Below are 55,086 nucleotides of genomic sequence, written 5' to 3' on the forward strand. Positions count from 1 at the left end.
CTCGACTGGGAGGGCCTGGCCCCTGACCCCGGCCTCGACGCCGCGAGAGGCGGCCGGAGTGCCGGTGAGCGGCAGAGGGGCAACCGCTGTCACCGGCCGCCGAGGGCCCTGACGCCGCCGCCGGTGCCTGCTCTCCCGGCAGCGAGTAAAATAGGAAACCGTGCCCAGGACCCGCTTTGGTGATGGAGAAGTCGCGCCAGGCTGCCTGTAGTAAGCCACGTCCCCTCGCGGGCCTCGCGGGCAGAGTGCAGCCTTTTCTCCCCAGGCTGGAGTCACAGTCACCCCCCTCCTGCATCTGCTTGACTTGGCGTTTGTCAGTGTCCTCGCAGTGTGCTGTGGAGGTCTCTCCTTCAGGTGACATTGTTCGAGCTTCCTAGGTCTGGGTTTCACTCACAATTGAACGCTCGTGGGGCAGTGTTTTCCCTGTTTGGGGACCGGTGGTTGTGGGGAGCGGCATCGCTGGTGGGCCTGGCTTCTCAGGGAAGATGATGGGTTTTGCTCGGATGTGTTGGATCCGAGGTGTCATCGAGGTCGGCCTGAGGAGGTCAGCGGGACGGGGGTGCTTTGGACGGTGGAGACTTAGGAATCAAAGCAACCTTGGAAGAGGGAGTAGGATCGGGTGCAGAAGGGCGGGATTAATCTTGAAAGCAGAGTCGGGGAATCTGTCTAGAGGTGAGAGCCCCAGGGAGCCTGGGACATGAAGTTGAGAGTGTGATGGAGGCCAGGGAGAGAAGGCTGCCCGTGGGTATGGGAAGTCTGCATGTCCACCGCAGTGGGAAGATGTAGGGGTCACATTGCTCCTGGTGAGTGGCGTGACTGAGGAAGGGGTGTGTTGAACAGTTTGAGAGGATCCAGAGCGTTCCAGGAAGCCCAGGAAGTCCCAGCTAGCCGCTGACACCTGTAAGCTCCTCATCTGTGAAATGGGACCCCATTAGCACCTGCATCTGTGCTGGGAAGCTAACAGTAACAGCTAGCCAGGAGGCTTCAGGCTCAGCTGTGAGCACTTGGCAGCTGCACTCATAGGAACCTCACAGCTGCCATTGGTCTTCAGGGGGGAAGTGGGTTCAGAGAAATTAAGTCACTTGCTCAAAGTAACACAACTTGTAAAATGGAACTTGCCTTATGTCAGTACAGTAACAGTAATGAGATGTGGCCAGATGCAGTGGCTCACACCTGTCATCCCAGCACATTGGGAGGATTGCTTGAGCCCAGGAATACAAGACCAGCCTGGGCAGCATAGCAAGATCTCGTGTCGAAATAGAAAAAATTAGGAGGTATTTAGGGGTATTGGATATGGCAACGAATTGTGAACTACCTTTCCAGGAAATTTTCCTCATGGAAAGAAGTTACTTATTTAATTGGTTCTTTTCTCTTTTTTTGAGTTGGAGTCTCTGTCGCCCAGGTGGCATGTTCACGGCCACCCCAGCGTCAACCTGCTGGGCTCTGGTGATCCTTCTGCCTCAGCCTTCCAAGTAGCCAGAATTACAGGCATGTGCTGCCACATGCAGCTAATTTTTTATTTATTGTAGAGATGAGGTCTCGCCAAGTTGCCCGGGCTGGTCTTGAACCCACAGGCTCAGGCAGTCCATTCACCTCGGACTCCTAAAGTGCTGGGATTACAGGCTGAGCCACTGAGTCTGGCCTAGTTGGTTCTTTTCAAAGGCAAACATGACCCTCTAAGGTTTCCGATTGGCTTCCAGGTGGTAGTGGCCACACATTTCATTTTGATGATCTAGTGTGCTGGTCAGGCATGACACTTGCCATGAATTCAATCACAGCTTTTGGGTCTGTATTCATAGCATATTAGATGGTGCCCCTGATAAGCAAATCACTACTTCATGTATTTCACTAATCCTGACTTCAGCCATTGTCACTGGAGGAGGCCTCAGCAATATACTCTCTTCTCATGCAAATAGAATCAGGAGAGCATGGGGAGTGCATGTCTGAAGCCTGTGCAAAGGGCCTGAATCTTCAGTGAAAAGGGCCAGGCTGTTAGTGAGTTCACAGCCTCAGTGGCTGAAGTCACCCCATGCTTTCTGATCCTTCTGCGTCGTGGTTGCTCACGTGTGAGATAATTCTTGTCTTTGTTTTCAAGGCTGTTTCAGAAAGAAGAAAGATGGAAAGCGGGGCAGTCCTGCTGGAGTCCAAGTCTTCCCCACTGCACCTGTTGCATGAGATGCACGAACTCCGCCTGCTGGGCCACCTGTGTGACGTCACGGTCAGCGTGGAGTACCAGGGCATGCGTGAGGACTTTGTGGCGCACAAGGCTGTGCTGGCGGCCACCAGCAAGTTCTTTAAGGAGATGTTCCTCAATGAGAAGAGCGCAGACGGCGCCAGGACAAATGTCTGCCTCCACGAGGTGCAGGTGGTCGACTTCGCTTCATTTCTGGAGTTTGTCTATACCGCAAAGGTACAGGTGGAGGAAGACCGGGTGCAGCGGATGCTAGAGACGGCTGAAAAGCTCAAGTGTCTGGACCTATCAGAAACTTGTTTCCAGCTGAAAAAACAGATGTTGGAGTCGGTACTTTTGGAGCTGCAGAATTTCTCCGAGGCTCAGGAGGTGGAAGCCAGTGGCGGCTCTCTGGTCAGCGTGGCACCGGCTCCCAGGACAGGTGGGGCTGTGGACGGCCCTCACCCCAACGGCCTTGGGGACACCTCGGACTGCCTGACGGAGAGGGCCAGTGATGGCGCGTTGTCAGATGTGCCCCCAAGGAAATCCAGGGAGAAGCTGGACAAGAAGAAGGAGGCCGCCAAGCCTCCCTACCCGAAAATCCGAAGGGCCAGTGGGAGACTGGCGGGAAGGAAGGTCTTTGTGGAGATCCCCAAGAAGAAGTATACGAGGAGGCTCCGAGAGCAGGAGAAGAGTGCAGAGGCTGCCGAGGGGGCCTGCAGGTGCCCCCAGGCCCAGAGCCTGGTTGGTGCCAGTGCTGTGGAGCAAGCTGCTAACCCGGAGGGCCAGCTGGGTGCCCAGGGGGAGGTGATACTGCAGAGGGCAGTTCCCCAGGAGGAGGAGGAGGAAGAGGAGGACAAGGAAGAGGAGGCTGATGAGGCGGGCCGGAGGCGGAGCAGCTTCAAGTGCGCAGTGTGCACCAAGGCATTCCTGTATGAGAAGAGCTTCCTTAAGCACAGCCGGCTGCACCACGGCGCAGCGACCGATGTGGTGTACCGCTGCGACACGTGCAGCCAGACCTTCGCCAACCGCTGCAACCTCAAGAGCCACCAGCGCCATGTGCACAGCAGCGAGCGCCACTTCCCGTGTGAGCTGTGCGGGAAGAAATTCAAACGCAAGAAGGATGTGAAGCGCCATGTGCTGCAGGTGCACGAGGGCGGCGGCGAGCGCCACCGCTGTGGCCAGTGCGGCAAGGGCCTGAGCTCCAAGACAGCGCTGCGGCTACACGAGCGCACGCACACGGGTGATCGGCCGCATGGCTGCACTGACTGCGGAGCACGCTTCTCGCAGCCCTCGGCGCTCAAGACACACATGAGGTGGGGCCTGCTGAATGCTGCAGGAGGCGCTGTCTCTGCCCAGCATCGAGAGCCTTTTTTGTTTTGAGTCAGGGTCTCACTCTGTCACCTGGACTGGAGTGCAGTGGCATGATCATGGCTTATACAGTCTTGCCCTCCTGGGCTCTGGTGAGCATTCTGTCTCAGCCTCCCAGGTAGCTGGTACTATAAATGCATGCCACCTCGCCCAGCTAAGTTTTTAAAAATATTTTGTAGAGAGGAGGTCTCGCTATGTTGCCCTGTCTGGTCTTGAAGTCCTGGGCTCAAGCAATCCTCCCACCCCAGTATCTGAGAGTACAGGTGCATTGCCATCACACTTGGCTAATTTTTTTTTTTTTTTTTTTTGAGACGAGGTTTCACTGTGTTGCCTAGGCTGCTCTCAAACTCCTGGGCTCAAGCCATCCTCCTGCCTCAGCCTCCCACAGTGTTGGGATTATAGGAGTGAGTCCTCATACCTGGCCTTGGGGACCATTTTGAGACAGCATTGAGTTCTCCTTCAAGGGAAAGGAGCTGTGAGGTAACCTCACCTGCCCACATACCCGAGTATTCCTACAGGCCCAGTGGACACCCTCCCACTGTGTCTGCTAGCACAGAGACCTGCATGCAGTGGGTCCCCTACATGGCACAGGGCATTGACAGCACTGCCACACAAGGCTCCCCACACCCTCCCAGAGTGGCCCGTGATGCTCCCTGGTCCCCCCATACCGGAGGAAGGAAGCATTGGCCTCATTCCCCGCATCTCTCTCTTCCTGACTTTTCATTTAGGACTTGGTCCAGCTGGCCCCACAGGCTCATTAGGGACCTCAATGGGATGCCGTCCAGGGTGTTGGGACACAGCTCTGGTCTTAGCTTTTAGTTCTCAGGGCAGAACCTATGCAGCCCGTGAGTCTACACTCCAGAGTCAGGGCTGGTGCTGCCTCTATTTATTAATCTGTGGGTGCCCGTGTTCAGTTTTTAAGCAACTCTCCTTACAGTTCTCACTGTTTGTGCCTGAAGTCTCAAGGAGCAGTCACGTTTTCTTTTCCATTCTTGGTCTGTCCTCAAACTTGGGCAGGTCTTGGGGTTGGGGATGTGCATGGCTGCCGTCACCTTTTACTTTCTAGAAGAGTGACAGACCCTTGCTCTGGGAAGTCCTTGAACTCATGGTTGATGGCTGCTTCACACACAACGCATGTGCTTACTCTTTCTTGCAGAACTGGACTCCTTTCTAGACTGGTGATGTCACCTTTGGCAGTGACAGTGAAGTGTTTGGCCACGTGGCACTGTCAGCAATTGGTCCTAGGGTATTTGTGGCTGATTATGCTGAATGAGGAAGCTTTACAGTCACCATACAGTGCTTTCATGCTTTCAGAAGTCTGTGGAGGCCTGGCCTCTGCCCACATGTGCCCCGGAGCTCAGCAGGAGCGTCGGAGCAGATGTGGATGGGTAGCCCGGGGTTCATGGGAAACGTGTCATCCATGGCCTCGTGCAGAGAATCAGTTTACCTGGGATGGAGAGTCCGGGCTTGTGGTCTATCACTGCATTCTCACCGGTCTCTTGGAGTATGTGATCTTTGCAGGTAGAGTGGAAACTGTGTTGCAAAGTGAGCTTTGAAATACATCCTGAGTTACCATCTGAATGTTGTATTTCAGAATTCATACAGGGGAAAAGCCTTTTGTCTGTGATGAGTGTGGTGCAAGATTCACTCAGAACCATATGCTGATTTACCACAAGCGGTGTCACACAGGTAAATACACACTTGTGTTGTTGTGGGCAAATGTCTTTCCTTGCTGTAGAAGGAAATGGCACTTGGTTAACTTGGAAGCTGCATCCCCTGAGGTGGTACAGGTTCAAGCCATGGTGCAGCTTTTCCATGTGGCGAGAAAATATGAATAAACATGTGCCTGTTACCTCCCATGCCTACATGCATGTGACTGTGGCTCTCATACTGCAGGGCGATAGGACCTGGCATGCAGGTCTCAGGCCTCAAGCCATTTTGACTGTTATAGCCAAAGTGCCATTTCCAGGAGCTAAAGAAATTGTCTGAAATATGGGAAAAGCAGTACACTGTTATCCTTCTTTTGCTATTTTTATTAACAAAGAATTGGACACAACCTGATTGTCCAACCACAGGAAGTGGTTCTGTAAACTCAGGTAAATCTGCCCCTGGCTCATGGCCAGCTATTCAGAGGAAAGCCTGTGAACTGTCTGTGCTTGGGTGTTGAATTTAAAAATGCACAATTAAGCATAAAGTTAAACCCAACCATGCTGAGAACCTGCACATAAAATACCAGGAGAAAATAAATTGTTCTGTAATGCATTAAGGTGAGATTATCTCATCTCTGCTTTGTGAGATGATTTTATCCTATGAGGGGGGAAGTTTAGGTTGACTTTGCCCTGGTTCAGCACAGCAGTCCAAGGCTGAGAACCTCACTGTAAACAGGAGGTGAGCGTTCTCATTGTAACCCCACCAGCGCCCCCCTTGCTTGCATTTTTCACCTTTACTTCTAAGCACTGCAATCTGGACCTTAAGGTCAAATACAGGCAAGATAGAGATGAGGTGCCAGTGACGTGAATCGTGACTGCAGAATGAGAACTGGTGTCTAGCTTGGGGTTGTGACAGTGCCAGGTTATAGTGAAGGGCCACGTAAGCATTGGTCCTTTGATGAGAATATCAATGTCTTAAGGTTCTTATTTTGATGTCTGTGAAATTGGCACACCTAATAGTTTGAGTTTGATTTGTGGTGTTAAAGGATTTAAAACACAAAAGTAAAAGGGCATTCACAACTTCTTGTCCTGCAATCTTGAGTTGGAGTCCCTACTGTACAGTGGCAACTCACACATTTTCATTGTGACCATCCTCACCCTGGGAGGCGTCTGTCCTAATAAAGACCTGAATATAATCCTTTGAAAGTCATCCAGCAGTTCTTCAAACTAAAGCTGTGAAATTATTTTATTTTCTTGTTTGGAATGAGTGGATTTCTACAATGTGAGCTGGCTGAACAATGTTTAGTTCTAGTCTAGTGGAACTTTCCTTGGGATGCCAAGGATGTCGTACACCAGCTTTGGGTACTAGCAAGCATCTCACTTGAGTAAGTGTTTTATGATAGTTTTTTTTTTTTCTTTTGTTTTTTTGAGTCGGAGTCTCACTCTATAGTCCAGGCTGGAGTACAGTAGCACACTCACGGCCACTGCAGCCTCAACCTGCTGGGCTCAGGTGATCCTTTTGCCTCAGGCTTCCAAGTAGCTACAACCACAGGCATGCACTACCATGCCCGGCTAATTTTTTGATTTATTGTAGAGACGAAGTCTCACCAAGTTGGCCAGGCTGGTCTCAAACCCCTGAGTTCAGACAATCCTCTCTCCCGCCTCCAGAAGTGCTGGGATTACAGGCGTAAGCCACCACACCTAGCCTTTTTTATATTTTTTTCCCCTAGAGACAGGGTCTCACTATGCTGCTCAGGTTGGTCTCAAACCCTTTGGCTCAAGCATTTCTCCCACCTCAGCCTCCCAAAATGCTGGAATGACAGGCATGAGCCTCTGCACCCAGACTTAAGATAGTTGGACTAGAACGGTCCCATGCTGACACTGGGGTGCTCGGAAGGCGTCCATGTGGGCTGGGGCATTAGGCCTGGTCCTTTGCTTGTGGTTGCTAGCCTGACTCCCTCTCTGACACAGGTGAAAGGCCTTTTATGTGTGAAACGTGTGGCAAGAGCTTTGCCTCCAAGGAGTACCTGAAACACCATAATAGGATACACACAGGCTCCAAGCCCTTCAAGTGTGAAGTCTGCTTCCGGACATTTGCACAGCGGAACTCGCTGTACCAGCACATCAAGGTCCACACAGGTATGGTGGATGCCCAGGGAAGGGAGTGCAACTGGGCAAGAAAATATTCCAGAACTCTTAGACTTGCTCATAAGGAATTAAGCATTAGGAGAAAGCTTAGGCCTATGTATGCCATCATAGCATTTTTCATTTTTGAGTCTTTCATTTCTGGCTCTGAGGAGCGGAAAAGTGGGAGCACTGATGTGAGTACGTGAGACAGGACCAAGTCCCACTGCTGCCTGGAGTTTTACATGAAGAGGACAGGCAGCGTCCCCTGTGGTATGAAGGTGGGATGTGGCTGTGGCTGTGTGAGCACAGGGATAATGACATGTATGCCTTTGTGTTCACACACAGATTTGGGCTGAGGGACTTGGAATGTTGCCTTCCAGGACCATGGAAAACAGCATTACTTCTGTAGATACAGCCCCTGGGCAGACAGGTTCTGGCCACGGACCCCCAGTCCAACAGGGCCCTAGGTCACAGCCCTGGAGTGGCCCCGACATAGCCCCCTGGGTTGGGCTGCTGCGGCTCCCCAGCGGTTTGCAGCAGCGTAATTCTAAATAATTCTAGACAAGTGCATTCAGAATGAAACCCAGTAGGCTGGAGGAACCCACCAGCAGTGTCCTCTCTCCTGCCTCAGGGGAGCGTCCCTACTGCTGTGACCAGTGCGGCAAGCAGTTCACCCAGCTCAACGCCCTCCAGCGACACCGCCGCATCCACACAGGGGAGAGGCCATTCATGTGCAACGCCTGCGGGCGGACATTCACCGACAAGTCCACGCTCCGGCGACACACCTCAGTAAGCAGCAGGTGGCCTGTGCTGCCCCAGAGACAGAAGCACCCCGTGCATGGTGGCTGGCAGGGACAGCAGGGGCTTCTCTGCAGTAGAAACACCTGAGGGAGTGAGGCAGAAGCCTGAGGCCCCGGAAAATGGCCCTGTGCGGCACTTATCAGCCTGGGTGGGGTGGTGGGCATCTGAGGGTAGCAAGCAGGGCTCACTGCAGCAGGAGCTGGGCAGGGCTGGAGCGGGAGAGGGACGTAGCTCTGCAGGACACCCTTGCTCAGTGATACCCAGTGACCTCTGTCTGTCTGGTTTGCAGATCCATGACAAGAACACTCCATGGAAGTCTTTCCTTGTCATCGTAGACGGCTCACCCAAGAATGACGACAGCCACAAGACAGAGCAGCCGGACGAAGAGTACGCAGCACCCAAGCTCGTGGATAAACTGCTATCTTTTGCAGAGAATGGCCATTTCCACAGTCTGGCTGCAGTCCAGGGTGCTGTGCCTGGTGTTCAGGAGAGCAGCACTGTAGACCCCACCAGCAAGTCAGACAACGCTGTGGTGTCGCAGGACACCCTGCTGGCCACCACCATCGGTGAGCTCAATGAGCTTGCCCCGCCAGCAGACCCACTGCCCCCACCGCTCCACTCTCTGACCAGCATGGACTGAGAGCTGGGGGATGTGCCCATAGGTCCCTCCTGCTGGCCTTGACGGGCATGCTGGACAGCTGCACTCGGCATAGTGCCAGCTGAGAATGGTCACTGTTGGGTGCAAAGATGCTGCAGGGACAGCCCATACCTCCCAGACTGCTGCTGGCGCCCACCCTTGACCACGGTGTTCTGCTACCTTCCCTTGCGACCCCCATCTGCATGACTCTGCTCCACTCACGACAGACGGTGCACGCAGCCTCACGTGCTGGCGTGGGCTGCACATATCTAGTTCCAATGTCCCACGGTCCTGCAACAACTGTCCTCATGCAGAGCCCGGGCAAGGGTATAGCTTGTGACCCCGCTGCTCCTGGTCTTCCAGCCTCTCACCTGCCTTATACTTCCTGTGGGTTGACCTCTCTGCTACTTTCAAGGTACTTTTCTATCAAGCTAAGAAAACTGGGCCCTGTGTTTTCAGATGTTTCTTCCCTGTCAAATTGAAGCCGCTCTGATGGGCTGCAGGACCCTCACACAGGACCGAAGCGGGGGTAGTTGTGTTCCTTCTCCTCCACGCACAAGGCAGAAGGTGTGACAAACTAAGCACGTGCCGAGCTGCCTCCAGTGTGCCGCCCAGCACAGGTGCTGCTGGGACAAGTCACGAATCAGCTTTGAAATGCAATGAGGCTGTTCAGTTCCTTTCTTAAAAAAATTCGGATTAGGTGAAAGCTGTCCTACCAAAGAATCTAGCCAGACAGTACAAAGAGGTGTGAAAAATTAGGCAAGAGACTTTCCAGCACTTGAACGTCATATCATTTTATCTGTAAGATGAGGTGATTGTGGCAAATTTTAGGACACAGAGTATTTGTGTTTTTGCCAGGTTTTTCTGACTTGATATCTATAATTTCCAAAAACCAGACTTCCTCATTTCCACAATCAGAGATTGAAACAGGCCAGTTCCAGCCACAATGACGGCTTTCTTAGGGCACGTGAGGACACAGCAGAAGGGACCAAAGCCTGGACACTGACCTCTGATTATGCCTTAAAGGGTGGGTTGTGAGAGCCAACTGCTGTCCTAAGTGCTCCTTTGCTGTTCCATACGGAACTTCATTAATACTCAGAAAAGCTCACACTGAAAAGATGACTGTGCTGGACTTGCTAAACGTGACAGCTGGTTCTGAGCCTGGGGAGCATGTCATGAGCTTGTGAATACTCTAACTCATGTGTAACCCCTAACATGTTACTTTACAAGAGAACTTGAAGGAGGTTCACAGTTTGCTCACCAGTTGCTTTCTGTTTATTTTTAATTTATTAAACTTGCTGTGAAAACTTGATTTTCCAAGAGGAAGGAGTGTGTCCTTAAGTGCCACGACAGAGACTCAGCTGCACTGTCAGATGCCAAGAAGGGGGGCTTTCTTCCCGAGTGCTGCTTTTATTTTCATTTTTAACACATTAGATAGTGAACCATTATAAGGGGTTCCACACCTGCCCCTGAAGGTCACAGAACTGATTCCTTCACGTCAGTCATGACAGTGTCACTGTAGCCTTGTTCTGTTTAAGGAACAAACAAGTAGCAAGTGCCACACAAGCATTTCACTCTTGGTAAGAGGAGGTTGACCATGCCCTGCCAACACACTGTTTATGGAATAAAGTCACTGGATGAGAAGGAATTTAAACAATAGACTATTTTGTTACCTACTGGAAGTTTTTTTTTTAAAATTTGTTTCTTTAGAAGTTCTACAGAAGATTGTCAATAAATGTCTGCTTTGTAAAAGTTTTGCAGTTTTAAGTTTATTTCCGTTATTACAATTTAGGCTCTTCAGAAAAAGAATTCTTAGTATAACTTGCCACTTTACATGAGTACTGAAGTATAAAATCAGGGTCTACGTGCCTTTCTTTCCTACAGTCCTTGGGTTGATTTGACTCTTGGCTCCCAGGCAATGTCGAGTAGGGCAGGGTGGAAAGCAACCATATGTCCTGCATGTGCCCAGACACAGCACCGGGGCATCAGTGCAGCTGGCTTGTCTAACTGAAGCTGCTGTCCTCCATGTAGCGTTGACGGAGGCACCAGAGATGCCTTCCATTAGCTACATGTCTCTGTTCTTTTCCTGAGGGACCAGGCCTTCCCTTCTACTAGATGCATGTCTCTGTTACTTCCCTCAGGGACTAGGCTGTCCCTTCCAGTGGAATGGTATCTCTGATCCCTTCCTGGAGGACTAGGCCAACCCTTCTACTAGATTCATGTCCCTGTCCCTTTCCTGAGAGACCAAGCCTTCCCTCCTACTAGATGGATGTTGCTAGCCCCTTCCTGGGGGGACCAGGCTGTCCGTTCCACTAGATGCATGTCAGTGACCACTTCCTGAAGGACAAGGCCATCCCTTTCACTGGAGGATCGGTCTGTCCCTTCTACTAGATGTGTGTCTCTGTCACTTTCCTGACAGACCAGGCCATCCCTTTCAATAGTATTCTCTCCCCCCTTCCTGAGAAGGTTGTCCCTTCCACTAAATGCATCTGTCTGTCCCCTTCCTTGGGGGACTAGACCATCCTTTCTACCAGATGTATGTCTCTGATCACTTCCTGGGAAGACCAGGCCGTTCCTTCCACTAGATGCATGTTTCTATCCACTTCCTGGAGGAACAGGCTGCCCTTTCATCTAGATGCATGTCTGTCTCCTTCATAAGGGATTAGGCCATCCCCTCTACTAAAGACATGTCCCTGTTCCCTTCCTAGGGGAACAGGCTGTCCCTTCCACTAGATGCATATCTTTGTTGTTTCTTGGGAGGCTGGGCTTTCCCTTCTACTAGATGCCTGTCTCGATCCCCTTCCTAGGGACAAGGCTATCCCTTCTACTAGCTTCATGTTTGTTTCCTTCCTAGGAAGATGCATGTCTCTATGCCCTTCCTCAGGGAACTAGGCCATCCTTCCTACTAGATGCATGTCTCTGACCCCTTCCTGGGGGGACCAGGCTGTCCCTTCATCTAGACATCCCTTTTCTAAGGATCCAGACTGTGCTGTCTACTAAATGCATTCCCTGTTCCTTTCCTGGGGAAACAGGCCATCCCCTCTACTAGATACTTGTCTCTGTTGACTTCCTGGGGGACCAGGCAGTCCCTTCTACTAGATGCATGTCTCTGTCCCCTTCCCGAGGGACCAACCTGCCCCTTCCACTACATGTATATCTCTGTCCCCTTCTTGAGGGACAAGGATGTCCTTTCCACTAGATGCATGTCTCTGTCCGCTTCTGGGGGGAGAAGGGGGATCAGTCCGTCCCTTCCACCAGATGCATGTCTTTGTTTCCTTCCTAGGGGAACAGGCCATCCCTTCTATAAATGCATGTCTCTGTCCCCTTCCTGAGGGACCAAACTGTCCCTTCCACCAGATGTCTCTGTCTCCTTCTTGAGGAACAAGGACATCCTTTCCACCAAATGCATGTCTCTGTCCCCTTCCTGGGGGGAAATCAGGCCATCTCTTCCACCAGATGCATGTCTCTGTCCCCTTCCTGGGGGGATCAGGCCATCTCTTCCACTGGATGCATGTCTCTGTCCCCTTCCTGAGAGACCAGGCCATCCCTTCTACTAGATGCATGTCTCTGTCCCCTTTCTGGGTGAACCAGGCTATCCCTAAGAAGCGAGAAGCCCAAGAATAGAGGATTTTGTGGTGCATCTCCTGTGTTTGGTGTCAGCACAGCCTGACTGAGTGGGAGTGAGACCACCCCCACTGTGGATCCCCAGTGCATCAGGAGAGAGCTGAGTGTCACACAGTGCTCTCCCAGGGCCTCCACAGGCCACATGGGAGCAGCTTCCATGCCTTCCAGCCCTCTGAGTACAATGCCTTTAGCCCTGAGTCCCAAGGGCTCTGCAGCCTTTGGTTTTACCAAGTTTTTGTGGTAGAATTTGAAAACATGGGCCATATGGTGGGGAAGGCTGTTATTAAAGGTGATCTTAGCAGAAATGTGGTTTTTCTTTCTTTCTTTTTGAGTTGGAGTCTCACTGTTTCTCCCAGCCTGGAGTGCAGGGACACGCTCACAGCCACTGCAGCCTCGACCTGCTGGGCTCAGGTGATCCTTCTGCCTCAGCCTTCCAAGTCGCTGGAACTACAGGAGTGCGCCATTATGCCCAGATAATTGTTTTATTTATTGTGGAGACAAGGTCTCACTACGTTGCCCAGGCCCAGCTGGTCTCAAACCCCTTAGCTCCGGCAATCCTCTCGCCTCCATCTCCTAAAGCGCTGGGATTACAAGTGTGAGACACTGCATCTAGCCAAAATGTGGTTTTTCTGTGGGTGATCATCCAGACAAGCAATGTGGGTGTAAGTTTTTTTTGTTTGTTTTTTTGAGTCAGAGTCTCACTCTCTTGCCCAGGCTGGAATGCAGTGGCACATTGCTTATGGCCACTGCAGCCTAGACCCGCTTGGCTCAGGTGATCCTTCCACCTCAGCCTTCCAAGTAGCTGGAACTATAGGCGTGTATCACCACACCTGGCTAATTTTTTTATTTATTGTAGAGTTGAGGACTTGCCAAGTTGCCCAGGCTGGTCTCAAACCCGTGGGCTCAAGCAATCTCTCATGTCGGCCTCCCGAAGTGCTAGAATTATAGGTGTGAGCCATTGCATCCAGCATGGATATAAGTTATCAATGTTAATTTGTTAAATGTCACACCTCATCCCACCAGGAGCTCCACATCCTTTGGAAACCCCACAGTTGTCTGTCCACTTAACTGATATGATAGCATTTGTGCAGCTGGAATCACATTCATTCATTTGGGGTAGGCACTCACCCAAAGGGCCTCTGTCACCTGCAGATAGACAGGAGAAGATGTGGCTGAGGAAGCCACACAGGTCACAGGGCCACCGGGCACAGCCCCCTCACCGAGCCTCGGAAACCAACACATGCCTCGGGCACACTGACTCCAGAAGAGACATTTAAATGATGAGAACTTGAATGAGCACCCAGTTTCTCAAAATTCCTAGACTAAGATGTCTTCTTCCACCATTAAAAAAAAATGGCTGAGTCGTGAACATATGTCATGACTGACTGACTCAATCAATACTGTGTGATTGGTGACGGCATAAGCCAGCCTCCACCACCTTACATGGGTCCTCTTCCTCCCCAGAGATCAGACTCCAGTGGTCAGTGGGCTCGACACTTCCCAGGGACACCTGCTGTCCCTGTACAGAGACCGCTGCCCAGATGGCTAGGCAGCACTTTCTCAAGGAAAGGGTATCAGGTGCCTCCCCCCACCCAATGGTCTTCCAGCAGCCACCCCTTCCTCAACTGTCAAGTATATGGAGCCTACAGGATCAAACAAGGGAAGAGTGAAGGCCACGGAGGTATCAGGCACTTAGTGGATGGCACCAACAAGGCTCCTTCTAAAGCCTTGGTCTGCAAAACCACGACATACTCCGATATTCCTGAAATGACTGAAGTCCAAAGAGCCTAGAAAATGTCCCCTATTTTCAACTTTATGGGAACAACTTCAGGGCAGGGAAGCCACTTCTGACCGTGTAAAAAGCAAGGAAAGACTAGTCAAAGTATGACTCATAATTTCCATTTTATTAACTGTACAGGTTCAAATAAAACAAACAAACTCTTTCGGCTAAGGTAGGCGTATTGTTACACAGGGTTAGTTTTCATGATTCGCGCCCGAGAGCCACTCAGGACAGGGCAGGACACCTGCTGCGGCCACAGCTCACACTGCAGCAGGCAGGTCACAGGGCATGCTGTGCTGCAAGTCCTCCAAAGAGCCACAAGGTTTGCATTTGGACATGTTAATGCACAAACTCAGAGGAAACGATTAGTGCACAGGGCCGGTGCATACACTTTGGTTATGTGACACCACCACACATGGGCACGATTGTGCAAAAACACTGTGTTCAAACCATTACATAAAAAAAGAACGCACACAAGCTATAAAAATGTTGCCATAAAAAGCAAAGCTTTCCTGTCAGAAACTTTAACTGCTTATGAACTAACCCCAGCTCTGCTAAAGTGCACAAACGTTCCATGAAGAACTGTTACCTTCTGTTCCTAAATGACACTTGACAAATCCTGCACACCGTGCTCACGGGTCTGGAGGCATGGCACTGTCCTGTGTCCACGGGACATCAGCAAGAAGGAAGTCAACACACTGTTATCTGGACTCTTATCTCTGCTGGCAGGTCTATTCTAGCCATTACTGTTACTTTCACCCTTCCCATGTGAAACATTTAAAACAAAAATTAATTCTTAACCCAGAAACTCATTCCAGTGCTTATTCCAATACAAACAAGCGACTCTAATTTAACATAACAAAATGTTCCCAATACTACTGTTAAAAAACCATCCTCACTGGGCACAGTGGCTCATGCCTATAGTCCCAGTACTTTGGAAGGTGGAGACGAGAGGATTGCCTGAGTCCAGGCATTAGAGACAAGTCCAGGCATTAGACAACATGGCAAGACCTCATCTCTACAATAAATGAAAAAATTAGCCAGGCGTGGTGGCACGCACCTGGGGTTCCAGCTACTTGGAAGACTGAGGGGGAAGGATTGCCTGAACACAGCAGGTCGAGGCTGCGGTGGCTCTGAGCGTGCCACTGTACTCCAGCCTGGGTGGCAGAGCGAGACTCTGACTCAAAAAACCCCCCCCAAATATCCCTTTCTTCAGAAGAGCCCATCAGAGGATCCTGACGAAGCAAAACAGAACTGTCCTAAAAGAAACAATGGGTGTGTGAGTTGTCAGATCAGAAGCTTCTTGATTCGAGTGGAAGCAGACTTTTTAACCTGGTGATGACCAAGCCACAGGCTTGCTTACAAGCTCTCCTAGGGAAGCAGACATAAAACCAAAGGACCAGGCCGCAGAGGGCACCCCGCCCCCCGCCCCGCCCAGAAACGCATCTGGCTGCTGGCAGAGTTTCCGTGCCCTCACACACAGGAGCCGCATTTTTTCAGAGATTCTGAGAGGGAGGGAAGTGAAGTCAACTGGGCTCTGTTCTATATCATCTTCCACGGCACTAGCATTCACTGTGGGTCCAGAACTTCAGAGGCAGCAAGGAATTCCCATCAGATTTCAGGGCCCATGGCCACAGCGTCCTCATCTTCAGGCCCATGCCCTCCGCCCACAGCAGCTGACGTCACAGGCTTCTTGCTCTGCCAGCCCACCTCACGTGGCATCACACAGGATGACCTACAGACTTTTCTCAAACCCCTTCGTGTGGCCCTGGCCTGGTCACGCCCACTCTACTTCTGTGCCACATCCTACCAATCCCAAAAATGGAAATGCCATTCCAACTCGTCTGACCTGACGTAACATGGAGATTTCATCCTGTCACTACAGCAGCACAGTTTAGAAAGGACCATGGTTGTGTCTGGCGACAAATGCAGAGTAAATTCAGGATGCAAGAGCATGTCTAAGGACAATATCAGCTTATAAAATAAGAGGAAGGATCAAGTTCATGAGTCTAGAGAGTATATATGGAAACCAAAGACACAGTCCCCTCGACAGCAAGCTGGGGTTTTGCCCAAATGGAAATAAAGTGCTGTTCACACCCTAACCCAACATGTACAATAAGCAGATATAGTTAATTACATACATTCTCAAACCTGACTTAGATATCTATCCAGCCCTGACCAAGACAGGTGTGACTATGGCACAAAAGACACCACCCCAACGTGGAACGTAAACACAAAGAGCAGGATGATGTGCCAATTAAAACACTTTGATGCAAATACAGAGACAGGGACTTCTGCTCCAACTCGAAGGAGAAGCTATCTCCAGCAAAAGAGAACACTCCACACCCAACAGATCTTACGACTCATGTATGTACGTGTGCATGTTTGTAAGTATAAGTACAAACTAGTCCAGTCCACCTTGACATTCATCCCCACACCAAGCAAGCCCAGCCAGGAAGCTCCTTTCCGCACAAGGTACATGACGTCTGCAGCCGCCAGCTGTTCTATGTTTTTGCCATGCACATGTAGCATACAAAGCAATACAAAAAGCAAAGAAACTTGTCACTAGCACCATTAAAATAATTACAGCATAACAAAACTATAAACAATTTCTAATAAGCTTATAAACTCATTCCTAATAACGGTCCGCAACACACTTCTCAAAAACACACCAGAAGCCAATGGGCCGAGAAGACGCAAAGCAACTGTGAACACCTGGGTTGGTACTGGGATCTAGGAAAAGACAAGAAGCAAAAACACTGAACATGGACTCTGCAAATGGTAGAGTAACAGGAGGAAACTGCCAAGCACTATGCGGAACCGGCGGGTTCTTACCTGCACCAAACAGCCCACCCGGCCCCAAGATGGACACAGCCTTCCTCCACCTGCCCCCAGCAACACAGACTTGGTGTGCTTCAACAATACACAGGCTGGTGGCCCATTTGCAACAAAATTAAGCCATTAATGAGAATCCCATAAAGATCACTTGGCCCTAAGACAAAACTAAGAAGGGGCTAGCTGCATGCCACAGAAAGGAGCCACTTCACTTCAGATCTCCGTCGCCTTCTCCATCCCCTTGGATGGACTTTTTGATCCTGAGCAGCATGGTGGTCAGCCACTGATCCAAGCGCGATATTGAGTCAAACTCCTTCACCTAGGGAAGAAAAGAGGAGCGGGGTTATTCTAAGTAAACACACTCAAAACACAGGACAACAGCACCCCAAACTGTTTACACATTCACACTGATAACCCACCAACTGTCTTCATTAGGAATTGGCTATTTTTTCATCATCCTGTTACAATTTTGATGGTACCAGTGGCAAGTTTCTGGGCTTTTTCTATTGCTCTGTATGCAAATGTACATGACAAAAATTTGTACATCATTATAATTAGAAGAGTACATGTAACGGAACAGAGAAAACCAGGTCTCGCCAAGTTGTCCAGGCTGGTCTCAAACCCCTGGACTCAGGCAATCCTCTCACCTCTGCCTCCCAAAGTGCTGGGATTATAGGCCTGAGCCACCACACTAGGCGCTCCTGTAACTTAAATCTTCAGGAAAGTACTATATCCCAAAGGCATAACTTACTGCTTCAGTGTAAGCTTCACTGTTCTGTTCTTCATGAGCTTCTAGAAGTTTCTGGTAGCATAAAAAAATAAAAAAGTTAGTTTGGTAAGACAAAAACGTCCCATTTCGGAATAGATACTTTAAGAAATACCCTTAGTATCACAGTAACTGATACTGCCAAATACCTCACACAATTGGGGGAATATTCAAATAGGAGTCAAGATCCATGTCAGAGATCTAGCTTTTGCACTGATGCTTCTAAACTGCCTTTCAGCACACAATGCTGCGCTCCTGACACCAGTGACATCTGGACACCACAAGGCAAAAGCAGCAAGTCTCAATCCCCACAGTGAGCAGACTTCATTGATTAAAACTCCATCTTACACCAATCCCACTTGGTGTCCGCACCTTACAGCAACGGTTTCTTCTTCAAAGTTCTAAAATTACTTACTTTCAATAATTTACATTCTCTTGAGTCAGTAAATGCTGGAAACATTTCCTCATATTTCTCGAGAGCAAGCTGAGAGAGAAGAACCACTGGTGAGTGTGAGACCTACAACGTCACGCCTAAGGAACTCACAGCCAAACTCTCAGCATCACAGCAGGTCAGTGAGATCAAGCCATATCCTGCCCAGGTGTTTAGGGAGTCCACAGCTAGACTTGGCAGAAGCAACACGGGAAACCTACTTATTCTAAATTTTTCAGTTTCAATTAAGAATAATCCCTCAACCCATTTCTCCGAGTTTGGCTGCTGCAGAGAAAACGATGTAAACTTAACTTGAAAGCCCAGACCAGGGGTCTCTGTTGACCCACCCTAGGGAGCAGCCCCTTCTCCACTGCCTAGACTCCGGGTCATCACATGTGGCCTGCTGAGGCCAGAGCAGGGACGCTTCTCCTGAGGTTTCACTTCTGCCTCCGGCCCTGCCACACCCCTGAGCCACCTCCCCGTCCCTTTCCCCCTCTACTGTGCTTTCCACTCTCCAGGCCTCACTCCAACTCCATTTTGGGGTTTTTTTTAAAGGGTGTTATTCTACTTGTATGTCTCCTCCTTGGTTTCCTAAGTGCTTTAAAAGCAAAACTACTGAAGGGAAGGTGCCTCCAGGGAGCTGTCATAGAATGACCTTGGCGGCTGGGACATAGCCTTACACTGTTACTCTTAACACACCCCGCTTAGTCTTGCTATCAATACCCAGAGGAAACGACACCAAAAAAGGCAGGGAGTGTGTGTGAGGGCAATTTTCCTTCTCCAGGTACAGAGAGAGCGCCAGAAGGCACATACCGAGGGCCCCTCACCTTGGCATTCAGCTCGTCCACGATGAAGTGGCAGAGGGCTGCTTTGAAGAAGTAATCCTTGGCACTATACTTCAGCAAAGGGTTATCCATTGTGTTGGCTCCAACCTAGGCACAGAAAACAGAAGAACACTTAAAAGGCTTTGCTTTTTTTTTTTTCTTTCAGTTGAGGTCTCACTTTGTCACCCAGGCTAGAGGGCAGTGGCATAATCATGGCTTACTGCAGCCTCGGCCTCTTAAGCTCAAGTGACCCTCCCTCCTCAGCCTCCAGAGTAACAGGGTCTACAGGCAATTGCCATCATAGCCAGCTAGGTTTACCTTCTTATATTAGGCAAAATAATTCTCACTTGTGGCCATTAAAAAGTACTTACATATCCCACGTTAACTTAGCTATGAAATACATTCTTTCACCCAATATCACATAGTAGAACATTTTTCTAGACAAGAATATCAAATACATGAAGCATTAACTCCTAAAAATGACCCAGAAGACTTCTGCTTCCAGGAGGATGGAGGAGACATTCCTTCCCCTATTCCTCCCCATAAGCACAACTAAAAGCCCAAGTCACTTTCTATCAAATAAGTATCTGTGGACAGAAGAGGGCTGGCCAAGGGAAAACATGGTAGTGGAGTCCCTGGGTTTCTTTTTCCTTCCTATGCCATGGCATGGAACTGAGGAGCCAACAACCCAGAAAGGCCATTAGACGCAGACCCAAAAAGGTAGGAAGAGACCACAGCCCACTCTCTCTAGCCAAAGGAGATAAAGCCCTCAGACAGCAACCACTCTCCTCTAGACCCACACCACAGAAGGTTGGGCCACCCACCTCTGTCCCCAAAGGCTGAAGACAGGGACGCAATGTCCATCCTTGCAAGACTGTGAGGAGAAGCCCGAGCCCACCGAGGAGGCCTAGAGAAGGTCAGCTAGGGAGCAAGGCTTCACTTCCCTGGCCCTGACATCTGGCAGGACCAGGTGCTCCTCCTTTCCCCAGCTGGTGTGGTGGGAAGATGCCCAGTGGAGGGTGGAGACCCTCACCATCACCAGAGGTGACAAAAGCAACCCAGCATGGTGCCCACGAGTGGGAAGCCCACCTTTGCCCAGGGGTAGCCAGGCCCCCGCAGGTGTCAAGGGAGGCCTGGCGGGCAGCCTCAACTTCTACCCCCACCTGGCACCCTCAACCTGCGCCAGCCAGAGGAGCACCTAAGAGCTGAGAGAGATGGTGAAGAAGAACCAGAGTCTCAGAATCTAATGTGAAAGTGCCATTCTCAACTGAAAGTCACTCTCAATACCATAAACGCAAGAAGATATTGAGCTAAATGAAAAAGACAATTAACCGATGGCAATTCCCAGATGCCAGAAATGTTAGGATTGTCTAGTGATGATTTTAAAGGAGCCTTCTTAATAAGAAATTAAAAAATGCATCAACATGACCTGGAGTGATGGCTCACACCAGTAATCCCAGCACTTTATGAGGCTGAGGTGGGAGGATTGCTTGAGCCCAGGAGTTTGAGACCATCCTGGGCAACACAATGAGAACTCATCCCACCACCCTCTCCCTTCCAAAATAAAAAAATTAGCCAGGTGTAGTGGCATGCATCTGTAGTCTCAGTTACTCAGGAGGCTGTGGTGGAAGGACTGCTCTGAGCCCAGGAGGTCAAGGCTGTGGTGAGCCACGACAGAGTGAGACTCTAACTCAAAAAAAAAAGAGGAAGAATTAAAAATGCATCAATAAGGAGAGTCACAGAAAAAAACAAGATGATATAAAGAAAACTCAAATGAACATTTCAGAACTCAGCAACACAGTAACATACATAAAAAGTGGGTGGGATCGACAAATGGACGGGACAGAGGGAAGCAGCAGTACACCAGTGACAGGAGGAATTCTGAATGACAGAAAAGGGACAGAGACCAGGGACGAGCACCATGGACCAACAGGACGGCAACACAAGGTCTCATTCTTTGGTCACCTGAGTACCAGAAGGAGAGGAGAAAGAGATGGGAACCGAAAGAGCAACTGAAGGAACAGCTGCTAAAAAGAGTCTCAAATTTGGCAAAAAAACCCCAAACAAACCCATAAACTTCAGATCCTAGAAACTTAGTGAAATCCAATAGAATAAAACCAAATATATTCATTCCAACCACATTATAATTAAACTTTAAAAAACCAAAGACAGGCCAGGCATGGTGGCTCAAGCCTGTGATACCCGCATTTTGAGAGGGCGAGGTGAGAGGATTGCCTGAGCTCAGGTGTTCAAGACCAGCCTGGGCAACTTGGTGAGACCTCCTCGAACAATAAATCAAAAAATAAGCTGGGTGTGGTAGTGTACGCCTGTAGTTCCAGCTACTTGGAAGGCTAAGGTGGAAAGATCGCTTGAGCCTAGCAGGTCGAGGCTGCAGTGGCAGTGAGCGTGCCACTGCACTCCAACCTGGGCAACAGAGTGACTCCAACTCAAAAAACCCCAAAAACAAAAAAATAAATAAACCCAAAAAACCGAAGACAAAGAAAAAACTGAAAGTGCCCAGAGCAATATGTTACCTATAGGAAAAAACATGACAGCAGCAGACTTCTCATCAGAAACCACAGAGGCTGCAATTGCACATTCTCCAGCTAAAGGAAAGTGCTATCAGCTGAGAGTTGCACACCCAGGGAAATCACGCTTCAGGAATGAAGGGGAAAGCAAGACATGTCCAGGTGATGGAAAATGCAGGTAATCTGCTGCCAGTAGACCCACCCTAAAAAATGGCAAAAGAATGCTCTCTGAGGAGAAGGGCAACAATGAAAGACCCTTGGAAACCAGGAATGAAAAACAGTGTGCAAAAACACAAGTCCATACAACTGACTTTCCTTCTTGAGTTTTCTAAATTACGTTTGATAGCTGAAGCAAAAATTCTAACACTGACTGACATGACTCTAAAAGCCTGTAGAGGGAACATTTAAGACAATCACACATTGAATGGGGAGAGTGAAGGAACATAAAATGAGGTAAGAGTTCTCTGTATTTCACCAGAACTGATAAAATGATGACACCACTAACCTGTGGCAAGTTTTGTACATGTAATGTAATACCTACAGCAACTACTAAAACAGCTTTTCAGGGAGGTATACAGCTGACCTTCAAGCAACATGGGATTAAGTTGTGTGAGTCCACTCATACACAGATTTTTTTTCAACCAAAGACGATTCAAAAACACACTATCTGTGGGAATGTGAAACCTATGTAAAAGGATGACTGACTTTTTACACAGGCTGTTTCTCTGGCAGAATATGATCCTTCAAATTGGTCTATACATTCAATACCGTCCCTAACAACATCCAAGCTGGCTTCTCTGCAGAGACTGACAAGCTGATCCTAAAGGGATCCCGAACAGCAAAAACAGTCTTCGGAAAGAAGAAAAAAATGGGAGGACACACACTTTCTGATTTCAAACCGTACTGCAAATCTATGGTGATAAAAACAGTGTAATGTTGGTATAAAGGCAGATAAAGAGACCAATGGCACAGAGAGCCCAGAAGTAAACTCTCACATGCCAGTGAAATAATTTTCAATACTCAATATTACTCAACAACGAAAAGATAGTCTCTATTCAACAAATGATGCAGGGAAAACTAGATATATACATATAAAAAATAAAGTTGGACCCTTACCTATACAAAATTAGCTCAAATGCATAAAAAACTTAAACCTAAAAGCTAAAACCATAAAACTCTTAGAACAAGTCAGAGAAGAAAAGCTTCATGATACTAGATTTGGCAGTGTTTTCTTAGGCATGACAACAAAAGCTTAGACAACTAAAGAAAAATAATCGACAAACTGAATTTCACTTGAATTAAAAAACTTCTGTCCATGAGGACACTAATAACAGAGTAAAAAGGCAACTCAGAGAATGAAATAAAATATTTGCATACCACATATCTGAAGACAAAGAAAAATCCATGAATATGTGAAGAACTCCTCAAACTCACCACCAACAAACAACCCAATTAAAAACTGGGGAAAGAACTGGAACAGACATTTCTTCAAAGATGATATTAATAATAAAAATGGCCAATAAGCACATGAAAAGACACTGCACATCACCAATCACTGGGGAAATGCAAATTAAAACCACAATGAGATACGTTACACTCATTAGGGTGACTACCACTAAAAAAACCCCAGAAAGCAATAAGTGTCAGTGAGGACATGGAGATACTTGGACCCTTGTGCATTACTGGTGGGAAGGTGACACGGTGCAGCACCGTGAGGAGCTTGGCCGTTCCTCAAAAAGTTAAACATGGACTCCCCACCTGCCTAGCAATTCTACTTCCAGGTGTGTCACTAAGAGAATTGAAAACATGAAAACACACCCCACAGAAACTTTCACACAGTGTTATTCATAACAACTCCAAAGGTCCATCAACTGATGAATGAACGAACACACTGTGGAGTACTACAAGTCCTGAAAAGCAATGAAGTACTGATGCTTGTCTCGACACGAATGAACCCTGAAAGCAATACGCTAAGTCAAAGGGGCTGGTCAAAAAAGGCTGCACAGGGTGTGGTTCCACACACACTAAAGGCTCAGAACAGGCAAATCCATTGTGACAGAAAGTAGATCATGAGTTCCAGGGACTGGGGAGGGGAAAAAGGCATCCAGGTTTCTTTCAGGGTTGATGAAAATGTGCTGGAATTAAGTGGTGGTATTGGTAATACAACTTCGAGAATAGACTGAAAACCACTGAAGTGTCCTCATTAAAAGGATAAGTTACGTGGTGTGTGAATTCTCTCTCAGCGAAAAGAAAACTTAAATAAAAGTTTAATTAAGAAGATGACCCAGAGCAACCTGTCTCCGAGGAGCACCATCCTCACCTGTTCGTAGATCTCGATGGCTTTCTGGTACTGCTCCAGTTGGGCAGCGTATGCAGCCACCTTCAGCAGACACTTGTTGGCTGAGCTGAAAGCGAGAAGCAGAGCAAACAGTGACCCTGTGAGAAGCAGACAGCATGTCAGGGCCCCACGCACCATCCAGTGGTGTCGTCACACACACTGGGAGCATGTAGGCGGCGATGAGTCCACCCAGATCACGTCAGGAGAAATGGCACTTGCCTGTTGGACTCCTCTCCCTTGTAGTAGTCAGCGGACTGCTCATAATGTGCGATAGCCTGAAACACACACATATTTCATTCACAAGTGATTCATTCCCAGAGCTGCACTTCAAAATTACATTTGCAGATGTTTTTCTACCAGTAAACCTATTCCAACAGCAAAACTTCACAGCACGGCCTGTCTTACTCAGGGATATAGGAGCGCATGCATCCCGAAGCCCAGCAGCAGGCGCTCCTGCCATCAGCGCTGTTCTCCCTCTGGGCACGGCAGCTGGGCTTCCAACTCACGCTCTCCACCAAGAGAACCCCATTGCACACTCCTCTCCAGGCCTCTACTCCCCAGGGGCTGGAATGGTAGTGACAGAGTTGAGTGACCCTGGAAGCCAGTGGCAAGGACAGCAGACTTGTGGTCTGGCTCCCGAGTAACTCCAGTGGGCAGTATGTGCCCCAGTGCCAGCACTACCAAGCCCCACAGCCATACTGGACATGCAGGAGGACAAAAAGCCTCATCACATGTTAGATTTGCAATGGGCAACACAGTCCACCCTCACTACTCCTTAAGCACCACCTGGAACACAGGTATTGCCTTCAGTCAAAATGTGTGGCACCAAGCGACAGTAATAAGGAGAGGAAATAGGTTACGGGCCAAGATGCCAGAAGCCCTTGTCACGCTGTGACGGGACAGTTGATGAAATCAAGTGTGTGGCAACTCGGAAGTAAGACCACACGTGTATCAGAGCCAAAGCTCTGGGCAAAACAGCTAAGAGCTGGCGGGCAGTGTGCGCTGCTGGGGGCAAGGCTCCAGGAGGCTTAAGAGGGAAAGCAGGTGTGTGTCTGTAGAGTTGGGAAAGGGAAAAGTCCAGAATCTGGGGTCTCATAAGATTGGAAAATCAATGGTGTCTGGGCCCCAAATGACAAGAGATAAATCTGAACCATCTCTTCACACCATGGATCTCGCCAACTTTTTTTCTGACACAAGCTCTGCTGCAGTTTCCTAGCTCTCTGGTCATGCCACAAAAACAGCGAAAGGCGATACAAAGGTGAAGTATGGCAGTGTTCCAACACAACCATTTATGAATAAGGAAATGTCAACGACATCCAATTGTTATGTGACACGAATGCTTTTTTCTTTCAATGATTAAAAAAGGAAAGACCACTGTTAGCTTGCAGCATACAGAAACAGGTAGTGGGTTTGCAGAGCCTGCTGAGTCTCCAGGGTTTCCCAGTAAACCCACTGAGGGAGCCAGCACTGCACGAAGATCAGATGACTGACGGTGCTGAGATCAGATGATAGTGCTGCCTTGCCTCCCCCCTCCCCACCCCAGCCATCAGCCCAGTGGTTCAGGGCAGACCCCATGGCAAGACAAGGGTGCAGAAACAAGTCAACACATAAAACAAAGCCACTGCAGAGTGGTGTCAGAAAATCACTGTGGATACTGTCCCTGGCCGGAGCCCACTGGAAGCAAAAGACCCTGCCCTTGAGCCTCAGGCCCCACCTCCTGCGCAAGGTGGCTATGGGGGCAAGCAGGCTGGGGTGGCCTGCAGAGCACTGAGAACGTTCACCTAGAACAATTCTGAAAAGCAGATACCCCTGCTGCGTTTGAGTGATGAGGTTCTGGGCCTCCTGTCCCAGCCAGTTAGCCCACCCTAACTAGTGTCCTCAAACACACGTGCATTCTCAGCAGCACTTATAAGGAGAGAAAACAACTTACATGGTTAAATATAATGGGTCACCATGCTGTATTAAAGGCAAGGAAGGGAAATACTCATATGAAAAGTTCTTCATGGAATAATGAAGACGTAGCCACAAGAGAACAGGTGTACGAGGGGCCTCTTTCTGCATATGAACAGTCACATTCAGGAATCGTCCGGAAGACAAGAGTCCCTGGAACCCTCAGAGCTGTCGGTGCACACGTGTGGGATCACGGATGCGTGGACATCTCCCACTGAATTGAGCTCTGGGAGGGCTGGCCCAGCTGTTCTGCTCATCTTCACAGCCCAGAGCCCAATACACGCCCGCCACAGAGCAGTGCTTGCCAGCAGGCACTGAGTGAAGGCCTGCAAGGGAAGGCTTGCTAACCACTGGGGGACCATGACTCACATGGACTCCCAGGAGAGGAAAGCTTTCCAGAACATGTGCTTCATCACAAACATCCTCCTCGCAAGTGGCCTCCTCACGAGCATTTAGCACCCTTTTTCCCATCATGCTGGATGGGTGGGACGAGGCCAAGAAACCTGACCAAATCGTTCTGCAGGGTATCGGTCTCTTCTGGGCAGATAGTATGGCTCTTCATCCTCCTCATTCTCACGGCTCCAGGACTCAAGGGATAGGACTGGGGAACCACATGGAATTGCTGCTTTGGAGGCGAAAAGGAAAGGCCCAATGTCGACAAATCTGGCTTAACTGAATACTTATTAAATCATGATACTGGTTCATTACATTGTTCGAAGTATAAACTACAGCTACAGTTATGGTAAAGAAAAAGTCTTCACTTATTTGATTTTTAATAATGCTTAATTAAACCATCATCAAATTCCATAGTTCTCCCAAGTTTTGTCAGACTTTGGACTTGAAAGAAAAGTCTAACTGCAGGGTTAACAGTGATGTTTCAGAGAAAAGAGACAGGCCACGGGTTATATCTCAGGATATTCACATCCAGCCTGGAATTGTGACATGTAATGAAATTTGCCAGGCACGTGCAGATCCTGACACACCAAGCATCAGTCTGAAGCACAACTCCAAGCACGACAGTAAATACCCAAAGCAGACACAGCCCTGACACAACAGCACATACAACAGGAGACCCAGCCACTGAGACCAGCTGACCATCCTGCCACTGAAGCAGCATGCCAAAGGGGACCTGTTCCTCCTGGGAGCCGGCATGAGTGTCACAGAGCTAGAGACGCATGGGACCCTGAAATGAGAACCAGGCCCATGATATCACCATCAGTCCCTTAAAGCAAATGCAATGTCCAGGGTTCAAGCCTGAGAGTCTACCAATTGGTGAAATCCCTCTGAAGAGCCACGAAACGGGATTGAAGCTGTTAGATCAGACGCCTTTGGTGAGACCCAGCACAAGCCTGCCATGCACACCCACAGCACTAACGCAGGCTCTCTGAGCAGGAAGTGAACCCAGCCCCGCAATCACATCAGGACTCTCTAACAAAGACTCATTTATTATCTGGCTTTGTGGAGTAAAAGCAGAATGTGAGTCTATGGAACATCACACTCACTGTCACCAGCTAATCCGTCATCACACTCACTGTCACCAGCTAATCTGTGAATGAATCAGAGCAGACACTGGGTAGGCCAAAAGGTAAGGACGATGATGGAAGGTGCCAGCGGAACAGACTCTTCAGACGTGAACCTCATGCACCAGTGACCACCAGCAGGAGGGGCCAGTCAGAGAGACAGGCAATACAGGACCCAGTACAGGGACCAGGCAAGCCAGCCATCTGTGTCAACAACATTCTCTTCACGATGCTTTTCAAAGACTCGACACACCACGGTCACAGAGGGGCCACTGCTGGCCACTTGCAGAATGGCAGGTATGCCAAGCCCCAAGGGATTATAGAAGCCACCACAGCACATCATCCATTCTTTGAGAAAGAAAGGAACACAGCATGCTACCGGTCACTTTATCCACCCCAGTTTCATGGTGACCCACGTGGTGAGAATGATGAAGCACGCGGGTCTCCTACCACAGCATCTCCACCGACGCTGTGGAGGGGAGGTTGGCAGGAAGGCTGCCAGAGCTTCTGTGGGCAGGGATGCCAGGCACAGCCTCAGTCAGGACACTGTGCCCGCTTAGACATGCTGACCATGCAGGTACCACCCCACCAGAGCCATCTGCCTCCTGTCCCACCACTATCCCACACAGGAAACATGGGGTCTCAGGTCCAGCCCCACCATCTTTCCCCAGGAGGCACAGCCTTCCTGAACAGGGAGCCCGATTCCTTCCAGCTCAGAGGAACCCTCAGAAGGCATGGCAGTTATGAAAACAGACGCGAGGCCCAAGAACGAGTTTTACATAATGTGGCTGAGATACCAAAAAGCGGTGATCACATGAAGTCAGACAGTGAACGTGAACACTGATCCAGTTTAGAGCTGCCTCAGAGATGCTTCCCTGAACCAAGAAGGCGCCATTTGCTATGGCAGAGAGAGAAGCACTGCTTATTCAACAAACATATATTAGTGCTAAGTCCCAGAGCACTGGGGTCCTTGGTCACAGCAGCAGAGGAGGACACCCATGCTAGTGAGGGGAGGTGAGGGAGGCCAGGAGGATGGGCAGTATGGGTAGAGGGACTCCCACTCTGCAGTAAAGGGAAAAGGGTAAGTGAGGCACGGGGTGTCTGGTGAGTACTCCTGAGGGCCTAAGGGTGTAATTTCAAGCAGGTGGTGATGATAGGCCTCATGGAAAAGGTGGTACATGAGCAAAAATAGGCGGAGGTGGGGAAGTCAGCTTCACAGACCTGAGGGATGGGTAGGAGTTGACCCTGGGGACATCTGGGGAGAGCTCTGCAGATGCGAAAAGGCCCTGGGGCAGGCACTCACACAGCCTGTGCGAGGAACAGGGAGGAGGCCAGGGTGGCCAGGGCGGAGTACAAGAGGAGTAGGAGGAGACAGGAGAGGGCCCACAGGTGCGTGGAAGAACGGGGTGGCCTGTGAAGGCTCTGCAGGGTTCTGGCTGTTCCTCTGGTGAAGGGGATGCCGAGGAAAGGCTGTGAGCAGCGAGAAATATCATCTGATTTCTGCTTACATGGCTAACTCCAGCTGTTCTGAGGCAGGGTGTGGGGGCAGGGAGCAGAGGCAGGGAGACTAGTGAGGTGGGGAGACCAGTGGGGCAGTCCCGTAGAGATCACATGGAAGCCAGGAGTCACAGGTGGTACTGACACACATGGAAGACGGCAGCCCTGGAAACTGCTCACAGGAACATGTGAGAGAGGACTGACGGGAGCCTGTGGCATAGGGGAAACACAGGGCAGGGTGCCTGGTGGAAGCCCAGGCTCAGATGTGCTGGGTGGGAGAGGACTTAGGTACATGTGGCCAGGGGGTACAGTCAGCAGGCATGCAGACATGGGAATCGGGCATTTGTGGAGCCAGAGTCCAAGCTGGGCAGGTTTGACTCCCTGGGTGACAGATGAGACTTAAAGCTGAGAAGGTGAGTGGGTGTAGAGGTCACCTCTCAAATTCCTTCCCAGGGCTCAGCACGCTCACAGTACAGCTGAAGATTCTGCGATAACATCAGTGTTCTGACATGAGCCAGAGGTGGGAGCACGCATGAGCCTGGTGACCTCAACAGCCCTCGTGTCTCAGTAGCACCCTCCAGGAGAACTGCTCACCCACTTGCCAGGGCACCTCCACGTAAAGCTGCCTAGGATCATTCTGCACCCCTGAGTCGCGGGGAGGAGAGGGTGCCTTGCACCAGCCCGTCCACACTCCACACCCACTTCACACTGGGGCATCTGCACCTTCTTGATGTCTACCAGCTCAGTCTTCTGCTTACCTTCTCGATGTCTACCAGCTCAGTCTCGTAGATCTCTGCAATGGTGATGTGGTGCTTGGCTGCAATTGTGAACCTCCCCTGAGAAAAACAAAAGCAGTCACACTCCGCTCCACCTGCTGGGATGCTCTCAGCTCAGGGACAGAAAAAAAAAAACGCAACTGGAAGCCATCTCAGGGATGCCACCCCATGCCACTCAGCAACGCCAGGTCTTACCATGTCTGTGTAAATGTCGATGGCCGCGTTAAGGCAGTTGATAGCCTCTGAAGCGCAGGCGTTCAAGAAAAACAACAAAAAGTCCATTCAGTCAAAGAGCGTTCAGGTGAGCCTGTCTTCCTGGCTGTCATCGGAACATTAATGAGGTACAATTTGGGGGCGGAGGGTGAGCAGGTTAGTTAGCAGAAGCAAGCACAGATAATGCACCCGTCCAGCCTCATTGGCACAGCTCTGTTCCAGCAGCCACAGTGGCATTTGAGAATTGCGCCTGGAGCAACACTGGCTCAGCTGCTCTTAACCTTAACTGAGGACTCCAGCAGGTGAAAGGCTGCATCATAGGGAATATAAGCCACGGAGGCTGGCGCCAGCACTGAGAAATCATTCTGCTAAAACACATGTTAAGTGCAGCCTTCATTCACACCATGTACACATGCTGATCTTGGAGTTGTGCCATGTCACAAGAGCATCACTTCGACAGACCATTCTTCAGGCAGCCAAAAGCAAAAGCTCTCTGGCATGCTGGTCAGACACCAATCAGTGAAGCTGGCATTCTGTACACCATTCGGAGATGCTAATTTCTGGTGTACTAACACAGCCACAAAGGAAAAAACACATCTGATAAACGAGAATGCTAATAAGTTATGTCAATGTTCTCATGCAGTGAGCCAGAAGTTGCCCTGTCATAAAATGGTGATGTTTATAATGGGGGCATATAGCAGCAGTTCCAAGTTCATTGTTTTTGGTTTAAAAGAGGCAAAAAAGAGGAAAGACCTAACTAAAGAATTGGAAAGGTTAAAAAGATGAACAAAAATTAAGGCAATTTCCCTCTAAGTTACATTTTTTAAAATGTGGATTCACTGTTATACCTTTAAAAATACAAAAAAGAGAAAATCAGACTGTATACAAACCCACTCAAACCCACCATGAGGATTCAAACATCCCTACCTCCACCCCGTACTTACTGGTACATTTCTGTGTGTACAACTTCCTTGTGAAATTTAGATCATACTACCCCAGTCTCATGTGCTCTTTTAATTACCATGTGACATTCACCAGGCTGTTACAGAGTCTATAAGCAGGGACTGAATGCCTGTATTATAACCTTTCTAACTGCTAGCCACTTTCTAACCATTATAACTTGCTCTAACTGCTCCTGGAAGCTGTGTCCAGTCTTCATTTTTGGAAATGAACTGTGACTCACCTTCAGACAAAAGGCCTTGAAGGTATCTTTTTTCTGCAGAGACAGGGCCTTCCTTTGTTGCCCAGGCTGGTCATGAATTCCTGGCCTCAAGCAATTCTCCTGCTTCAGGCTCCCAAAATACTGGATTACAGATGTGGCCGAAGAGCTCTTATATGTGTTAATCTTTAGACAAGGGCCTTGAAGATATTTAATTTCTTTATGATATATTAATAAAAGTTGGGATCTGTGCGTTAAACAAAATGGATTGCTAAAGAAAAACTGAAGACTCAGAGCTCTCTGTGCACATGTGTGGGAGAGAAGAAATTAAGGCTTTTAACTGCTAAGTGTACTCTTCTAAATGTAAAAGAAGTCATCTTGCAAAGTTTTACTACTTTACATGTCCAATCTCACTCTTTGCTCAAAACAAATACATTGAAAAACATTTTGAAAAAAGAAAATGGATACTGTATGAGTAGGGGATGTTTTCAGCCCTCAGGTATTATTACACCCTTCCACTGACTGGGTCTCAAAACTCACTAGGTATTCAAGAGGAAGGAAACACTGGAGTTTCCTTTCATGATCAATATACATTTTCATAGAATTAAGATATAAGAAGTCTCAGATAAAACTAAAGGTAATTTCCAAAAAAAGGTCTAAAATGCAAAATGGAGTTTAAGAAAATGACACTGTTGCCGGGCTCGGTAGCTCAGCCTATAATCCCACGCCTTTGGGAGGCTGAGGTGAGTGGATTGCCTGAGCCCGCGGGTTCGAGACCCGCCTGGGCAGCAAGACCTCATCTCTACAATAAACCAAAAAATCAGCCGGGCCTGGTAGCGCATGCCTGTAATTCCGGCTACTCGGAAGGTTGAGGTGGAAGGATCGCCAGAGCCCAGCAGGTCGAGGCTGCGGTGGCCGAGAGCAGCCACTGCACTCCAGTCTGGGTGAGAGAGTAAGACTCCAACTCAAAAAAAAAAAGAATTGACACTGTCAATTGAACAGACAGGACAAATTTAACATATTTTCTCCTCATAAAAGCCCCCTAATGATTAAAGAAGAAAAATTCTTACCATTACCAAAATTTCTCTATTATTCAAAAACACAAACATCCCTTTTCTACTAGGACTCAAAAGGACACCAACATGGATGCCACCATCAAAGAATTGCATTGACAGTCACGAGGCAGGTGTGTGGTACCATGGCTTACCTTGGGGGTCCGCCTTTTTGTACGCATTCCCGGCATCCACAAAGCTGGTGGCAGAGTCATGTTTGCTCTGAAGCTGCATATGGAGCTTGGCCGCCTGGCAGAATGCATTTCCTGCCGCTGAAGAAGACGACACCAAAATTAAACACAGAGGAACAAGCTCCCCCCAACAAAACAACCTGTGCACTAGTGCTGGGCTTCCCTAGTAAAGTCACATTCCCCCCAAAGACGCATTTCAGCCAGAAGCACATCTAAACATGACCAACCAGCACCAAGTCAAGGAGCCATAAAGGTTGCCCACCCTAGTCAGCAGTCTCCCAGCCGTTGGGCACCGGGTCTCTATTCTCTGTCTATTCATGCCATACCCATAGCCAAGTCCCGGGCTGCTCAATTTGACTCCACACACACAGAATAAACACTGACCAGGGGCTGCAAGCTACAAGAGATTGAAGAAGGGTGCAACATTTGGCTCAGGGATGTTTACTGTTCGTGTTCCACCCTGCAGTGTCTCCTGGACTGGATGGTCACTGCTGAAGAAAATGCAGTAAGGGCTTTGTGGAGAAGTAAGTTTCCCAATGAGGGAAATCAGGCCCATAATCCTGAAATCCAAAAAAGTCTAAAAATTCAAAGCTGTCTTCAATTTATAGTAAAACCTAACTGAAGTTTATATGGGGTATAATCTGCTTATGTTCCATGTAGTGTGAGAATTCGCACGATTCCTTGCAGTCACTGATGGCTGTCATGGGGTTCTGCCCAGGTTCCTACCAGACATAGCACACATAGAAGATCCTCATAAGGGCTGGGGTCAGAGATCAAGGAACCCCAGCAGTGGAGTCACCAAGCAAGGAGCAGACACCTGTAGGTAAGGAAGGTTGGAGGCAGAGGCTCAAGGCCAGCTCATGCTGACTGCAGGAGGACAGAAGCCACGACTGAGACACACCAGGCCGCTTCCAGGAGGGTGAGAGGCCAGCACGAGGAACTTCCCGAGTTCAGAGGCAGCAACGTGGCAGAATACCTCCCAGAAGCAAGGCAAGTGCTGCCTGACCTGGGCAGAGCAAGCATAGGAAGGCCATGAACAGGGTGGGGAGAGCACCTGCTCCATGAGGAGAGGCCCAACATGGAGCGCTATGGAAGAGCAGGGCTAGAGGTGATCATGAGCAGTGCCCACTGCTATGTTCAACACACACTTCAAACTCCTTCATAAGGAAGAAAAACACCCCATCGGCGGAAGCTTCCACCACACTTCTTGTCTGCCCCCAGAGGTAAGAGGTACGCACACAGTCCCCGTGGGCTTCTGAACCTCCACTTGAGGGAGGAGCATGGGCCCTGGAGCCAGCCTGCCAGGTTCCAGTCTTGCTCTGTGCTTTAGCTTCTGATTAAAACCACCCCAGGCACTTTTGAAAACATTACCCACCAGCATGATGTGGGTCCCCAGTGGTCTAATTCTGGCAATCCCCCAAAGCTTGTACTATTGGAGCCTCATATTCAAAGTGACTGTATTAAGAGGCAGAGCCCTAGGGGATGACTGGGCCATGCGGGTGCCACCCTCATGGATGCAACTAGAGGTCTGCATGTGAGAACAACGCAAAGAGGCCCATCTTGGGAGCAGAGAGCAGCCCTCACCAGACACTGAATTTTCTAGCACCTTGACCTTGGATTTCCCAACCTCCAGAGCTATGAGTAATGCATTTCTTTTTTAAGGTATTTTGTTACAGCAGTGGGAACAGACTACAAGAGGCACTGAACAATTGGAGTGGGTGCTGGCCCAGGACTGGAGCTGGACTTGGGACAAACTCAGCTGGCCACTGGGGACTTCTGAGAGGTTGGGGGTCCTGAGTTGGTACCAAAGCCATTCCCAGGGCCATGGGCAGGCAATCACGACAAAGGGAAAGTGCAGGAACATACCAGCTCAACAGCAGCTACCGTGGCTTGCCTCAGAACACAGTAGTAATGTGACCCTCCTATGCCCCGTGCTAGGAAGAGCCTGAGTCATGCTGCACACAAGCAGGTCACTCAAGATCACATGCACATCTAGCCCTGAGACCACACCTGGAGCCTGGCATGCATACATGCCATTGCTTCTCCACAGCTACACCCCTCCCTGCCACACTCACTTCTGATCGTTGACCCACATCCCTATCCCAGAGTCAGTAACACCCAGCCTTTTCTTGCTGTGTATAATCCCACGGCATCCTAGCCACCTCCCTTTCCCCAGACAACAGCGAGGACAATATTTTACACTCTCACGCCCCCACCTCCAGAACTAGCTACTGGTTGATCCTTCACCCTGAGCCCTCATTCAAACCACTGCTTATAAATGCCAGTTTGCTCACTCCAAACCTGGAAGTGTCTTTAAAGGAGCATTTATTAAACTTAATGGCCTCTGGGGATCCACGCAACTTTTCAAGCTAAATTTCTTCACCTGTAAAACTGATCTAATACCTGCCAAGATGACCTCTCAAAAGCTGAGTGTTAAACAAATTAGTTTAACCATTAAAAAAGGACTTTCAAGCCAGGTGCAGTGGCTCATGCCTATAATCCCAGTACTTTAGGAGGCAGAGGCTAGAAGACTGCCTGAGCCCAGAGGTTGGAGACCAGCCTGGGCAACTTGGAGAGACCTTGTTTCTACAATAAATCATAATTAGCCTGGAGTGATGGCATGTGCCTGTGGTTCCAACTACTTGAAAGGCTGAGGCAGAAGAATCGCCTGAGCCCAGCAGGTCAAGGCTACGGTGACCATGAGCGTGCCACTGCACTCCAGCCTGGGTGACAGAGTAAGACTCTGACTCAAAAAAAAGGGGGGGGGGCTTTTAAAACTATAAAGAGATGCCAAAGTGTATGATCACCACTACTGCAATAGACACAACTTCAGAGTTTAATATGTAGTCCCTTGCTGGCAAACACACCAAGACTTGCCATTGTGCAGGTATTTATCCAGACCCTGAAGACACAGCAGAGATGAAACACACAAATGTCCTGTCATTCCACGGTTGATATTCTCATGAGAGCCATTGTGTAATAAAAACACAAAAGGCCGCGTGGTGGCTCACCCTTATAATCCCAGTACTTTAGGAGGCCAAGGTGTGAGGATTGCCTGGGGCCACGAGTTCGAGACGAGCCCAAGCAATTTGGTGAGATCTTATCGCTACAATAAAACAAAAAATTAGCCGGCAGTGGTGGCATGTGCCTATAGTTCCAGCTACCTGGAAGGCTGAGGTGAAAAGATCACCTGAGTCCAGCAGGTCAAAGCTGCAGTGGCTGTGAACGCGCCACTGCACTCTAGCCTGGGCAACAAAGTGAGACTCCAACTCAAAAGGAAAAACAAAAAACAACACACACACACACACACACACACACACACACACACACACACACAAATGGGAAACCACTATGTAATTTATTTATTTTTGCTAGATGGTGATAAGGGCATTGGAGAAAATGAAAGGGAGTTTCCAGGTAGGAGATTTACATTTTGAAAATGGGTCACCAGGAAGACTTTGAAAAGAAGATGGCATTTGAAGAATGCCCTGAAGGAAGCAGGAAACCAGCAACACTCTGGGAGAAGAGTGCGCAGACAGAGGGAACAGCACATACACAGGCTGTGAAACGGGAGCTAGGTGCATACGGCGAGTGGGCAGAAAGGGGATGGTCCCTGAAGGCCACTGTGATGACGTCAGCTTTTATGTGGAACGACAGGACCTGACTTATGTCATGCTGTTTCATTACAACAAACTAGAAAGTGCAGATGCCTGGAGATGCCAGGGCTGGACAGAAGCACCACCCAGGCAGCCTGGGACTTGTGACGAGGCGCACAGGGCCTCCCTGGAGACACAGACAATAGGTGACCTCTTTGAAACGGGATTTCCCAAGGCTCGGTGTCCCAATAGTGAGCGGCCTCTTAGGTAAGATCACTTTTACCTATGATTATAGGATATGGGAAAAACCAAAAATGGGATGCTGAGACAAAACTATTTATAATTCAGGCATAAGTGCATTTTTAAAATATGACATATCCTTTTTAACGAAAGTCCTACCAAAAACTAAACTTATAAAATAACTTTACAGCTAGAAGAGACTTTTCAGATTTATCTAGCTCAAAAGCATTTTCTCCTTTGAAATGAGTTTATTTATTTATTTTTGAGTCAGGGTCTCACTCTGTCACCTGTGCTGCAGGGCAGTGGTACCATCACTGCTCATCGCAGTCTCAGCCTCCTGAACTCAAGCAATCCTCCCATCTCTGCCTCAAGAATAGCTGGGACTACAGGCTTGCATCACCACACCCATCTAATTTTTTTATTTTTTGTAGAGACAAGGTCTCACTATGCTGCCCAGGCTGGTCTCGAACTCCTGAGCTCTAGTAGTCCTCCTATCTCAGCCTCCCAAAGTACTAGGATTACAGGCATGAGTTACCACACCTGACCTGAAATGAGTTGTTTAAAGTGCTTGTCCTAAAAGCACAAGGGAGGAAGCCCATTTTCAAGCCCTCTGTGAGCCAGAGCTCCAGACAGTCTGTTACTCCAGTTCATTAGTTATTTTCCAACACCTGTCTCTGGGGCCATCAGTCTTACTCTTTTTTATTTATTTATTTTAATATTATTATTACTATTTTTAAAAGAGACAGGGTCTTACTACGTTGCCCAGGCTGGTCTTGAACTCCTGGGCTCAAGCAATTCTCCCACTTCAGCCTCCCAAAGTGCTGAGATTATAGGTGTGAGCCACTGCCCAGCCAGCAGTCTTACTCTTTAAAAGGAGGGCAATGTCGAGCACAGTGGCTCATGCCTGTAATTCCAGCACTTGGGGAGGCTGAGGAGAAAGGACTGCCTGAGCCCAGGGTTCAAGACCAGCCTGGACAACTTGGCAAGACCTTGTCTGTACAATAAATCAAAAACTTAGCCAGGAGTGGTGGTGCATGCCTGTAGTTCCAGCTACTTGGAAAGCTGAGGCGGAAGGATCGCCTGAGCCCAGCAGGTCAAGGCTGCAATAGTTGTGAGCGTGCCACTGTATTCCAGCCTAGGTAACAGAGACTCCGACTCTAAATAAATGAATAAATAAACAAATAAATAAATGAAATACCAACAGTTATTTCCTCTTTCAAACTAATTTTAAAGTATTTGTCTGAAAAGCAAACAAACAAAAACTTTGTACATACCACTCCAATTTTTAGCCATCTTGAACATATTTGCAGCTCGGGTATACATTTCACAAGCCTCTTCTATTCTTGTGTTTCCTCTGAAAAAATTTTAAAATTAGGTTACATTTTGTAACAACCATCCACATCCCTAATCCTTCTCCCTTCAAATAAAAATTTAATAAACACTTGCATGTGTCAGACAAGAATTACAGAATCTTAACAGTCGTTCAAAGGAGAGGCTCTTACTGGCCTCATTTCCAGATGAGGAAACTGAGGCATAAAACGGTAAAGAAACTAGCCCAAGGTCACACAGTAAGGACAGCACAGAACTGAGACTTGAATACTGATCTAGCTGGCCCAGAACCCAATATCCTGAGTCAGAGTCCTTCCCATTTTATCACCACTCTGAGTCGTCAGAAGTGCGTTTCAGAGGAAATTAAATTCTGAAGGATAAAGACAGATTTCCTGCGTTACTTTCCAAGAGGTTAACACTATGTTCATTCAGCCTTTGAAGCCAGATCACATGAGAAGTGCTGCGTGGGCTGGGGCAGAGGCAAGCCCTTCTCCAGTGTAGAAGGGGCCTCCAGGTCCAGCCCCACGTTGTGTAGAAATGTCCCTCCCAACATACTGGGAGAAGGGCTTGCATACATACAGTTTGGAAAGTTCTTCACCACCCAGCTGGTTCCACTGAGGGATAGCTTTAAGCTACTTAGAAATTTCTTCTTAAATAAAAGCCAAAATAATCCTCTGTAATTCCCCAAAGTTTTCCAATTCAACCCTGCTATTGCTAGGCCAAGGCCCTCCATGACAGACGTGTTTCTACCGTGTCTACCCATATAATAAACAGAGAATAACCTCTAAACCCCTAAACCAAGATGCAGGAGATTAACCATGCAGGACACACAATGAGGAACTCAGTGGAGCAGGACCCAAGACTCAAACAGAGAAGAGGGCAAAGTGGATGCCTGGAGGTTGGGCACAGCCCAAACGCTGAACATGAACAGGTAGGTGCACATGCATGCCAGAAGCCAGGGAGCTCCAAGCCCCAGAGGTGTGTGCAGTTAGCACCATGTCAACCAAGTCTTAGGCAGAGTCGAGGCTGGGTATTCAGTGAGGCCCAGCTCTGACTCGGACCTCAGGCAGTCACTGCTAAGTGTTTGACACTGGACCAGCACTTTAAGTCCCCTGCACCCCAGTGTTTGCACATGTAAACTGAGGACAATATTATCTATACCTTTGAGTTATCATGAGGATCAAAAGAAATAATCCATAGAGAGTTCCCACTGCAGAGCTCAATCCAGAGAAGGCATGCAGTCAGAATGGTTATCACAACTAGATCCAGGCACCAAAGGCACAGAAACCTCTGGGAATCATATCTTCAGAAGGAACTTGTATCTAGTAGATACAAAAAACTCTTATAACTCAATAAAACTACTGCTAACCCAATTAAAAATGGGCAAAGGATCTGAATTGGTATTTCACCTAAGAAGATATGCAAATGGCCATGAATTCAGTACATGAAAAGAGACTCAACATTAGTCATCAGGGAAATGCAAATCAAACCACTTGGCTCCTGCTAGGATGGCGGGATCTAAAGACAGACACCAGCAAGCATTAGGAGGACATGAAGAAACTGGAACCCTCAGACCTTGTTGGCAGGAATATGAAATGGTGCAGCCACTTTGTAAAACAAGTTGGCAGTTGCTAAAAAGGTTAAACAACATAAAGTTTCCACATGGCCCCAGCAATCCACTCCTAGGTACACACCAAGAGAAAGGAAAACACATGTCCACGTGAAAACCTGTTTGCAAATGTCCACAGCAGCATTAGTCACAACAGACAAAAGTGGAAGCACCCACATGTCCATCAGCCAATGAACAGTTGAATAAAATCGGTACTATATGGACGACGGAATGTTACTGAGCAACAAGAAGGAATGAGGACCAGTACAGGCTACACCAGCATGAGCCTTGAACACTCGCCAAGGGAAAGAGCCAGTCACAGCAGACTCCACTTAAATGGAAGGTCAAGGGCAAATCCAGATAGAAGAGTGGCTGCCTAAGCTACCTTAAAGGTTTCAATCCCTCCAAAACTCAAGTGAAAACTCCATCCGCAATGCAACAGTGTTGGGAGGTGGGTCCAAGGGGAGGCGTCTAGGTCAGGAGGGTCTGCCAGGTGAGCTGAGGAATGCTATGCAAAGGGCTTGTGAGGGGTGGTTCTCTCTCTCTCTCTCTCTCTCTCTCTCTCTGCCCTGTGAGGACACAGCAGGAAGGTATCAGACACTAGCCCTGGCTCCTGGTTGCTAGACTTTCCAGTCACTAGAGATTTCTGTTCTTTATAATGTACCCAGCCTCAGGTACTGTTTCACAGCAGCACAAATGGACTAAGATAACTCGAGGTGGCAGAGCTGGGGAAACGGGAAGGTGGGCAGTAACAGCCAAAGGGCACACGTTCTTTTTGGGGTGTGAGGGTGTTCTAAAGTTGCTGTGCAGACTGCACAACCCTGTCAATGTGCTGGAAGCTACCGGACTGTACATCTTAAGTGAGTGAATTGCTTGGGATGTGAATTACATCTCCACAAAGCTGCTTCCCTCACCCCCAAAATAAAACACAATAAAAACAAAACCCTTTGAGGACTATCATAAAGTAGATGACATGATGGCAACAAATGAAATGTCAGAACAGGCACAATTTTCTCTCACACCTGCATGTTCCTTTTCCTCCACTGCAAATCCACATCTTTGAAAACACACAGTTAACAGGCTTCCTTATGGAAAAATTCCTGACATGAGAAGGTTCTTCTTAACTCTAGCCATAGTTCTCATGGTTAACAAGGCTTGCCATTCTCTGTATTTTGTTTTTCTAAAGAGGACCAGGAACCCGAACTGTAATTATAGTGCAACCATTCTTATTAAAGGTTATCAAAGAAAACTAGCTTAATTAAGATGTACTTGATATTCTTATTTTGGAGACAGATACAGCTAAGAATAACAGAACTCCTGCATTATGCTAGGTTTTATGTGAGATATGTCTAAGTATTTTATATCATTTTCATTACTACAATAACCATGAAAGACATTGTCTCCATTTTACAAAAGAGAAAACAGCATCTGAAGGTCAATGGCTCACCCAAGGTCACCCAGCCAAGATCAGTGGTGTAGCCGACACCTGACTTCAAGTTCAGTGATCTTTATAAAAACACTAAATGAACCCTGCTAGACTATGAGACCATCATCTCTCCTGAATCACCACAGGTAGTTCCACTTTAAAAACACTAGGGAAGCCAGGTTCGGTAGCTTAGCCTGTATCCCATGCCTTTGGGAGGCTGCGGTGAGTGGATTGCCTGAGCCCACGGGTTCAAGACCTGCCTGGGCAGCGAGACCTCATCTCTACAATAAATAAAAAAAGCAGCTGGGCGTGGTAGCATATGCCTGTAATTCCGGCTACTTGTAAGACTGAGGCGGAAGGATTGCCGGAGCCCAGCAGGTCGAGGCTGCGGTGGCCGGAAGCGGCCACTGCGCTCTAGTCTGGGCGACAGAGCGAGACTCCAACTCAAAAAAAAAATAATAATAAAAGCTAAAAAAAACCAAAAAAAACAAAAACAAAACCCACTAGGGAAAACTCACTTGTCATAAACAGTCCATAACTTTAAAGCCTCACGAAAAATTATACTTTCTTTCTTCCGAGTAGCCGGAATTACAGGCACGTGCTGCCACGCCCAGCTAATTTTTTGATTTATGGTAGAGATGAGGTCTCGCCTGCCCAGGCGGGTCTCGAACCCGCGGGCTCAGGCAATCCACTCACCTCAGCCTCCCAAAGGCGCGGGATTACAGGCTGAGCCACCGAGCCCAGCTGAAAAATGTACTTTCAAAATGACCCCAAATGCTTATTTTGTCTTATATTATGTGAAAGTTAATTTTTGTAAGTTTTAAGGACAAATACTAAGAGTTCACTTTCAAATAATTCAACTGTTATCCAGAGCCCACACAGTAGGATAGAAGATGTTGAAAACAGAAACAGAGGGATCTGTATTATAAAGTGACGCGTTTAAGTACATGGCACTAAACTGACATTATGAGAGCTAAGTTAGAGAATTTTTTGTATTATATTATAGGATTCTGCCTTTGAAGAAGAAAGTGCTTTCTCCCCCATGAAAAAAACACGAACCAGCCAGCATCTGGACCAGTCAGCACCCAGACAGGTTACCTAGCGCTCCCAGCTAGATCCCTCAATCCCTGGGCCAGGCGAACTCCCTGCTCCTGGCCATGCTTATTCAGGAACCATTTGCCGATCATTATGTGCCAGAAAGCACTGAGGAAAGAAAGTCTGACCCTGGTGGAGGTCTGAGAAAGAGCACGTCAGCCCCACGTCAGCCCCACGTCTGCCCCACGTCTGCTAGGAAGCGTGGCCAGAGCCATGGTGCATCCCACAGGGCCCATGGCATCTGAGCTGTGAAGCCAGCTAAGCCTCAAATCCTCTCAAGTCCTGATTTCACCATCCTGAAAGACAGGGACTCCAGAGCACTATCGAACACTGGCAGCTAGACAACATGCTATTTTAAAACTGCAGGTGGGGGGGAGGCACTAAAGTAGAGTGGTGGGAACTCACAGCACACACATTGCAAGATGTACCTAAAGGAAAAGGTGACAAATGCTGAGGGAGAAACAAAGCTGCCTCTGACATTACAGGACACTGGAGCCATCTGAGAAATGATGCTGGCGGGCTGGAGGGTGTGCTTGCAGACCAGGGACAACTCCGACCATCATCAGGGTGCCTGTTGGTGCCCAGCCACGCCCCAGGACAGAAAATGAGCTACTGTCAGCAGTGCCCAGTCAAAGGGAAGTCCCACCAGGCAAGAAAGCTCCTCTGTCTCATCATCCACCTGCCACAGGATGGACGCTCTGGGAAGAAGTCAGCATACGCCTGGCTCACAGGCTGCAGCCACAAGACTGACTGCTCAGTGTCTGCACTGAAGAAACTGCCCACATGCATTTTTTAACAAGTTTTCCCACATATCCCTCAAAACAACAGGTAAATACTCAAAGTATCTAGAAAGGAGAGGAACACACAAAGCCGTGTGCCCATGCCCCTGTCATGTGGAGTGATTCTGTGGTCTTACAGTTCTACACACAAGCATCTTCTCCTGATGCTTCCACTCCATCTCCATGGCTTCAAAAACCTCAGGGTTTTCTTAGACAAGCTAAATCCTTCCAAGATTATTTTATTTCTGGGCTTAATATGTTTGGAAACAGTCCAATTTCTTTCAAGTAATACAAAAGTAGAGAACTGGAGCAGGGGAAATGCAGGGGCCCCAGGGGGACACAAAACAGCTAGGAGAGAGATTTCTGAATGCTCTCAACACAAAGAAATGATATGGGCATGAGGTGATGGGTCCACTAACAGCCCTGATTTGATCCTTATGCAGCACACACGTATCAAAACAAACTGTACTCCATAAATATGCACAATTACAATGTGCCAATCAAAACATACACTTTTTTTTTTTTTTGAGTTGGAGTCTCACTCCGTCACCCAGGCTGGAATGCAGTGGCAAGCTCATGGCCACCCAAGCGTTGACTTGCTGGGCTTCAGTGATCCTTCCACCTCAGCCTTCCAAGTAGCTGGAACTACAGGTGTGCACTACCACGTTCAGCTAATTTTTTATTTATTGTAGAGACAAGGCCTCGCTAAGTTGCCTGAGCTGGCCTCGAACCCGCGGGCTCAGGCAATCCACTCGCCTTGGTCTCCCAAAGTGCTGGGATTACAGGCTGAGCCACTATATAACACTTTTTAAAAGGCGGGTGGGAGACATTCTCTAGAATGCAAATGTGAAAGTGCCTTTGCTTTTCCATGAACAGACAATAAGAAGCCGGAGGTGCCCAGGCCTGAGCCAGGCTCCCTACCAAGGAACACTGCCGTGTGCCAGTCCCTGGGCACCAGCAGTCAGGCCCCAGTCCTGGTGAGAGAGGACTAGAAAGTACACAGGCGAGGGGAGTACCATCTCTGTGCTCGTGCTCGGCCTTGGGCACTTGGACCCAACTTTCTGAGAGTTTTTCACTTTATTTCTGCTTAACTAAGAAAAAAAAATAATGGGATTCTCAGTCACAGGAAACAATCAGACATTTAAATACCGTGGCCAAAGTATCTGCTTGTCACAACAGCAAACAACCCGACGCCTGACATCTCACAAAGGCTTCCCTTGCTCACACTGCCTGTCACTTCAGGCTGGCTGTGACTGCGGCTCTTTCTCCAAGTGCCCTCAGCCAGCCCTGGAACGCAACCCCTATCTGATGTGTACTGTCTTATCTTGAATAAGGAAGGAGAGAAGCCATGGCAGGAGCATGGGTAGCCTTGCACTTCTGCTCAGATGGAGCACACGTCCCCCTTCACTCACACTCCATCAGTCAGTCAGTGACATGCCACAACTGGCTCCATGTTGGGGGGCAGCACAGGGCACCCGGCAACAGACGGCACGTACGATCCTCTTACATAAGACAGTCCTAAAGCAGGCAGATACAAGCAGTTAATAAATCAGAGGCTGCTACCCCAAAGTCAAAGCAGAATTTGGGCTCAAAGGCATTAAATGAGAAAAGAAGTCCACTCTATTATGCTGGGGATTCAATTCATAATGACATAATATTAATTGTGAATGTCTATGTGCCAAAGCACAGGAGCCTCTTTATAAAGCAGAAACTGCAAGAGATGCAAAAAGACAGAAATTCCCATGCAAGGGAAAAGACATTAATACACCTCTTCGTCCAAGCAGATCAAGAGAACAAAAAATAAACACAGACATGAAAGACCTAGTCAATACAATCAATAACTACATCTTAGAGATCACTGTAAAAACCCCAGTAGAATAGCTGCCTTCCTCTGAAGTGCACACGGCCCCTTCATGAATACCAAACACATGTCAGGTGGTAAAGAGAAGCCCAGTAAGGTCTCTGACAATAATGAAATAAAACTAGAAATATACAAAATAATACACAAAAATATACAAAAATAATACACAGAAAAGGTTCATCTATCTGGAATAAAACCCTTAAGCAACTCTTAGATCAAAGGAGAAATAAACTAAATGAAAATTCTATATATCAGCATCTATTGGATACAATTGAAGCAGTTTTAAGGGAAAATTCAGTCATGAATATTTGGACCCATACAAATATCACAGCCATAAAAGACTACCTCACACAACTGTGCAAATAAATGTTTTAAAGATGAAATGAATAATTTCCTAGGAAAATATAATTTACTAAAACTGAACTCAGTAGAGATAGAAAGTTTAAACATTATAAACTCCAGAAAAAATAAAGTTTTCAAAGAAATACCCACCAAAAAGCCCCAACTGTTTCACTGTGTGTTCTTCCTAAACCTTCAAGGGGAAAAAAAAAAACTTCTGAGTTCTTCTTATGAGGCATCTATAACACTAATGCTTCAACCTGATAAACACTGTATGCAAAAGAATTGTACATAAAACAATACTAAATAGAATACGTAAAAGAAGAATCCAGGCCAAGCACAGTGGCTCACACCTGTAATCCCAGCACTTTGGGAGGTGGAGGCAAGGGGACTGCCTGAGCCCAGGAGTTCGAGACCAGCCTAGGCAACTTGGTGAGATCTCGTCTCTACAATAAATCAAAAAATTAGCCAGGCGTGGTGGCTAACTGGCTAACTGGAAGCCTGTGGTTCCAGTTGCTTGGAAGACTGAAGTGGAAGGATCACCTGAGCCCAGCAGATTGAGGCTACAATGGCCATGAGAGTGGCACTGCAGTCCAGCCTGGGCAACAGAGTAAGACTCTCAAAAAAAAAAAAAAAGAATCCATCAGAGCCCAGTACTTTATAATCCAGAGAGGTTTATTCCAGGAATGCAAAGACGGTACAATACAAGGCCTCATATTTACTAATTGACATATTGGTAACTCAGAGGAGAAAATCATGTCTCTCTTCATAGATATTGAAAATGCCTTCAAAATACAACACTACCCCTAATGAAAACACAGAGTAAAGAAAGAACAGACAGATACTTCTTTACCATGAACAAAAAATACCTTAATTTAAGAACATATTGATTTATTAATTTGTTAGATATTAATTATCATTATTTATAATAAGGTCCATTTGCAGAAATAGTTAACATCCTGAAATTCTACTTCCAAGTATCTTTACTGTGAACTGTTATCAGTCACTGAAAATTCTTTGAAGATACAAAGCTTTACTGCTTTTATCATCCAATTAAAGGAACACAACACAAAAGTCTAAGAATAGTATATACAGTCCCCTCTGACCAAAGTGATTCTGAGTCCTGGCTGCGTGGACACTCTTGGTTTACACTCACTTTCTTAATATCTCAAAAATATTTGGAAAATATACTTATGGTCACTCTACCCATAACTCACAAAAATCTTAAAAAAAAAATTTTAAGTATAAAATAATTATCTTTATTAGTTTTAATATTTAATAATTATTTCGCATAAATCAAGTATTACAGGTTTAAATATGCTATTTATATATAAAAGGTAACATTGAGAGAATGAGAGATAACTAAGTAAAACCAGGAGGTAGAGGGAAAATGTAAAACCATGTAAGTCATGACAATTCTTTATATTTTTAGCAGAACCAATAGATATGTCCAAAATGAAGCAATCAGGAAGTAAGAGTGCTATAACACTCTTCAGAATGACAGTAGTAGGCTGTGAGAACTAGAGAGATGGCTACTTCCAGGGGAGTGGCCCAGGAGAACTCCACTGGTCAACAAGCAGCTAAGCACTCCTAGTACCTTCTCCCACGTGTTGCTAGGATGTTTATAATACACAGATATTTAAATGCAACACAGAAGAAAGTGACTCTAACCCTCCTCCTTTGCTTTTGAAAACCAGGTAAGAATTCTTTTAAAAATCAGCATTTCCATTAAGCGTGAATACCTCATTCTCCCCACCAATATTCACTGAGCGCTGCTGCATGCCATGGGCCATGGAAGCAAAACAGGACAGATGCCCAAGGAGCCACATGCCACCACCGTCCTCCCTGCTTCTCCTAAGTAACTGTACCTCAGGACTCACAGGAATGAGAACAGACATGGCAAACCACAAACAGAAAAGGCCCATTCTTAACAGTGGATCAGCCGATACCAAACTGTAACCTGATCTCACACCAGAAAACTAAATGACTATCATAACAGTAACACAGCTCTGTGAAATTGAGTATGCATTCTGACAACTCATTCAAGCCTTACTACCCTAAAAAGTAGATTCTGTTCCCTGTCCATTTGAAAGCTAAAAAGGAGAAATTCTGAGTATGATCTACTTGGCTACAGTCACCAAACTAATAAATGAGGCACCCAGAGTCTCCACTTGGTCTTCCCATACAAGATATATTATTGAATTTCTTATATGTATTATATAACAAAATAATTATCTACTATAGAGTATCCTATTTCTTATGATAGGATACATATATATATATACATTTCCCACACTATAACATCTGTCCCTTGTCCCTACAAGTAGTCTAATAATTTTGTGCAAAGTTCAATCTGCATTTGTTCTTGATTTTGTTTTGTTTTTGAGTCAGGGTCACTCTATCACCCATGCTGATGTGCAGTGGCACGACCATGGCTCATTGCAGCCTTGACTTCCTGGGCTCAGGTGATGCTCCCATCTCAGCCTCCCGAGTAGCTGGTACTACAGGTGTGTGCCACCATGCCCAGCTAATTTTTTAATTTTTTTAATAAAGACAAGCTCTTGCTATGTTGCCCAGGCTAGTCTAGAAATTCTGGGCTCAAGCAATCCTCCTGCCCAGGCCTCCCAAAGTGCCCACATGACAGTTGTGAACCATGACAGGCTTTCCATCTGCATTTGAATAACAACTGTAACTGAGGAAGACCTAAATACTGTATACTTGCAATCACATGGTGCTGCCATATTTTGGCAAAACTTAAGCACAATCTTTGTTAAAGCTGAGTGAAAAATACTGATAATTAACCACCCGTAGTGTTTAAGAAATAGTCCTAGTTTTCACAGACAGTAATAATAAATTACAGATTCACGATTATTTCAAGATAACACAACATTTACATTGACACTGCCAGATTAGATCTCCGTGTAAACTCTGAGATGAGGGGTACTGAAAAGCAAGGCGTCAGCCACCAACAACATCTTTCCACCACCATTCTTAAGCACTTTCTTCAATGTTACTGTGCAGGTGTTCCCCATCAGCTATAGAGGAGGTCAGAGGCTTTCCCAACCAAACGTACTGCCAAACTAAGGTCAGTTAAGATCACACCAACAGTGCACTAACACTGTAAGTTGAATCTGAATCACTACAAAATTCAGCAGCTTATCTGTGGCAATGAACCAAATGCTAATCAAGTCTTGGTGGTAGCTTTTCCATAGGTACTATACTGTGCCCTTCAAAAAGTCTGAGATTTAGCTCCACAACTACAAAAACGCATCACCATTTAACTACCTGGCTGTTAAGCAGAAACACAGAACACCAGTCTCTGGCAGTGTCTGCATCCCATCAACACTCTCCCAGGAGGGGCGGGGCGGCCTGCAGGGGAAGGAACACTGATCTTACCAACCAGGCGGACCAGGTGTGGTAGGATTGTGCCTTCTTCAGAAGGAATACCCACTAGTGCATTCTTGTCAGTATAGGTGCATATTTCCATCTGACTTCACCAAAAGCAACAAAAAAGCAAAACAAGAGCTACAGAATAGTACCAAGAAGACAGTGTTGCCACAAAGCCAGACACACTAGGGAAGACTCTGGAGGCTCCACTCTGGGTTAGGACACCGAGAGCCTCCATGGTATGAAGTACTGCAGCGCGCAAGCAGTCATGGCTGCCACGTCCCAGAATAGCAGCATCTGTCTCCTTTCCAGCACCAGCTGGTCAGTTCTTCAAGACGTGAGCTCCAGTCACACTCAAGTCAGCATGTGTGTTTTGTTAATTCTGTTGTGTCACTTCAGAAGTCTGACATGGGTTTTAAACAAAGGATGACAGGTGACCCTTAGGAATGAAAATGGGGAGATGCTATAGCTAAGGGGGGTGGGCAGAGGCAGGGTGGAGGGCAAGCGATGCTACATAGAAGGCAGGATGCTAAACACCTAAAACTGACACAAAATCCCAGTCCTCCCATTATAACTACAGAGACACTCGGTCTGGTTTCTGGCTTCAGATAATTATATAATATTATTAAAACTCACAAAACTCTATGCATCCTTCTTCTCCCACACTTTCCTGGAGCCAAGAATTACTGGAAAAACACAGTCCTCGCATACATAAACCACAACTCCATAATTCTTTAACCAGTTAAAAGCTCTTTCAGATATTTTCTTTCATCAGAAGACCAATAATCCAGTTCAAAAGGTCTTGGTGCTGAAATCCTAAAAAAGTCACTTAATCTGTCCACTGCTTCCTTGATAATTCTGATTAGGAACTGACAAACTTGATGAATATGCTAATTAATATCTCATAATCACCATCTCCAACATCTATGGTTCTAAATGTTTTACAAACATAAGTGCACTGAACCCTTACAAGTTTGAGATGCACGGTTATTATCCCCTTTTATACCTAGGAAACTGAAGCACAGAAAGGCTCAGGAACTTTCTGAGGAGGTCCCAAAGCTAGGATAATAAGTCAGCTGTTGTCTCCAGGTAAGACCTTGGATGTAATGACTTTTGGGATCCTGAATCAAACAACCGAGTGTGAATGAATGTCTTCTAGGTCCTGTCAATGACACAGAGTAGCAACAGTCAAAAAGGAGAGGTTTCTTGAAATCATAAGGGCTTTTTCACAATCCCTTAGGATTACTGGCTCAAGGTTTGGCCCAGTTTCCTGAAAACAACCCTGAAACACCTCTTCACCAAAGGGAGTGCTCCCAGAGACAGGCAACAAGTGCTGTCGGGCTTGCTCCCCTGCCAGTTACAGACTCACCCAGGAAAGCAGTTCCTGACGTGAAATACATTGTGACACTGAGATCACCTCCTAGCATTACATTTTATCTGAATGAATTTTAAACGTTTTGTGAATCAGAGAAAGTTTAGTTTGGCGCAAACGTCAAATACTAGGCAGTGCTCCTTAGGTATTGTCATGACTTTGACAAGCAAAGCAAAACCTATAATTCATAGCTGTATCTTCTACATATCACAGGAGAAACTCAGGAACCAGCTGTGATAAATGCCCACCAGGGTCTCGGTGGCAGACAGGGCTAGTGTCCTGAGGCTGTGAGCCTGGCTCTGCACCATGAGGGCTGCCCTCGAGTGCTTAAGACGCAACCCCAGTCATACAGTAATAGAATGTGCAAAACAAACCAAGACCCACTATGTGTGTCTTCTGAACTCAGAGTCCACCCTGAATGTGTGCAGAAACGAAATTATCTGTAAGTCCACTGGTTGAGATGTGCCACTGGTCCTTCTCCGGAATACAAACCTGCTCCCCGTGACAGCAGACCATCAAAGGAAAAACCCCAACAAGCACAGATGCTTCTAAACAGCTGAATCATTCAGGATCCAGCCCCCGTCCTCCAAGCTGTGGGCGCGCAGGCTCTGTCTTCCGGAGGCCCGAGTGCGAAGCACTCCCCCCTCGGAGATCAACGGGATTCCCGAAAGACCCGACTCGACCGCAGCCGCGTGACCGTGCATGGCCCGGGAGGCCTCGGCCGCGCAGCCAGCCCCGGCGACGAAAACACTACCCGGATAAAATGCCTTCGCGCATCCAGTGCGTTTTCACTGATCGTCTGCTGGGGCCGCGCCCAGGGGCCGGGCCCAGGAGCCGCCCAGGGTGCCCCCGCTGGAAGGGGCACCGCCCTCCGCGCCACCGCCCCCAACCCTCCGGTGGATGTCCAGGGGAGCCCCAGGGGGTCTCTGGAGGGCGCGTGGGGGCTCAGGACCCCAAGGAGGTTGTGGGGTGTCCAGGGGGGTCCTAGAGGGCCTCTGGAGGGCGCGTGGGGTCTCCCGGGCGATGCGCGCACAGACCTGGTGAAACCAACGAATCCCACGCGCCCCAGGGCGCCCTGGCCGACGAGGCCGTGGGACTCCGCAACTACCGGGCCAGCGCCCCTCCCAAAGGACGTCGGGGTGGGTCCCGGGAGTCTTCATGGGGCGCGCGTGGGCTGAAGGCCCTGGGACGTTCCGGGGGCTTCAAGGGGCGTCTAGGGGGTGGGGGCGTGTTGAGGGCCCCGGAGGGCGCGTGCGGGCTGAAGAACCTTGGGGTGTTCTGGGGACCCACGGGGCGCCGGAGGCCTCAGGGGGTCTCTGGAGGGCGCGTGGAGCCTCAGGGCCCCATGGAGGTTGTGGGTTAGTCTAGAGCCTCTGCGGAGGGGTCTCTGGAGGACGCGTGGGGCTGAGAGAGCCTGGGAGATTGTGGAGTTTCCAGGGGAGACCCCGGGGTCCGGAGGGGGTCCTCTAGAGGGCGCGTGGGGGCTGAGGACCCCCGCGTACTCTGGGGATGCGTTGGGGGCGGGGAAGCAACCGGAGGGGGAGGGGCCGGCACAGAGACCCCTGAGGGCACGCGCGGTCAGGCGCTCACCCGAACAGTCCTCGGAGGAAGGAGTGGGAAGCCTTGACTCGCTTTTCGGCCTCAGCCATCAGCTGCACCGCCTCGCGCTCCTTCCCCGCGTTGTCCATGTCGCAGTCGCTGCCGCCACAGCCTCTTGGGCCGGCTCCCTACGCGCCGGGGGCCTTCCCTCCCCGCTCGGCCAAGAGGGCGCAGGCGCGGCGCGCGAGGCCTGCCGGGACTTGTAGTCCGGGCTCCGCCGTGGCGGCGGGGGCGTGCGAGCTGTGGACTACAATTACCAGGAGGCGGAGGAATCGGCCGTGAGTGCCCCTGGAGAGCTGACTGCCGTCTCCCGGGCTCACCCGCATGGGGCGTAACCCGCTGGAGGTTCCTGGGCCAACTGGACTCTAGCCTTTAAGGTGTGCCGAAATGGGAAGCGACGGGTGGCTTCTGGTAAAGATCTCCTGAAATACGCAGCGTCAGAATCCCTGCTCAATATGACTGGCATGGCAATGGGATGGAGGATAACAGCTTAGATGGAACGCGCGACCTGCATGCAAGTTCTGCAAAAGGGCGTCTGGTGCAGCCACGGAAAACGGTGGCATCATCACATGGCTGACACCACCGAGCAAAAAGCCAGCAACAGCTGGCAAAAAGAGCCATTTTTATCTCCAGGAGCAAGACGTTAAGAATATAGCATCTTCCCCAATATAAATTCAGTTATTTTTAAGTCTCCCCAAACTGCAGCTTTCCGTTGGTACTCTCTTCCCTGGTTATAAGTGAGCCTATACGCAATAATTGCATAATCCCCTCTTGTTTTTGGCTGACTTCTATGCAACGGGTGTGAGCCGTTTAACTTTCTTACCTTTTACATATCCTAGGAGGTGCAACTTCTGAGACAAAATTCTTACCTGCCAGGAAGACTTCTAACCTCCTAGAAGAAGTATCCATAGATATATGGAATCCTGTGCCAGCGACTTCCAGGCCTGTCCCAGAGGGAGTTATTTTTGAATACAATGTCTAGACCATTTAGACTTGGCAATACTAAAGCAGAGATGCTTATGTGAATATGAAAGCCACTGCCAAATGTGAATTTATAACAATTTCAAACTATTAATAAATATACCGTGGGCAGTGGCATGCAAAATTTATCTTAGCAAATGAAGCCTGTCTTTAGAGAGCCAGGCAAGAGGGGGCAAACTCCTAGAAAGAAAGGTACTAGGCATATGTCACAGGGTTCACACATTGCAGGACTCTGTGGAGACAGAAGGAAATCATAGTTCTGCCTGCAGAGTTTATTTGCAATCAGTATACAATTAATGTGCATTATTCTAGCTCCAAAAAGCTGCTGTGTGCTATGGAGGGGAAACAGGGAAGCAGAAAATTAGAGGTGACAGTAATTGTAGGAGAGAATAGAGGAGAACTACAAAAAGTGGTCATAAGCATTTGGAAAGCAGAACCGTCTGTGAGGATTTAATGGAATGAGACCAAGGCTAGCTCAAAGGCTGCTAAGTGCATCTGTGTGTTTATTAAAGCAATTCCCAAATGTGGCTCAATGCAGAAGCTCCAGGAGGTGTTAAATAAATACTGATTCCCAGGCCACCAGCTTTTGGTATCAAGATCTCCTGGGTCTGGGGTCTGGAAAGTATACATTTTTAAAAAGAGCTCTCCACTCTTATTCCAAGCATCCAGTTCTAGATTGTCAAGGCTGTAGTCAGTTGAAAAGGGGTTGGAATGGATCACCATCTCTAAGCTGTAACGTGCAACTAATGGTGGCAAGGGTATATCTTGACAATTTTGGTGGTATCTGGATATTTTCCTCACTATCTTCCTTCTTCCAGGAAACTTACGGGCACTCCCACCCTTCCCTCAGTCCACACAAAAGTAGGAGGAGGGACTTCAAACCTTAGTTGCTGTGTAAAGGCAGTGTTTTCCTCTCTCGAAAGCTAGTGAGGTGAGGAGGAGGGCGGAAAGACAAACATCACAGAAGGAAACATGACCAGAAGGATAGATAAGGAATCCTCAAAGCAAGGGAGAAAGGGCGCCCCACCCTAGTGTAGACCAGGGAAGGAGGGGAAGCACCTTGAGCAGGAGCTGTCCTGGGGAGGAGCCGTAGGATCCATTGCCTACACCTGGCTGTGCAGGATGGACCCGCTCACCATCTATGACCATACAACTCAAATAAGTAATATTAAGTACATGTTACATTTCATTTCTTGGCTGTACTAGCCACATCCTAAATGCTCAATAACCATATGTAGCTAGTGGCTACTGAAAGAGTTAAAAATATGACCACCCTGGCAGATTGACTATTCAGGTTGTACACTCGAAAAGCAATAGGTACATGAAGATCACTGTGGCTTTCTTTGTATTATACAGAGTACACATTGGACACTTTGACCTTCTTGTTTCTTAAAAGCAAGAGATGAAATTCCCATGTGAAAGGTATTCTCCCTGTACTAGAAAAACAGCAGCATTCTTATCATCAAAGACGGGACATTGAGGCCAAAGTAACTGTTAAAAAAATAAATCCTGTTAAACTAACTCTTATCTTCCTAGTCTCTTCTCTACCCAACTCGCTACCCTAGCCCTAGCCCCTTTGCCTAATCAGTTTTCACAGTGTATGAGTAATGGGCTCTCATTGCCTCTTTATGTCTTCATTTTCTTATGACTTTTCATGCCACTTAAAACTATTAAACACATCTGTATGCTTTTCTCTTGTTAATCTGTCTCACATCAACTTAATTCACGAACCCAGCCAAGATCTTAGGAGGATGGAGGTGGAGTCTTGCCTGCCTACATTATCATATTGTATTGTACCAATCCAGAACATTTCATGTTATTATTGGACAGATCCTAGTGGTTGGCTCTGGTCCGTACAAGCTTTACCTTTCTGCAGCTCAAGACACTGGCAAGAAAAGAGGAAAAAAGGTTTCAGGCGGGTTCTGAGAAGACAGAGCAGGAAGGAGGAGCCTGCACCCTGAACAAGGTAGAACCCACAGAACCTGCTGACCTTTCCCTATGAGCAGATGGAGGTGGACTCCTAGACACTGAGAACGAATCAACACTCAAGGAACTAGACTTTCCTGTCCTTGTCTCCCCACCCACAGAGAGTTGGTCCTCCAAGGCAGGGCTGAGCCACCTGAGAACCCCAGCTCTGAGGGAGGCAGGGTCAGAAAAGGACCCATGTAGGGAAAGGTATGGCTATCTGCATGGGTGCACAGAAGGGGAGAGAGGCACCAGGCCATGGTCTAGCATCAGCTGCCAGGGGCATCACTTCCACTTCCTGAAGCAAGTCGTGAAGGCTCGCCATGCTGCAGGGGAGGGGAGTCTATTGGTGGGGAGTGGGTGGGGTTTGCAGGGATGTTACAGCAACACAATTAGGTTAAACAGTTCATCCCCACTGGTCCACTCTGGTTGCCTTGGCTGAGGGAGCCCTCAGGCTGGGGTTAGCCCTCACCCCACATGGCCCTGCTGCCCCAGGGCCCTGCCCAGTCCTTCAGTGGCCTTCCCTGATGATATCTCAGCCTGGGTTCTGCCTGCAATGGTAAGAGTCACTCAGCGTCATCCGAACAAGGTCAACTACTCCTAAAGCCCTGCGCCCTGCTTCAGAAGGCAGGGAAGGAAGGAATCCACTTCAGAAGGCTCTTCATCACAAACCGTTAAAGTGATGCATTAATGAACATCAACGTCAAAAATTTTTTTAGTTAATATAGAACACATATATTTAATTATTCCTCACATTCCAATGCTCTTGGGTTTTGTAAGCACCTGAGGAAAATGAAAAGAACCAATGTAAACAGAACAACGAAATTCTGTCCTTGAAATTGCATACCACACCTGCACAAATGCAGGATGTTGATGTTTGAAACATTAGTTCATAGGTGTGTTTGTGTGTGGGGGGGATGATATTTCATGTCATGTCAAAATTGTTACAAATTTTCTCAACTGTAGCTTGTTAACCTTATTTAACATTTCCTTAAACAATTACTCTATAAAATATAGATCAAAAATTAGTAAAGGTAAAATTAAATATACACAAGTATCTGTTAGGGGAAACAAAAATGATAAGTTAAAATAAATACTTATGAGAAAACATAACACAAAACATATTGTCATTAGTTAATGTTCTTTTTATTAGTTGATATGAAAGTCTACAAACAAGTTTTGAAATTAACTTGATGCCTTTAAATGATAACTTTTTTTTTTTGGAGTCTCACTCTGTCGCCCAGACTGGAGTGCAGTGGCCGCTCCCGGC

At 48.0% G+C, this 55,086-nt stretch overlaps 2 protein-coding genes across 6 annotated transcripts; one reads left to right on the plus strand and one right to left on the minus strand.

Moving 5' to 3' along the window:
* The first annotated feature begins 2,116 nt into the window (after positions 1–2,116).
* Positions 2,117–10,510, plus strand: GZF1 (GDNF inducible zinc finger protein 1). 2 transcript variants are annotated; one of them, XM_008060011.1, is made up of 5 exons: positions 2,117–3,486; positions 5,136–5,230; positions 7,162–7,329; positions 7,949–8,106; positions 8,408–10,510. In XM_008060011.1, exons 1-5 carry the CDS (start codon positions 2,117–2,119, stop codon positions 8,756–8,758), a joined length of 2,142 nt encoding a protein of 713 aa, XP_008058202.1. In that variant the 3' UTR covers positions 8,759–10,510. The 2 variants fall into 2 exon arrangements, with proteins under 2 accessions (XP_008058202.1, XP_021569021.1); XM_021713346.1 differs by having other exon boundaries at positions 8,454–8,621.
* Positions 10,511–16,159: 5,649 nt separating this feature from the next.
* On the minus strand, positions 16,160–51,062 carry NAPB (NSF attachment protein beta). 4 transcript variants are annotated; one of them, XM_021713348.1, is made up of 12 exons: positions 50,862–51,016; positions 37,349–37,428; positions 36,263–36,274; positions 32,203–32,319; positions 29,819–29,865; positions 29,606–29,683; positions 24,100–24,155; positions 23,863–23,947; positions 19,018–19,122; positions 18,176–18,244; positions 17,746–17,796; positions 16,160–17,313 (listed from the first exon to the last, which is right to left on the minus strand). In XM_021713348.1, the coding sequence occupies exons 1-12, from the start codon at positions 50,957–50,959 to the stop codon at positions 17,203–17,205; spliced, it is 909 nt and encodes a 302-aa protein (XP_021569023.1). In that variant the 5' UTR covers positions 50,960–51,016; the 3' UTR covers positions 16,160–17,202. The 4 variants fall into 4 exon arrangements, with proteins under 4 accessions (XP_021569023.1, XP_008058203.1, XP_008058204.1 ...); XM_008060012.1 differs by lacking the exon at positions 36,263–36,274 and having other exon boundaries at positions 50,862–51,062; XM_008060013.2 differs by lacking the exons at positions 36,263–36,274; positions 50,862–51,016 and adding an exon at positions 49,764–49,850.
* Between the last annotated feature and the right edge of the window lie 4,024 nt (positions 51,063–55,086).

The sequence above is a fragment of the Carlito syrichta genome, unplaced genomic scaffold (assembly GCF_000164805.1).
Source record: "Carlito syrichta isolate Samal-C Ts95f unplaced genomic scaffold, Tarsius_syrichta-2.0.1 Scaffold304476, whole genome shotgun sequence".
Lineage (NCBI taxonomy): Eukaryota > Metazoa > Chordata > Mammalia > Primates > Tarsiidae > Carlito > Carlito syrichta.

Coding starts and splice junctions, on each gene's coding strand:
- GZF1 (XM_008060011.1), top strand. CDS start 2,117: ATGGAAAGCGGGGCAGTCCTGCTGGAGTCCAAGTCTTCCCCACTGCAC. Junction 3,487..5,135: donor GCGCTCAAGACACACATGAG/GTGGGGCCTGCT, acceptor GTTGTATTTCAG/AATTCATACAGGGGAAAAGC. Junction 8,107..8,407: donor CGCTCCGGCGACACACCTCA/GTAAGCAGCAGG, acceptor TCTGGTTTGCAG/ATCCATGACAAGAACACTCC.
- NAPB (XM_021713348.1), bottom strand. CDS start 50,959: ATGGACAACGCGGGGAAGGAGCGCGAGGCGGTGCAGCTGATGGCTGAG. Junction 23,948..24,099: donor AAGGGAGAGGAGTCCAACAG/GCAAGTGCCATT, acceptor TCTCGCTTTCAG/CTCAGCCAACAAGTGTCTGC. Junction 19,123..23,862: donor CCATCGAGATCTACGAACAG/GTGAGGATGGTG, acceptor TTCTGTGCCTAG/GTTGGAGCCAACACAATGGA.